The 58,963-nt window shown below is 47.7% G+C and overlaps 1 protein-coding gene across 1 annotated transcript; it reads left to right on the forward strand.

Annotated features, from left to right (window-relative positions):
- The first annotated feature begins 563 nt into the window (after positions 1 to 563).
- Acss1 (acyl-CoA synthetase short chain family member 1) lies at positions 564 to 47,842 on the forward strand. Its single transcript, XM_087911132.1, has 14 exons — positions 564 to 901; positions 9,123 to 9,219; positions 25,731 to 25,930; positions 27,873 to 28,048; positions 28,381 to 28,533; positions 33,624 to 33,771; positions 34,951 to 35,088; positions 36,577 to 36,669; positions 37,735 to 37,847; positions 38,199 to 38,325; positions 39,063 to 39,190; positions 39,304 to 39,367; positions 44,579 to 44,697; positions 46,151 to 47,842. Exons 1-14 carry the CDS (start codon positions 589 to 591, stop codon positions 46,328 to 46,330), a joined length of 2,049 nt encoding a protein of 682 aa, XP_087767258.1. The 5' UTR covers positions 564 to 588; the 3' UTR covers positions 46,331 to 47,842.
- Positions 47,843 to 58,963: the final 11,121 nt, after the last annotated feature.

The raw sequence follows: 58,963 nt of genomic DNA on the forward strand, positions 1-58,963 counted from the left end.
CCTAGCACTTTCTTCCCGACTTGAAGGCCAACAGGCTTGTTCATCAGCCTTTTAGCCCTCCAGGGGTCAGTTATGTGTGAGTGGCGTGGTGGTACAGGCCCGCACCACTGGGAGAGAGGTTCGTTCTCAGGAGATCACCTAGGGAGGAAAGATTTGACTTCAGTCTCTGGAATGCTGAGCCACACTATCTGTGCTCTTCGCTCTCATTAGTCGCTTTTCCAAAAGCTCTGAGCGCTGCCGGCGTCCCAGGTCCGGAGCCTGGACAGACCAAGTACTAGCGGCTGCTGCAGCGAGCGGGGAAAGTTCTCTGGCTTGCACAAAGCAATCGCAGAAACCCAGGAACCTGAAGTCGAGAGCGAGGGCTGGCCTGACAGTGGGCGCACAGCAACCCCACCCCCACTCCCCACCCCCACACAGCGCGCACCCCTCTCCAGGCCGGAGAAGAGGTGGGGCCGGGGCAGGCTCAAGGAAACGCTTCCCTGAAGCCGGGGAGTAGTGGGTGGTGGCCGCGGGGGCGGAGCCGGGGCGGGGCGGTGGAGACTCTTAGGGGCGCCCAGGCTCCCGCACCCGCGTGGGGCGTCGGGCGAGATGGCGGCGCGCAGCTTGGGCAGCGGTGTGGGGCGACTGTTGCGTGGCCTGCACGGGCGCTCCGGACAATCTGGGTGGTTGCTGAACTTGTCCCGACCGACCGCCACCCGGCTCCTAGGCAGCGTTCCCCCGGCAGCGCAGCCAGGCTCGTACCCTGCATTGAGCGCTCAGGCGGCCCAGGAGCCAGCCGCTTTCTGGGGGCCTCTGGCCCGTGACACACTAGTTTGGGACACCCCCTACCACACTGTCTGGGACTGCGACTTTAGGACGGGCAAGATCGGCTGGTTCCTGGGAGGCCAGTTGAATGTATCTGGTGAGTGGGTTGCTGGGGACCAACTCAGTCCCGCCGAGACTTGGGAGGCCCCCTGTCAATAGCAGCTGTCCCTAGGCCGTGGTCCCTTTCTCCAGTATGCTTCACCACCCACTCTAATCCTTGTGCCACGTCACCGTGTTCTGCATCCCACCCGGTTAGAGACTGCAGCCTGCGGAGCACCAGCTACGCGCCCAAACTTGCAGTGCTGGCTCAAGCGGGAAAACTTCAGGATAGCCGGTTGGAGGTCAAAGTGGCCTACTCTAGCGCAGATTCTGGGGGCATTTTCCTCAGACTTTAACCTCGAAGATCTCCAGCGCGGTGGGCACACAGCTTATGATCCGAGATAGGCCTCGGTAGAGAGAACACATGCTCCAAGAGCCTAGACTTTTCTGCTCAGGAGCCCCCAGGTCAGCGAGATAAACGCACTGTGTAGGTTGTTACCATCAGCTACGGTGCTAGGGTGCTAGCTAACGTTAGCGGCTCCCCTGGGGACAAGCCCTGCAGTGTAAACAGTGCCCTGGTGGGTGCAGGAAGAAGAAAGCGCCAGCCGCTGGGAGGGAACTGCTTATCTCCTCCCTTAGGGGTGTGTGGGCAGGAAGTTCTGGGTCTCAGAACTGCACCCCAAAGACAAACGTTTTGTTTTTGCAAGTAACCCCAGCATTCTGGAGGCTGAGTCGCGAGGAGCAGAGCTAAGCTGACTGAAAGCCAGCTTGGGCCATGTAGCCTCCTCCTTGTTCTCCAAGGAGAGACACACCAGTCGCTAGGTGTCTGTTTTCCTGATGAACCTGGATTCCCTACTGCTAAGATTGGAGGCAGGAGCGTACACAGCTCACAGAGGCACCGTTGGTCCAAGAACTGAAGGAGGGGCTGGAGTGACAGGCTGAGCCTCCGGGGCACAGCAGGGGTTCAGGGACTTCTGCCTTCAACGGGGTGGGAGTGAGGGTTGGGTGGGTCAGAGATGCTTCATGTTCAAGGACCAAAGTTAGAGGTGGAATCTGGTGTCTGCCGGATTCACTTGAATTAAATTTGGTGCATCTCAATGTCTCCATTTGTAATTAGAGTAATACAATGTTCAAGCTTACTGGTAATCAGTAAGCCGTATCAATTCTGATTTACTATATTCAGGTTATAGGTAGTGGTTTTTTCTTTTTTTTTTCAAGCACAACACCTTAAAGAAACTTCGGACCAGTCATTTTTTTTCCCATGTTATATTTTACTTGCCAAGTTTAATCTAAATGAGTCTATTGCTAGATAAGCGTTGCCTTTAGACTTGAGTCAGCAACATCTTGAACTTGGGGGAAGAAGTTCTTGGGTCTGCAGAACTGATGGAATGTGCCTTTGGAGTGAGTAGAACAGCCTGCTGCAGGGGAGGGCAAAAAGCGTGCAGCTTCTTTGGGAACCTCCCAGGACTTAAGAGGCCAAGGTCACTGGGACACTGGGGCTTGCAGCTGATAAGGATTGCTATCGACCTTGTGGTGAGGCTTGGGTGTGGTCTTCAGGGGATTCTTTGGCCTCTGTCTTCCATCTTTAGAGCTGTGTGAGCCAGGGGCTGAGCTTCAGCAAGCTGAACTGCAGGAAGGCAGCTTCTCCACATGCCCAACTGTCTGTCTGTCTGTCAGCAGCATCTTTGTCCTTTACCAGTCTGCAAAGCCCAGAGGTCACAGTGTGAGAAGGGGACAGCCTGCAGCTGCCCTGGGAGCCACCTAGAAAGCTGTGAAGTGTTTGAACTGTTTGGGCCCGATCTGGTTGTCACATGTGATAGTGCTGACTTCTTCCAAAAAGTCTTGAGTGACACTATTATCCTTTCAGGGATCTCTGGACTAATGAATGCTTCTCAAAGCCTGGTCCTGGACCAGTAGCCTTTTTGGGGAACTTTTAGAAATGCAAATTCTGGGGCCCACTCTAGACCCTTAGGTTTAGAAACCGTGTGGCTGGGCATCTTCCAGCTGCAGGTGCTGGAAGTAGAGTTTGGGGGTTTCAGCTATGCCTTTCGTGCTACACTGGCGTCTCAGTTCTTACGTCGCTGGACTTCCCATGTTTCCTTATATGTGAACTAAAGAGAGGAGTGTGTTCTAGAACGCGGTTGTAGTTATCACTGCTTCATACTTTCAATTTAGCGCTGCTGCAGGATACAAGACCATCTATTACCCTCCGAGGTCCTAGGTCAGGACTCTGGACAGGGCCCACCGGGTCAACTCTCCTGATGGCTCAAGCTGGAGTCATCTGCCTGCCTGCTTCTCACTTCCTGAGTTGGTGCTATGCTTAGAACACGGTTCATCTCCTGAACTCTGCAGTAAAGTCCCTTTATCAGGTCTTATGAGGGAGGTAACTAGGATTAGGAGAGGTTATCAGGGCAGAGACATAAGGTGCAGATTGTGGTGTTTAAAAAGAGGGAGAGGTCAGAAGAATAACTGATGTCTCATGCTGTACGAAGCACTGGCTTAGAATCACCAGATGCAGGCCTTTGAACTGTGATATCGCAGCTTCAGAGAATGGACTCCTACAGATGTGATAGGTGAAACTTCAGGCTGGGTTCAACGGAATCTTGTTCCCCTAATCACACAAGGCTTTTCACAGTTTACTGGCTAGGTTCTGCATCCAGAGGGCTAAGAGAATCATGCAGAAGCTAAGGCTTCTTCTGAGCAGCCTTTTGAAGGCGGGGAGGGAACTTGTTTGCACTTGTTCCCTATCAGATGTGGTTCTCAGTATACCCAGCTGGGGCTCTTAGGATTAGACAAGATGAAGCCTGTAAACCTCTTGACACTGTCCTTAGCACATTGCAACCCTAGTCTCCCATTGCTGTTAATCAGTAATGAAACACTTGGTGGAAGCAGTGACCTTGAGTTTGTCCTTCAGCAATTCAGAAGGAATGCAGCTGAGTACTGTGATGGATCCCATGTGTTTGAGCCCCATAGCCTGGGGTGAGTGGGAAGCAGGAGGCTGGAGGATGTGCGGGTGCCTGAATGGCTCTCAAGGAGCCACAGACTGTGCCCACCCCAAGCTGTGACAGTGACCTGTGATGTTGGAAGCCCCTTGGCTTGGGGGATGGTACGGTCTCCAGGCCCTTCCTTGACTTGCCTCTAATGCTTTATCAAAAGTGTTTCACAGTAGGGTTTTTGGAAAGTCACACTGTAAAAGGGATCCTTTCTGGCCTTGATTATTGGCTCTGTTCGCTATAGGGCTCCACAGTTATTTTCGCTCTGTGTATGTACACCCAGGATGCCAGGAAACTGCAAATCCAAAACCAGAGGTCATGGTGTCTATTGTTGCTTTCACCATACACATCTTGGTTCTATTTTCTAAATCCCAGACCTTGAGTCTGACTTATTTCAATGTGTGCATTCTTACTATAGCAAGAGGATGCACACGAACTTTTTGGAGACAAGGTCTCACATGTAGATCAAGCTGGCCTGGAATTCGTGGAGATCCACCTGCCTTTGTCTCTGAAATACTGAGATAAAGGTATATTACCACCACGCCTGGCTTAAATAAACTATTTTTAACTAACCATCGAATACTGAGACTTCTTGAGTGCTCTTTTTTCTTCTTCTTCTATGCTGGGACTGGAACATAGGGTCTCAGGCAGGCTAGACTGGTGCTCTGCCACTGACTGCTACCCACAGCCCTCTTGATGCTTTAGGAACACCGGACAAACAGAAGTCACGTTGCTGATGCTCTTTCCTCGATGGCAGTGACTCAGACATCATGCCGATGCTGAGATGCTGCGATGGCAGACGAAGCTTGTCTAAGTTTTTTAAGGAACTCCAACTGAAAATGTAGCTCCAATCTCATGGAGGTGGAGCTTCTGGAAGGATCTGAATTCTTCTCACTTGTCAGAAGCATGACTTGCTTTAAATAGCCGTTGCTTCTGGAAAGTTGGCAAACACAACTTTCAGAACGAAAGTTCTCAAAATGTGCCAGGGAAGCTCGCTATTTAAAGAAAGCCATTGTGAATCCTCAGTGTGGCAACGAACTCCAGTTTCTTTTCATGACGATTGAAGCTTTGTGTTCTGGGGCCACTTAAATTTGAGCTGGGTATGAGGGAGATATATTTAAACAACCAATCAGAACTTATGGATTAGGGGTGTGGCTTAGTAGTTTAGTACTTATGTAGCACGCAGGAAACCCTGCATTCCATTCCTAGTCCTGTAGAGTTGGAGGGGGGAGTTTGAAAATTCCTACATTATTGTGTGTCATCTTTCTAAAGGCGGTAACAGCACTCCTGCAATTTTTGAGTTGTTAATAAAACTAAAATCTCTGATTCATTAACAAGTATTAACTGCTCATAGATTGTGTTAGGATCTAGCCTGGGCCATGTGCTACAGTGACTGAGACAGTCCATGACTGAGCAGGCACCCTGCTCTCAAGGACTATATTTCACTCTTGATGGTGCAAACTTGGAATGGTTGGTGTCCTGTTATATAGATGGAGACACAAAGGCCCAACCTCAGAAACGGTGGAAAATGCCCCTTGTCATAGCGCCTGAGCTGAAACAGATTACAGATCTCTGGTTGGAAGGTGGAACTGCAATGATGTGGTTTAACATTCTCAGTTGGACCACACTTAGTCTCCTAAGATGTAACAAATAATGAGAGCTGGCTTTTATAGATAAAGAAGGGCTGAGAAAAGCCCAACAGAGGTCAGAAAGCCGACTGGCTCTTTCAGCCACTTCCCTCGGAAGGCAGAGACGGGCAGATAGGATAATGTGAAAACAATGAGCAGCTCACCTAGGCTCTGTTGGCTTTCCTTTTGTGTGTAAGCATATAGGTGGGGGAACTTCATAACCAGACACCCTGAAAGTTTGGCTTCATTTTCTTGTGTCTCCCATCTTGATTTCGTCAATGGGCTAATAAGCAGTCATGTTTCAGCTTGGTGATGTGAACTTTCACATGAACAACTTCATTTTGATTTTTAGTCTGGGTTATGCTGGAGCTTACACCCAAACAGTGGTCTCCTGTAATTTTTATTTAATCCACTAAGCAAGTAAATCTGTATTGGGATGATGTACTCAAGATTTCCACAGGACTGGGGAAGAACTGTGGCCTTCAACCAGTCCCCATGAGAAAGGAACCTTATGGCCTTTGTGACCCAGATGGTGGGAGGAGGAGCGTTGGGTCCCAGAATGGGGACTCCTGGGCAGAAGAAGGAAGTGTTACATAGTGTGGGCCACTGAGTAGTGGGAGGACAGGGGCTCACTGTGTGCTGGGGACTTGGAAGGATCAAAGTAGGAGGTGGGGTTTGAGTTCTGTCTTTAGTTGTCTTTAGGCCCTGGCCAGTCTTCCTGTAAATACTTGAAGGTGGAATTTTCTTGTCTGACTGCCCAGTTCTTTGGATTGTTACTTTTTTTAAACATAGAGATTTGGTAAATCCTTCATGTCTTCCTTCACTCCTCCAGCTCCCTTCCCCATGAGGACCTTTCCCTCTTTCCCCACTTCTCTTCTCTCTCCTCCTCCTTCACCTTCCTCTCTGCTCCTTCTTTTCTCTCTCTGCCCCTTCCCTCCCTTCTTTCTTCTCCCTTGTAACTGAGGGAGCAGAGGGAATCGTAAATATGTACTAAAAACCATCACGAACGTGGCATTCTAGAACCACGGTTCTGTCAGGTCCATAATGTGGTGGCTCCAAGGAATGGGATTATTCTGTTGGTATGTTCCTTGGGAATACTGTGACTTCCTCAGACCCAATCTTAAGAGACACTTGGGGGCAACTAATTCTTAGGCTCACTTAGAGTCAGGGGTTTCTATACCACCCTGTGGATTAGAAAACTGAGACTTTGATATAAATGACAAGGACATTGTCCATAGTTGGTGAGTGGCTGGCCAGGGGCCAAACTTAAGGATTTTTTTTTTCCAGTCAGCTCCAGGCTGCCAGGCAGTAAGGCATGGCCAGGTGTCACACAGGGCTAGCAAGGGCCTTTGCTTATACCCCACCCCCAACCAGGAATAGAAAGAAATAGAATCCCCACTGATTCTGGAAGCCACATATGTAGTGGATATACATGTAAACACACAGGCAGCTGCCCCTGTGTGGTTCTAAGACAGGCTAGAGCAAGACTGTTTGCTTAAAATGCAAAGACTCTGCTAGGGCTGGTGTGCTTCCCGGGGCCTAGGCCCCTCCGTGGGACCAAGTTCTTTGGAGAGTCTGATGCTACTCAAGTGTGAGAAGCGTGGGGTTCATAGACTGGGACATGGGCAGCGAGAGAAACACAGGCTAAGAGCTGTAACGTGTGCAGGAGAGGGTGGCAATGTCAGCAGGGAAAACCAGTGCAGCGGGGAGCTCTTTGGACTCAGCTTGTCCAGCAGGGACAGGAATGTCTTTGAGGGTCTTGATAGCCAGTCATCTAACATCTTCTCTGTGGGAGGCCTCTGGGGGAACACTGGATTTGGGGATCTATTCTGAGCTGCCTAGATTTGTGCCATCCATCAGCCCCAGGAAGGGATGCAGGGGACCACCCAGCTATACCACCTGTGCCAGGCCTTCTTCATCCCCTTTCTCAACCTGCCTTCCTTCTTGGTATAAAACAGGTGGAATACCTTGCTGGGCTTTGCAATGCTGAGGGTCTCAATTCAGAGTCAGTCACTCTCCAGGGAGGAAGGATGCCCAGTACCCCGACTGTCCTGGGAGCAGGCACTGTTCTGTGGTATCAAAGCTCTTCCTTCGTCTTCATCACTGGGGTCTGGGCAGGTTCTCTAGGACACCAGGACCTCTGAAAGGCTGCTTCCTGTTGCATTTGACCATCCCACTCCTCAGGGTGACAAAGTCAGGGTGGCTTAGAGCAGAGGTTTCTTGGGGAGAAAATGGGCCCACATCTCCGGTGGCTTCTCAACACAGCTAGGAGGGTGAAGGGCTTCAATTTGTCCCTAGCTTTCTGGTGTCTAGAGCAGCACAGACTTCCTGCTCTTAACCAGTCCTGTCCTGATTTTCTCTCAGGACTTTCTGTAGCGTTGATTCTCAGGTGACCCTTTCCAACTTGTCAAGACCAGCTCCGAGTCACCTCTATGGCCAGGCGGCTGAGGACGTGGCCCTGTACCAAGGGGTAACCTCTTCGCTGGCTGCTTAGAAACCATAAACCCCTGAGTTTAGAATGAAAACTCTTGGTGTTTGGGCATCCGTGTACACACAGACACACACAGATACACACACACACACACACACACACACACACACACACACACACACACGCAGCTAGATTCAGCCTGGGGCACAGTCAGCTGCCATCTGAAGCTAACTTGCTAGTTTCTTCCCCAACAGCTTTGCACCTGTTCCCATCTGCCCACTGTTTCGCTGTTCTCCACAGTTCTAAGTTTCATCTGTCTGTGGAATCACACCTCTTCACATCCCCTCTCCCCTTTGCCACAGACTGGGCTCAGCTTGCTTCCATCTGCTGCCTAGAACAGTTCTTGACTGTCTGTCTGAGCCATTACAGGGAGACTGTGGAGGGACCCTGGAACTAGTCTGAGTCAAATCCAGATGTGACTGTGTGACCTTGGACAGGCTGCTCAATCTCTGCACATTTCACGTCGGTGACGAGAAATACTGGCAGTGGGTCCCCAAGAGTGCTGTCTACATCCAGGCACTGACTGGTGCTGCTGCTGCTGTTGCAAGTTGCTCTTAGCGTCTGTGAGTGGGTTTGTCTTGTCTGGGTAACTTCAGCCCCAGAGTTCTGTTGGAAAAAGTTATGTGACATCTGCCACAGTCCACCTCAGAAGATTGGAGGCCACTGGTGGGAATGTGGCTGGGGAGAAGGGGCCACTGTTTGAACCAGCCTGGATTAAGCTCACCTTTACAACCAAATAATCAGTGAACAGGATGTCAGCAGAACTGAGCCCACTAATCCTCAGGTTTACGGTAAATCAGCCCACTGACCTTGTGTTTTTCCAGTAAGTCACATGAACTGAGTTTGGGTAACAAAGGGGGAGGGGATCAGAACTTTCTTGCCAGGCGTGTTTAGGTTAGTACCTATCACGCAGAGTCTCTGCGTGATGATGCCACGTGCAGCCAGTATGGTGACCGTTGGAATGACGTGACGACCTCAGAGTCTGTGGGGAAGGTCACCTTGTAGACAGATCTTGATTGTGTCTGTTTTTTGCTGTTGTGGCAATCACCCTGTCTGGGGGGCGGGGGAGATCCCGCTCTGCGGAATAGTAAACCACAGCAGACCAAACCTCACTCCACCCTCTTCTAAAGCGTCCGGAATAACGTCTGTTAACTTTTCTTTGCATAGTCAACTGCCTGGATCAGCACGTGCGGAAGTCCCCTGAGACCGTAGCTTTGATTTGGGAGAGAGATGAGCCTGGGACTGAAGTGAGAATCACTTACAGGTACTGTGTGTCATCTGGGACTCTCAGCACTCAAGGGGGGTCCTGGACCTTTCTATAATTTGGTTTTGGGAAAGGTGCATGACCCCTGCTGCAGCCATTAACACAAAGGGTTCCCAGTTTGGAAGGACCCTGACTTGGTGTTTTCTTGGTGATATCTAATGTCTGAAGACTCCTGTAGCAATGTTAGGGACTGGGGAGGCATGGGCTCAATTCTGCTGCTGTGTCTGGCTCAGGACGTGAGATTGTCTAAGCACTGAAAGATGTTTCAGCTTTGGAGATGTTCTGTTATCTCAGGAAAAGAAGATGTGGGCAAGGCAGGCTGTGGCAGGACTCAGAGTACACAGAGCATCTGCCCAACAGAATCCCTGGGCTGAAGATACCCAGACGAGACCAGGCAAATTCATCCTTGGGAGCCTGGACGTGGGCGGAAGCCTTGGGCACTCACTATCAGTATCTCTTATCACTGAGGAGAAAAACACAGAGATTAAGTGACTTGCCCAAGGTCAGTCATGAGGTAGCAGACCTGGATTTGACTCAGTTTAGCTCCTGGATCCCTCCCACCATCCTGCCCTCTTTTGTTATCTTGTAATGGTCTAAACAGGAAGCAAAGAACTACTCTGTCAGCAATGCCAGCTACTGACCTTTCTCTATTTACGTTATGATGGGGGTGGTGGCCGGGGTGATAATTAGTACAAGTTTTCAAAGGTTGATATTGCTCCTTGGTTTTGTAAGTGGAGCCTATTCACTATCTGGGCACCGAGTACCAAGAATGTGATGAAGTATTAAGGTTTTTGATGAAGTAGGGATCATTCAGGGAAGTATGACCACTGACTGATGGCAATTTAGATGGGTCCTTGAATAACTGCCTATGGGAAGCTGCTGCCTCTGGGATGTCTTGCTCACAGATGCCTTGGCACAGGCAGGGAGGAGACTGCCTTTTCACTGATGTCTCATTAGCTGAAGATAGGTGTAACTCAATGAGAGCATGCTTGCCTAGCAGATATGAGACCTCAGGTTCTATCCCTAGCACTGAAAAAAATATCCTTTTGGCTAAAGACACAGTTTAATTGTTTGGTGATGTCTCTGGTCCACCATGTGCCTCAAGTCATGGGTTCTGTGTCTTATGATTATTCTCCTCCATTATTATTCTGAAGCTTATTTAGAAGCTTCAGGCTTCTAAATCCAGTCAGCCATCTAGCAAGAATTTGTTTCATGCCTTTAATCAGTTACTGCTGGCTAGAGTAGGCTGCAATAACAACCAAAGCATGGCAGACAACTTGGGCTGCAGAGTGAGGCTGTCTAGGTTGAGATTCAACCGATGCGTGGGAATGCCACGTCCTGGGGCAGGGAGGTGGGCTGGTAGAGGGGGACACAGGAGTGTTCATAGAAATAGTTTCAGGCCAGGGTTCTGAGCATCGCAGTTACTCGTGGACACTCAGGCGACCGAGGGGCAACCAGACACTCATTTTCCACTTGCTTCTGGAATTCTAGTTTTATTCCAGACCATATTCAACCCTGGCATAAGTGCTCAGGCTGCCTTTTGTAGAAAGCAAGGTGACTTAAAAAATTGGCATTTTAATTATTTTTAAATTGTGTATATGTGTGTGTGGGCATGTGCATGAGAATACAGGTCCCCATGGAGTCCAGAAGAGGACATTGGATCCCTTGCAGCCAGAGGTAGAGGTGGTTGGGGGCCACCTGATGTGATGTTAGGACCTGAACGCTTCTGCATGAACAGTACCCGCTCTTATGCACTGAGCCAACTCTCCAGTCCCAAAGTGACGGTTTCAATCACCTGTAGCCCCTGGTGGTGTTAACTCATGCCTTATCCACTTATCCCACCAGTCCTCAGGCATAGTGTAGCCTTCATAGCTACAGGGTTGTAGCAGACTTTGGCACTCTCTCCCTTGCTGGGCTGAGTTCGGGGCCTGTGTTGGCTTCTTTTTTCTGGTACCTGGCGTCAGTCCAGCCTCCTTGTGGCCCACTAACCAACAGCATTTTACTACCAGGAGCCTGGACTCTACCAGACTGGATGAAGAACTCCGGTACAGGGTGCTCGTTGGGAATGCTGCTTGTGTGAATTGGCTAGTTCAGCTGCTGCTTCGTGAGGATTTTGGGTCCACCCCATTTGCATATCCACATGCATCCTTCTATAAAAGGTCTAAGACAGCTGCTTGGGCACTGTCGTGTGTGGCAGGCCAGAGGCACTAACTAGATAGCTGGGGTCCTGCCCCGATGCTGTCTGAAGGACCGGTGTTTCCCTGCCTCCCCATCCCAGGTATTCTTAGAATGGTTGTTAGGCAGGCCAGGAAGAATGCCCTGTGACCAGATGCAGCAGTACTTGGCAGTCTGTGAGCTGCTGAAATTTGTGGTTGAAAGTTAAAGGTAAACCACATGGAATGCTCAGGATTGCAGCCAGCTCATTAAAGTCAAGAGAGACTTGAGGTTGATGGGAACGAAGCAGCTCCCAGCCAGCCAGACACATTACCAGGCACGAGTGAAGTGTTTGCTAAGCTGCCCCTCTATAAACATGCAGAGTTTGTTCACGGTGCTTTGGTTGGTCTCTGATGGCTTAGAACTAGAAGGCTGTGTCTGTCGTTAGGACAAAGTGCTACACACACTCTGTAATTGCAGCAAGTGTGTGCAGGCCGGCAGTTAGCGCTTTCCAGGGCCATTTTAGGCATTTGACTTGCTGCTGGTTGTCATGCTAGTAGACAGACAGACACACATGTACTTACCATATTCCCTCGGAAATAATGTGATTTCCTTCCAGATGTCCCTGTGGCATGGCACTCAAGGTGCTTCAGGGTAGTCACAAGCCCTGTAGACTCAAAGGTCAAGCTCCAGACTCTTAGACTTTGTGTGTGTGTGTGTGTGTGTGTGTGTGTGTGTGTGTGTATGTGTGTGTTATTCTGCTAGGGATCAAATTCAGGACATTGGTTGTGCCAGGTCAGGCAAGTGCCCTGCCACTGAGCTACACTCTACCCCTGACCATTTAAAGAAACGCCATGTGACTAGGGATGGTGGTGCACACCGTAACTGCAACACATAGGATAGAGAACTGGAAAATAGCAAGTGTGAGGCTGTTTTACCTGGAAAGCTGCGGAAAGCCCGTCTCAACACACACACACACACACACACCACCCTAAAAAATAATACACAAAGAAAACACAGGGTTACAGATGCAGCTAAGTGGTGGAGCAGTGGGCCCTGAATTTAATATCTGATACTGCAAAGAAAACAGGAGAGAACCCAGAGGGGTTGTAGTTGTTACAGGTAATGGTGATGGCAACATGTTTTTCTGGTTCCACAAATCTTCTAGGTGGCTTAGACGGCTGCTTACAAACAGAGCCTGGGAGTCTCGGGTGATCTGCAGAGAGAATCTCCCAGGCTGGCACCGGCGGTCTTTGTCATGTTTTTATCTTGGTCCTTTTGGTTCAAAATATCCTCCTGGCCGATGATCTGACAAAGCTGTGTGGTCTCCCAGGGCAGCACCTCCCTCTCTGTAAACTGGAGTGGTCAGGGCAGTGAAAATGACTTTACAGGGTTGGCCCACGGAAGCTGGCCTGAGCGTATGCTGGCCTGAGCGTATGCACAGTGCTGCAGAAATACCCAGGGTAGCTAGCAGTGATTACGCGCAACCGCTGGCCAGTGAGTATCCTTCAAAACACCACGACAGGATTTCTTTAAAGACTATGATTTGACTAGATAAGAATAATCATGCCAATTTTTATTATTTTCAACGTTTCATTATGAAAGACTTCAGACAGTGCAGCCATCTACTTGTCATGCAGATTTTGCAGCTGTTTCGTGGTGTGGTATCTCTACCCCTTGTCTGTTATCCATCCTCTTTCCTGACGCTTTTCAAAGTGAGTTGTGAACATCAGTACTGCATTAGCCACGTTTCCCCCGTCACTACCACCAAATATATGACAAAGAAACAAAGGAGGGGAGGAGGGGTTTAGCTTTGGGACACAATTTGAGGGCATACAGTCTCTTGCTGGTGAAGGAATAGCAGTGGGCTATTCCACTGTGGGGGCTGGAACTTGAGACAGTCACAGTGTGTGGACGTCAGGAGGCATGAGAGAGAGTTCAGGAAGGAAGTGGGGCCAGACTATAACCCTTAGGACCTGCTCCCGAGTGACCCACTTACCCCAGCAAGGTTCTGCCTTCTACTGTTTCTAAACAGCACCGGTTGCTGGGAAACAAGGGTCCAAACACACAAGTCTCCGAGGGGGATGCCATAGTCACTCGAGCCTGTCGGGTGCTCTCCTCCCAAGCTCTCCAACATGCATGTGATTAACCAGAGGAAAGCCAGGACACACTTATTTTTCTCTGATATGAAATTTACTGGCAATGAACCCCTTAGCTGGATTTTGACCAAGGAAAATGCCAAGGAAAATGCTGTGTAACCCAAACCTGTATTTTAAATTACTCCTCAGGGATTATCAGTTCTTCTATCTAGCTCCCCAAATACTGTTGATCAGGTTTTTTTTTTTTCTGACATAGTTTTTATTCCAACCCTATAGATAAGAGACAGATTCAGAGAGATATTGTTTGTTTATGGGCAAAAGCCTGGTGTGGGTGGGGAGCCACAGTTAGACCCTGCATCAGCAAGTTCAGTGCCATGAACCCGCATCAAGTGCTAAGGGCCATGTCAGCAGATGTTTCTGAGGCTTGTTGGATCCTGGGATGAAGCCCGCCAGAATGAGCCATGTCAGCATCTGGTCTGGGGTTGAGCTTGTCAAGGATGGACACTGATGTGTTGCCTTCTTCAGGCGCCCAGGGCCTCTCACCACTGGTTCTAATGAGTCCTCTCAACAAGTGTAATTCTGAGGAAGCTGGCTTGGTGAACTAGCAGCTCCTTTACCCAGGAGGTGGGATTCAACACTGAGTCACACCGCCATCCTGGGAACGCACAGGAGTCACCGCAGTGTGCCTTGTGTGGAGGTGAACTCACACGTGCACACACTCCCACCTTTTACACCAACCCCCACAGCACAACTACAGATCTGCTTTGTGCTTTGTGTGGGCCGTGTCACCATCCTGGGAGAAGACACACCCTGTGTGCCTTATTAGCCTTTGCCTATGGGACACACCTGTGCCCTTCAGGAATACGTATTCTGCACCCTGGCCTATAATAACCCACTTCACGTGGTCTTTTGTATGTGGCCATAAACTCAGAGCTGTGAGTAGTGAGACAGATGGAGCCAGTTCCCTGGCACATTCTGCCACAGGGCACCTTAGACCGGAGTTCGGCTTGGGTCCACCTCCCAGCAAGTTGGCTGTGTGACCACAGGGAAACAATAGGCTGAGTTCCCCTTACGTTTGTGAATAGCGGTTGAAAGACGTCACCAGGCAGAGTATGGATAATCTGGCCCTTCCTGAGGCAGGTGGCCAGATGGCATTTGAACAGTGCCCCTTCTCCCCCCCTGGGTGCCTCATATGACAACCCTGAACACCTCAGGTGGGCATTGCCGAGACTCAGGGTACTTGTGCAGAAGCCCCATGGGACTGTGCCGTGGTTTTCATGGTGCTGATGTCTGTGGGCCTTTGTAGCAGGTGGGACACACTCTTAGGAGGCAGCAGGGTCCAAACTTGCAATGGGGCCAATAGAATGCTGCTTGCCTGCCTCCAAAGCCTCAGTGAGCATCTAGGGGAGGGTGTCCTTCTGGCATGCGGGCCTGGGCGTTGGGCATTACTGCAGAGAGTCATAGGGAAGTGTGGAATGGTGTCTGGGCCGTTGGGGGACCTCCCCTTATCCAGGTGACAGAACTGACATATAGCACATACTGGAGTCAGAATGGAGATGGGGGAACCTTTATCGGGAGCCACCTCCCTAAGAACCTATTTTGTCTTGGACTAGAATGTTTTCCAATGTGACCAGAAGAGACTGGTCTCTTTGGGTTGAAATGATAGGAAACAGGAAGTCATTCCTTGGACATCAATCTGAGAGGTTTTGGTAGGGTTTGGGAAGGAAAGACAAACTGTGAAGGGGTCTGTACAGGTAATCTTATGCTAGGGTCTTCAGAGGGCCAGGTCCATGCTCTGCCTTTTCCCCAACTGTGTGTGACCCAAGGCACATCAGTCCCCTGACTCTCATTAGCAAAATGGAATCATGCTTCTGTCTGATGAAGTTGAGTGCTGAGTGTGCCACATGTGATGGTTGTGTGTGTGTGTGTGTGTGTGTGTGTGTGTGTGTGTGTGCGTGTATGTGTATGTATGCATGTATGTATCTACACTACGTGTGCATGAGTTCATGGAAGTCACGAAGTCATTGGATCCCATGTAACTGGAGTTAGAATTAGTTGTGAGCTGCTATGTGGGTTCTGGGAATGGGATCTTGTTCCTCTGCAAGAGCAGTATGCAATCCTAACCTCTGAGCCAACTCTTCAGTCTTGAATATACTGATTTCAAACTTTTCTTCAATGCCTTGGTTTCTTACGTTGAAGCTGGAAGATGTTTTGAATGTTATATGTGACTACTGCTGTATTTTGTTTGTCATTCTTTTGGACACGAAGGGTCTCAGAAGTTTATGTTTTAGATGGAAGGATCTTTGGACCGCTAAGAAAGTTTATTTATGTCTTAGGAAACCTCTTCGAGGGAGCCTTTTTGAGGTTTCTCTGGGGCAGGCCTGACCAAAGTTCAGTTTGAAGAGCACACAGAAGCAAAGAGCTCCCTTGCAGCTGGGTCTCCACGCTGCAAGCTCCCTTCTGCTAGGCAAGAGCAGGTGGCGGTGGCCCGCTTGCAGGAGATGGACAAGCCTCTGCTGGGGGAGAGAAGAGGGACTCAGTTCTCAAGGGGAGGGGCATGGCCTCTGCCCTTGCTTGAGAAGCCTGTGGTGGAGAGCTTCCTTGTTCCTGTTTTGTGTTTTTCTTCCCTTTTCTGCAGCCGCTATAGACGATAGCTTACGAGTTAACCGACTGGCAGCTTCTCTGTGTGCAGCTGTGGCTTCCTGTGACTCTGCCAGCGGGGTCCCTTTTAGGCCAGCAGAGGAGTGGATCAGACAGACCTCCTGCCTATCGGGAAATGTGAAAGTGTTCCCCCTCCTGCCCTGCATTCTCTGCTCCACCTCCAGGGACATTTTTTTCCATCCCCCTCACTCTTGTCCTCCTCTTATGTGGGGTACACAGCATGGCATGCCGTAGGGCACAGCTTTGAGAAGGTGTGAGGGCAGTTTGTGGGGGTTCTGCCACCTGGCCCTCTGGCCTCCAGAAGTCTCTTATCATCTCTTCTGTGTCCGGTCTCTAGCCTTGCTCTCCTCCGGTTGCTTGTAACCTATGATCTCTCTGCCCCCGCTGTGGGATGACCTCAGGTCACTATTCAAGGTTCCAGCCCGGACTCCCAGAGAGCTTCTGGGGGCTGGTTGGAGTGTCAGACAGCTGGAAAAGCCATTATTAGGTTTGTGCTCAGTTTGACCTCTGCAAGGCATAGAAAACTCCTCTGGTGTCCCTTCTTTCCTCAGGGCAGCTCTGCAGCCCAGGGACGTACTGCCTGTGTTGCTTAGTGTTGACTGTCAACGTGACAGGATCCAGAATTGCCTAGTAGATGTACCTCTGGGTTTGTCTGTAAGGAAGTTTGGAGATTAGGTTGATCAGAGTGGGAAGGCCCACCCTAACTACAGCAGACCTGTTGCCTAGGCTTGGGGGCCCAGACTGGGTCTAAAGAGAACAGGAGCTGAACACCACGCTTCTCTCTGCTTTCTGACTGCAGGCGCAGTACCCCGTTAGCTTCCTCTCCTCCTGCCTTGTGCCTTCCCTGCTAGGACCGTAATCTCTTGACCTGTCAGACAAAACCATCTCTTCCATCCTTGAGTTGCTTCTTGTCATGTATTCGACCACAGCAATGAGAAAAACAGTTAGCATACGGGCCACACCCCTTGGTCAGCATCCTGTGTGCACATAGTGTCCTGCTCACTGACTGTCTTTTCAGATTACCTGGGTCCTGGAGGAGAAGCAGGCACTGAGGGCAGTTGGTGCGAGCTGGGTTGATGGTATCAGAGGACTTGAGAGACTTCGGAAAAGGACAGAGAGCTAGCTGAAGAAGGAATGGGACATGGGAGAGGGCAAAGGTCAAAGGGAGTGACAGAGCGTTTTGTAAGTCAGGAAAAACAGAGCTCATTGTGTCCGGGCAGAAGTGGGCCTTGTCCATTGGCCTTCTCTTAGAACAGGGGCCTGTCTCTGCCTGACACTGCCTTGATTTGGTGAGGAGACAACATTTCTCATCAGCTAAGCCGGCTGAGCTTCCTGTGAGAAGCCTGGAGAAGAGATCTGGGTCTTTAGTTGGTGGGGTGGATGATTTTGTTGTTTTGTATAAGGTTGTTGGAGCCTTCCCCACTGGTGCAAGTGGAGATGCTTTTGTGGAGCTGCAAAGAAGCCTTGAGCCCACAGAAAGGGGTACCAGATCTGATAAAGTTCCCAGCATTGGGGGCTAGTGCCTCTCAGCAGGGATGAGCTGCTTACAAAAGTGACAGGGCTTCCCAAGGGAACCGTGTTAGTGTGCTTTCTGCCCTTGAACCTATGCCCTCAAGTGCAGTGGGTCCAAACTCTCGGCAGCTACAGAACTCATTGTTATCTGAAAGTCGGGGTGGGGTGGGAAGGCGTCCGCACGGCTGGAATGAAAAGAGGCATACAGTTACTCTTCCCTACATTCCCGGCATTAAATAGAGAGTATGACATGATTGACAGTTTCTTGGGAAGGGGAAGAAAAACCAACTTAAGTTAATCTTAAACACATTCCCAGGGAGGTCGGAGGGCACAGGCTGTTCTGAGGGGCTGCCTGCTGCACCAAGGCGAGTTTGCTTGAGTTCCCATGCCACTGATGCCATGCTCAGCTTTCAACACCTCGTTTAGGGAGTCCTGTCGGAGGTTTGAAGTCAGCCAGAGAGGCAAGACTTACGCCGTGAGCACCGGCACTCGCTACCCGATTGTTTTCCCAAGGAAGCTGGTTGTTGAACACTTGCCAACATGATGGGGTCCCAGGAGCTGTCTCTCCTTCTCACAGTAAAATGCTTTACCAAGCTGCTCCCAGAAGCAGGGAAAAGCACCCCAGTCTGTGGCTGCTGGGGTGGCATCCTGGTGACCATGTCTGCTGGAATGAACCTTTCCCAGAGGTCATTCTCTAAGTGTCAAACTGCAGTGCTCCGTGGACTTCACCGAAAAGCCTCGAAAGAGAGTGGCTCCCAGCTTGTGTCTAGTCTGGAACTCTCCACGGGGACTCAGCGTCTCTGTTTTGCCACATGGACCCGTGCAGAGTGAGTGCTGGAAATCCACCAGGTGGCACGGGAGCCATGCAAACCGGGAACAGGACCCGAGACACGTCCTGTGGCGATTTATGTATTGATTTGTTACCACAGGGAAAGTGAACATTTTCAGAAAGTTAATAGCGACACCCCTCTTCACATCTCACCAGGAAGAGGACTCCCCGCGTGGCTCTGGAGCAGTAAACATGTCTGTAGGCCAGGGTAGTGTTCTGCCAGGCCCAGCTGTGTTTGCTGGCTTCCATGCTGGGATTCTACCAGCTCATTGGGCCTCCGGCCAGTGAGAGCCTTCAGCATGCTCACTGCTTTGGCACTTGCCTGCTCTGGGTTGTGAGCTGCGCTTTGTGCCTGGAAGAGAGAGAACTTCCTTTCCGGAGACAAGAGGTAGGCCAAAGGGAAAGCAGGCGTTAATGAGCACAGAGTCCTTCTCAGGTCTGACTAGTTACTTTTATCCTGCAGGGGGATATTTTTGGCCGACAGACTGCTGACTTTGGTCAGGGCTGCTGTGGGATTTGACCTGGACATGGCTGGGGTAGCACCAGGGGCAGAAGGTGCTGAGTATGGTGTTTTACACCCCCCCAACACCTTTTCTCCATTCTGTAGATACAAAGAAAGGCTTCTTTTAACCTCCAAGTTAGTGGACTTTAATCTGTTCTTTTGCTACTTTCCCCCGTTTTCAAAAAGGTTTACTTTTAAATTATGTGTGTTATGGGTATCTCTGTGTATATATGTGCCCCTAGGTGGAGGTGACCCAAGAGTTAAGAGACTTTGAATCCCCTCTGGAGCTGGAGTCACAGGCTGTTGTGAGCTGTCTGGTGTAGGTAGTGGGACCTGAACTTGGGTTCTCTGCAGCGCAAGCAGTGTGTTCTTTTAATTGCTGAGCCATCTCTCCAGTCCCTTATTCCCCTTTTGAACAAGTCAGCCTCTGGTTCCCTCCCCTCCCCATCTCCTGTGCTGGGGCTGGAACCCAGAGCCTCTCACATGCTGAGCACAGGCTGTTTTTGGGCTGTCCTCTCAGCTGGTCCTCTTCACAACTAAAAAAGCAAACTAACTGAAGCGGGTGGTAATCACATTAACATGGCTGATGGGGAAATCACGGCTTTGGGGAAGCTTTATATTAGAAAGAAAAGAAGTTATTGTGATACTAGGGTTCATGAGAAGAGTTGGGTAAGAGACTTTTGGAACTCATTCTTAGATTTACATCCTGCCCTGGTTAATTTAATTGAGTAGCCTTGAGGAAAATGTGGCTTAGCGTTCATGTGCCTCGTGTCCCCATACATAGCAGGACTTTCTTGTTGGACTATCTTTGGACTGCCAGCCTACACATAATGACCTGGAGATGTATTAATTATGACAGCTTGGCTTTAGCTTCGGCTTTCCCCCAACTAGATCTTGTAGCTTAAATTAACCCATATTTTTAAAAATCTACTCTCTACCATGTGGCTTTTCTTAGTATGGTGTATCCAACTTGCTCTGCTGGCAAAATCATGCACTTAGATCCTCCCCTTCCCCCACCTCCCCGTTTCTCTCTTTCTGCCCGGAAGTCCCGCCTATTCTCTCCTGCCTAGCAATTGGCCACCCAGCTTTTTCATTACAGCAATCACAGCAACATATCTTCACACAGTGTACAAATATCCCACAACACTCATAGGAAGAAACAGAGCTCATAGATTGGCAGTTGAAGTTTAGGTCTTGACTGTCCTGCCCCCACCACCACCCTGTGGCACTAGAAGGTGGTAGAACCTTTAAGAAGTACAGTCTACTGGGAGGTCTTTGGGTCATTGTGGGTGTGCTCTTGCAGGAGATATTGGGACTTTGGTGTGCCCCCCACCCATCCTTTCCCCCCACCCATCCTTTCCCCTCTCTCCCCATCGCCCTGAGGTGAGAAGATTTTGCTGCATACTGTCACCATGAAGTACTGAGCCTCTGCTACAGGTTCAAACCAGTAGAAATATCCACGAGATAATAAATTAGTATGAAACCATGAGCCCAAAACAAACCTTGTCTTTTATTAAGATGATTGTCTCAGATGTTTTGTTTCAGTGACAGAAAGCTATTGCAAAAGCTCCCCCATCTGAAGGATTTGGAGCAATCTTGGGTACAGGGCTCACTACATTTGTTAGCTGCTGCTGCCACATAGCAGGGAAATGAGAATTTGTGGAAGGGTGCCAACCACTTTGGCCTGAGACGTTAAGAGACGATGGGTCTGAAGGTGGCTGTGGCTGGCCTAGGGAGAAGGCTCCCTGTGCTCACAGTGGGAAGCAAGTGTGGCTGGAGGAGGAGGGGTGGCACACGGCAGGTGGCTGGTGGTTGCACAGATGGTATAGGGTGGACTGATCTTCCTCCAGGTTTCTCTAAACCCCAGGCCCCAGTGAGTGCCTGGCCCCCAGAGGGCAGCAGCTGTGCTTGTGGGTGATCTTGAAGCCTTCTTAGACCTGCTGTTGTACTGGCCAATGGTCACATAGCGGGTGAACGACTCAAGTGAACTGTCACCCCACACAAACACTTGGGTCACAGTTGCTCAGAGCCAAGGATCAGACCCTGCAACTTACATAGGACACACTGGCATTTTATGTTCTCCTTCCCGGGAAGAGACACACGCGGTGCCTGCCTCTGCTAAAGAATCATTAGAGAATTAAGGGTGTCTGTCAGTGTTAGAATGCTTGCCTAGAAAGGCATAAGGCTCTGACTTCTCTCCCCAGAACAGTGTAAACATATATATTTAAAATAGTCTGTCTCAATAAGTGAAGTTTTATTCAACTGGGTATGTGTAGGTCAGTGATAGTGTGATTGCCTTTCATGTATGAGGTCCTGGGTGCAGTACGCAGTGCAGAAAAGAAAAAGGCAGTTAAGGAGCTGTCTGTGTTCACATTTTTTTCCTCCCTCTTAGCTCATTTTCTGTAATGATTATAGTTCCCATCTATAGGATACCCTTAAAGGTGCCTGGGACATCATAGCTAGGTCCTGTAGTTCCTTTAGTGGTGGGCTCTTTTATAAAGCCATTATATTCCTAGTGAGATCTTGATATATATCTATATTAGTCTCTTGGGTAGATATGTCTACTCACGGCAGATGGGCAAAACAACAGTTCCACCCCAGGCTAGCATGGTGAACCAGTAAGTCTATCAGAGTTACTTACAGAAGCATGGGAGAGGGGTTGGTTACAGCCTTCCCTGCCCCACTCCCAAACAGTTGCATAGCTGAAAAGTGCCCCTCCAGCATGGATGGCTACTTTCCAATCTCTATACACTTTAGCACAAGCAGCTGTAGCAGAATTGTACACAGCTGGGGAGGGGTGGTGGCGTAGGAGGGAGTGGCTAAAGTCTCTAGCGAGGGTCTGATATCATCCTCTTCTATGAGAAAGCATCAGGACCAAGTCTTAAGGGTGTTCTGCAGGTATCCACAGCTGCTCCAGTTAACAGGGCAATGGCGGCTACGCTCAGAGGACATTGTACCATAACAGAGTCTCATCTTTGCTCAGACACTACCGGATGTCCAGGGAGACACCCTTCTGGGGGATAAAGGCTGAGGTCAGTCCCCTGCCAGAGTGTAGTGCACTGCAAGGAAAGCATGTCTGTTTTCTGAGCGAATTTAGAAGACATAGCTGGATGGCCCCATGAGTAGATGTCCTGGTATCCCTCCCAGCCGCCCAGCTGCTGTCTCATGGGATCCCTGATGGTGTCTTAGGCTTTCCCTGGCAAAAGGCAGCAGCTTTGGGAACTTTCCACATTTCAGTATGGTGCTCAAAATCTTCGTCAAAGCTCTGTGCTGAAGGTCACGGTCACAAGGGCACCTGATGGCACAGTTGGTTTCTGATCCTGTCTAGCCCATTTCTGTGGCTTCCCTTCTCTGAGGGTTGTGAGCAGCAGAGTGAGCGAATCCCTTCTCCATGAGACCAGGCTTTATGGCTCAGCAACTGTTCTACTGGGCTGGTTCCTCAAGATGGGACGTGGGATCTGCTGTGCCTTGCTGGGAGAGGAAGGCCAGTCTTGTGCCATTCTGTTGGCAGAAGCTGTTTGTTCGTATCCCGGCTGCCCAGACTCCAAGAATAATCACACTGAAATCTGTATTAATTGCAATACTGTTTGGCCAATAGCTTAAGCACATTTCTAGCTTGCTCTTATATCCTAAACTAACCCACCTCCATTAATCTGTTCATCAACATGAGGTCGCAGCCTACTGGCAAAGTTTTGGCGGGCTCCAGCAGATGCTTCTGTCCCTGGCAGCTACATGGCTTCTCCTTGACTCTCTCTCTCTCTCTCTCTCTCTCTCTCTCTCTCTCTCTCTCTCTCTCTCTCTTCCAGCCTGGCTATATTCTGTTAAGTCATTGGCTGAAAGCAGCTTCTTTAATAACCAATAAAAGCAACATGTATACAGAAGGACTTCCCACACCACCATTCTACATCACTAAAACTTGCCCTTTCTTCTCTCAAGTGCACTGAATGGAATATTATATTCTAGAGATTGTAGCAGAGTCCTCTGCATCTGCTTAGGTCATGGAGGTGGCCCTCCAAGGATTGGCAGGTGTAGAGATCCTGCCAGTAGGCTGCAGGGAGTGGAGCTTATCTCCTTGGACCAGTATGGCTCTCACTTAATGTTCTCTTGCTGTACTCATTTATACAGTCATCTAATAGATATTTACTGACTATCTTTTATGACCCAGCCTTATTATAAAATGCTGAGCAGAAGGCAATGAGTAAGACTCAATGCTATGTCTAAGCAGTCTTTGTACTCTAGTGGGACAGATACTAAAGAGAATGAGCTAGTGTTTATTTCATGAACGTGGATAGCCAAAGTCAGTGTGGGAAATAGACAAGCCATCCATTGTCAGTTTGTTGTTTCCTAAACACAACATGCACCAACCAATACCTTCCTTCCTTGGGATGACATCAGGAAATGCGTAGGAGGGAAAGAAACTTTCAATATCACACACGAACAAAAACAGCTTTGGGCTGGGCTTGGTGGCACATACCTGTAATTCTAGCACATACGAGGTGAGACAGGAGGTGGCGAGTTCCAGACCAACCTAAAGAGAGTTTCCGGTTAACCTGGGCTATGTGGTCCTGTCTCAAAGCAACGATGACAGCAACACCCAAATTTGATTGAAAGAAAATTGAATATGCAAATACAGCTGCTTCTCCTCCTCCTGCCTCTGAACTCTTTCTAGCTGTCTCTGTTAGAGCTCATCTCAGACTCTCTGCTGGGGGTGGAGGGTGTGCTTACTTTGTGTGTCTTTAGGCAAGTGTCAGGTTGATTACAGAACTTGTAGGGCTGTGTCTGCTGTAGAAAGGTCTTGCTATAAGGAGAGGCCACAGTCCTTTCTCTAAACTGCTGCCTCAGGGCTGCAGGGTAAAGGCTGGCTTTCAATACTATTGGTCAGCAGGCATGGCACTTTAGACTCCATCTCTCTCAGCACTGCCCAGGGCTGTGAAAGCAGAGTTGGTGGGAAGGGCCCTGGTTTACTCATGCATTACTGATAACAACTGCTTTTTTAGCACTGGGCGGGCATCTCAGAGGCGTAGGGGTGTTTCTGGGCCCTAAGTTCTGTGGCTTTGGCCTTGGAGTGTTCTTTCATTGTTAACTTAGGGAAAGGGTGGGCAGAGTACCACTGAATGCCGCCTTTGTCCTCTTTAGAGCTACAAGGAGAAAAGATGGAAGCCGTCAAGGGGCCCTTAACTGAGCTGGCCAGGAGTGGCCAGCAGCTGGGCCAATAGCAGGGTGACCAGGCGTCAGGCTTATTTGGGCTCCTGTGCTGGGTGGTTTCAGAAGAAACAAAGGGCCCCTTGAACACTGCCTGAGATGGGGGCTGCATTTTCACTGAGAGGCCTCTTGTTGAGCTCAGCCTTTCTTGAAGTCCCACGGATAGGGAATTATGCTTTTCAGGGGCTTTGAGGGGCTTGCAGTAGGGTTCCCTCTTGGGCCTGCTTGCAGGCCTGGCTGTGCCTTGTTTGGAGTATCTTCATACAATTCAGAGGGCAGGAATGTGGCCCGTGCTTAGCTTCCCTCAACCCAGAAAAAGGGGGTCTTTGTTTTCCTGCTTACTCTAGCTTTCTGTGTTAGTTCTTTTTATTTGTAAATAGCTAATTAATATCAAACAATGTACAGAAAAAGAGGAAAAATGATTGGGGTATCTATTTTCCAAGTCCAAGTTTGATGAGAAAAGGTGTTAGAACAGCCTCAAGCTTATTTCTGTCCCCTGCTCTGCTTTTCTCCTTTTCTGCCTTCCCAGCGAGACAACTTTCCTATGCTATACACCTGGCTTTCTTTTCTTCCTTCCTTTAATTTCCCCCTTGCATCTATCTATCTATCATCTATCTATCTATCTATCTATCTATCTATCTATCTATCTATCTATCTATCTATCTATCCATCGTTGAGACATGGTTTCTCTATGCAGAACTGACTGTCCTGGAAAGAACTCTGTGGGCCAGGGTGACCTCAAACTCAGAGATTCACCTGCCTCTGCTTCTTAAGTGATAGTTTTAAAAGCATTCACCATCATTCGGCTACTTCTGGTTTTCTTGGAGTTTAGTACCATGGGCTATGATTAGTCAGGGGCTATGATTATGAAAGAATCATTAACTTAACTCTGAGTCAACCCAACTTGTTATCTTCTGATTAGCTGGCTAAGTGTTGTGACCTGGTGAGGAACTCATAAATCATGTGGATGTAGGTGTGTGTGTGTGTGAATGTGCACGTGTGTGTGTATACATGTGTGTGTGTGTTGCTAATTTGTCATTTGTGCCTAGTCAGTGCTTGACATAGATCTCTGCCTGTCAACTCTGCCCAGGGGGTTACTGGCAGGGTAGTTGTCCTTCTGTTGCTTTCTCTTCCCAGTCTCTATGGCTTCACCAATTTTGCACCTGTCCCACCAAGGTCTAAGCACTTGGCTGGAAGAAGAGTTTCTTGACGCTTTGGCTTCTGTTGATATAGAAAACTGGGAGTCTCCTTTTCTCTTGCCAGAACTCTGACTTTTTTTTTTTTTTTTTTTTTTTTGGAAGCCAACATTTTAAGAAGTCTTGGGAACGTGACCTCTCAGAAACTGTAATGGCTGTGAGGTCAGCCTTAGCGATGCAGCTGATTGTGTACAAATGTTGAACACTTGCCATCTTGCCATGTTGCGAGTTCAGCCGCTCTCCTCCAGCACTGGGCTGGAAGACAGTGCCTGTAGTCTGTGACTTGTCCCGCTTTGCTTTGTGCTGTGCTGTGGCTCTTTCTTGTCCCTAACGGCCTTCTCTTCTCTATGCTGTAGGGAGCTTCTGGAGACCACATGCCGCCTGGCCAACACGCTGAAGAGGCATGGAGTGCACCGAGGGGACCGTGTGGCCATATACATGCCTGTGTCCCCACTGGCCGTGGCGGCAATGCTGGCCTGTGCCAGGATTGGGGCTGTCCACACAGTGGTATTCGCTGGCTTTAGTGCAGACTCCTTGGCTGGGAGGATCAATGATGGTGAGCATGGGTGGGCATGGGAGAAACTTAGGAGTCCCCAGGCCTTGTGTGTGATGAGTCAATACATCCCCACTCGTGGTTCAGGAGAGACCGTCTTCTCCCTGGCTTCGAACTTGAAATTTAGTAACCTCAGTCTCTTCAGATGGGACTCTAGGTGAACACCATTTTGCCCATCAAACATAACTGAAATTTTTGTTTTATCTGTATATCCTGTAAGTTTATTGAATTAACGTTCATAGCTTTCAAATGGATTTTGTGTGATTTCCTACCTACAGTCCTTGCCTTTCATGGGTAGAGATAGCATTACCTCTTCCTTTCCATTCTTGATGGTTTGTGTGTAGTTCTCTAATGGACTGGTTGGAGGTCCTGTGACCATGTTAAGTAGTGGCGGGGGAAACTGGCGTGCCTATCTTGGTCCTGATCCCGGAGAGAACACTGTAGCTTTATTTTTTTCCAGTCTGAGCATGCTGTCAGCTGTGGCATTGCTTGGATGCTCTTTACTGGGCTGAGGACCTTTCCTTGGATTCCCCCCCTTGTTGTTTCTTGTTTTTAGCATGAAAGACGCTGGATCTGTCAAATGCTTTCCCTTCACTCATTGGAACATAGATTTTCCTTTATTCTGTTAATACTGTGTCTGACATGCTTGGCCTTGCCTCCCTGTGGGGCACAATCTTGTTACTAACAGTGCTGAGGGTTCTGCAACATTGCTCAGGAGGGAAATTTATCCAGCTAGTGCTTTTGTCTGGCATTGGCATTAAGATAATGCTGTCCTCATAAAATGAAACTGGAAGCGTATCTTCCTTCGATTTCTGAAAAAATCTGAGGACTGATGCTAGTTGAATAGGACTCCATTTGTCCAAGGTTCAAGGTCTTCTGAAATGTCAGTTCTTCACTTGTCAGTGCACCTGTCTGATCCTGGTGTTTTCTTTATGGATGGGTTACTATCACCCCCACCTTTGTTTTGTTTTAGTTAGGGTCTTACTATGTAGCTCTGGCTATCCTGGAACTCACTGTGTAGACCACACTGGCCTCAATTCTCAAAGATCAGTCTGCCTTTCCGCCTTGAGTTTCTAGAACCTCTTAAAAATATCACCCCCAGCTTGGGAAACTGTGGGAGGCCCTTGAGAAATTCACTTCGTAACCCCCAGGGTGTGGGGGACCCCACAGGCCGCACCACTGCCAAGTATTTATTCTAGACTCTTCCACAGGGGCAGTCGGAAAATTCACCTATATACGGAACTCTGTTGGGTTATCCCTTAATGTTGTATGAAGGGAAGGCCCTCAGAAGTTGTGTCTCTCATACTCTGCCCTGGGCCTCAGCTCGGCTGTAGCAGTGTGGGCTTCTAGGGAGAGTCCTAAGAGAAGCCTGGCTGGGATGTTGAAGAGAGGAATGTGACAGGGGAGTGAGTGCCCTCCTGAAGGCAAGGCTGGGCCACAACTCCTGACACCCACCTGGAGGTGCTGGCTCTATACTCCGGACAGCAAAGGGCCTTGGCCTACAGAAGTCACTAGCAGGGCTGGTTATGTGGAAGCCTTGGGATTTGGTTTCCATCTCTTGCTGTTTCTCTGCCAAGGTGGTTACACTAGGCAATGTGACCATCCCTCACTCAGGAAAAGCCGTTCACTCTGGGGCAGGCGAGAGGGTTGAAGCCTGGCTGGGAAACTGCCTTTACTTTGCTGACCTGTGCAAGAACAGTTTATTTCAAGGTCACTTGTTTCTGGTTCCTTCCCACTCACCCAACTCAGAGTTTGAGAAAGATGGGGCGCTTCTCTGTGACACCCCCGAGCTTCCATAGCAAGCAGACCTTTTCTTTTCCTGTGGGTTCTTTTACTTGGTTGGACTTTGTCTGTCACACTCTTAGGCCTGGATTATCCAGCTGAAAATGTCAACTCGGGCTGTGAGGTTCTACACTGACCAGACAGTCTGTGTTGTGTTCCTTAGCCAAGTGCAAGGTCGTTATCACCTTCAACCAAGGACTCCGGGGAGGGCGTGTGGTGGAGCTGAAGAAAATAGTGGATGAAGCTGTGAAGAACTGCCCGACGGTCCAGCACGTCCTGGTGGCTCACAGGACGGATGCCAAGGTTCACATGGGAAAGTTGGACATCCCTCTTGAGCAGGTGGGTTAACCTCATGTGATACAGATTTTTATTAGATCACCTGTGTCTGAGAATTGTTAGACTCTCAGTCTGGGTTTCCTGGATGTGCCCCCCTCCTCTCTCCTTACACCACAGTGGGAGTAGAGCATTTTGTATATGCTAAGTAGGAGCTCAAATACCAAGCTACACTACCGACCTCAATCCCTCTTTTTGAGTCTTTGGATTTGAAATTGTAATTTGAATTGTATACGTTAAGAGTCCTGACTTCAGCTAGGGAAATGGTACTCTCCAGGGGCCTGCTGGAAGGGAGTGGCTAAATGCCTTGACCCAGTGATGTGCTCTGTCCTTTCCAGGAGATGGCCAGTGAGGCCCCTGTGTGTGCTCCGGAAAGCATGAGCAGCGAAGACATGCTGTTCATGCTCTACACCTCTGGGAGCACCGGGTCACCCAAGGGGCTCGTTCACACGCAGGCGGGCTATCTACTGTATGCTGCCACGACGCACAAGGTAGGAACCCAGGGGAAGAGGTGAAGGATGGCCCCTGCTATGCCTCTGGCAGATTCTGGGTAGGGCAAGGAGGAACCATAGTGAACTCGCAGACGCAGGTTTGTGGTGCTGATGTGAACTATGGTGCAGTAGAGTGGATGTGGGAAAGAGAGAAGAACCGGGGTGCACCTGAGCCTGCTGTGGCCCATCAACCTCTCTCTCCTGCTCCAGCTCCTTCTGCTCGAGGTGTGGAGGATAGAGCCCTTGTGGGCTCCCTTTCATTTCTGACTTCTTGAGCTCCTACACATGTACCTTACAACTGCATTGTAAAAAGAAAGGATCTGAACAGCATAACTTACCAGGGCTGGGACGGTAGAATACATGCTTGGTATGCATGAAGCCCTGGCTTCCAGCTCCAGGATTGCAGAAAATCAAAGCCAAGCCAAACCCAGCCCTGTCTTGGTATAACGACGAATGCATTCACTATTATATATTAAAGTACACATTTTCTTCCACTCAGAAGTTTATAGTTCATCCTTTCCTTCTGATTTTTACTTTCTGTTTGCTTGAGGGCTTTTTTGTTTGGTTTTATATTGTTTAATTTTTTTTGTACAATATGGTCTGATCATGTTTTCCCCTCCCCCAACTCTCATGAGATCTTCCTCACCCTCTAACCAACCAACTTTACGTTCTCTCTTTTAAAAAAGAAGCAAAAGCAATCCTCCCCACAAAAACAAAAATCAAAACAAAAAACAAAACTAAAGAGCACAAAAGCCCCACAAAAACAAAAATCAAAACAAACAAGTGTAATACCAATGAGACGAAGAAGAAAATACAAAAACAAAATGAACAATCCACAAAAATATCATAGAGTTTATATTATTTCATCAGCTATGCCTGGACATGGGGCCTACCCTGGAGTATGGTTGATATACCCAGTGATACTCTGTTGGAAAAAACTGATTTTCCCTTTGCCAGTGAGTATCAATTGCAGATAACATCTTTGTTAAGGGTAAGAGACCCTGTGGTGGTTTGAATAGGAATGGCCCCCATGGACTCATGCATTTGAGTACTTGGTCTATAGGAGTGGCATTATTAGGAGGTGTCACCTTGTTGTAGACGTGATTTTGTTGGAGGAAGTGTGACACTCGGGGTGGGCTTCAGGTCTCAGAAGCTCAAGCTGGTTCTCTCCCTGCTGCCTGCAGATCTAGAGGTAGAACTCTCAGCTACCTCTCCAGCACCAGGGCTGCCTGTACGCTACCAAGCTTCCCGCCATGACGATAATGAACTAAACCTCTGAACTGTACGTCAGTTCCAGTGAAATGTTTTCCTTTATAAGAGTTGCCTCGGTCATGGTGTCTCTTCATAGCAATAGAACAGTGACGAGTAAAACACCAGCCAAGGTTTCTCTGGGACTCACGGTTCTTTCTGGAAGCCTGGCTGGAACTCTGGCCTCACGGGGACAGACCAAGCAAGGAAAGCTGCTGCCAGCCAGAACGGTGTCTAAGCCTGCTCACAGAGGCATGGGCTTCCAGGTCACCTGGCCAGAGTTCCCTTTGTTTTTGCCACTAGTCCTAGCTGAGTTTACCTTAGGAACAGAGCATCCAGTCCACCAATGGAACCCAGAAACTCAGCCCTAGCTGGGAAGTGCCAGCTACTCGCTGAAGCAACCAGGGACCCATGTTAAATCCCAGTCCTCTACCCATCAACACTTTATACACGTTTATTGGAATAAAGCATGGTCTGTCATTTCACATGCCTAAAAGGTGTCTCTCTGGTGTCCAGTTTCCACTTACTAATTCAAATTTCTTTATAAAAGTGTTTAAGTTTATTTTTACTTATGAAATGAGTAGTACTAAGAATGAATCTTCAATTGCTTCAGAGACTCATTTTTGTGAGCTTACTTACAGAGTATAGTTCATAATCATGGTGGCGAGAAGGCAGATATGGTGCTGGAGAAGTAACTGAGAGTTCTAAACCTTGATCCATTGGCAGAAAGAGAGAGAGACTGGATCTGGCAAGGGCTTTTGAAACCTTAAAGCCCACCCCCAATGATACACTTTCTCCATTAAAGCCTCCTAATCCTTCTAATCCTATCAAAGAGTTCTACTCCCTGGTTACTAAGCATTCAAATATATGAGCCTATGGGGGCCATTCTCATTCTAACCACCACATTCCATTTCCTGGTCCCCACAGGCTTGTAGTCATATCATAACACAGAAGTGCATTCAGTCCAACTTCTAAGGTCCCCATAGTCTATCATAGTCTCAACACTGTTTAAAAGTCCAAAGTCTCTGGATATACATGGCAATATCTTAATCATAAATCCCCAAAAAATCAAAATCAAAAAGCCAGATCACATACTTCCAACATACGATAGCACAAAATACACATTACCATTCCAAAAAGGGGGAAAGGGAGCATAGTAAGGAAATACTGGACCAAAGCAAGACTGAAACCCAGTAGGGCAAACTCTAAGTTCTGTATTCCCATGCTTGTTGTCAAAGCACTTTTCAGATCTCCAAGTCCTTTCAGCTTTGTTGACTACAATACACTTCTCTCTTTTGAGCTGGTTCTGTTTCCTGTTAGCAGCTCTCTTTGGCAAGAGTCCCATCTCTGGCAGCTCCCACATCTTGGGAGCTCTAACACAATCCAGGCTACAGTTTCACAGCTTCAAGCAATGGCCTCTCTGAATCTCCATGCAGGGAAACTCCTGACATACCCATGGCTTTAGCAGTTTTTCTTAGCTGGAGGAAGATTCCACAACCCTTTTTTTGTATCCTTGACTCTAAAACCAACACCATGTGGGTGTCTGATGCTGCTGAATTCTGCTGCTTGCTGGCACTGGAACTTGGCCCCTCTTTCAGTTATATCTGTGTCAGCTCTATTGTTGATGGCCCCCTTTGCCACTTAATTCCTTTTCACAAATGAAAAGCATATCTGGATGGGGTCTTGCCCAAAGGTTCCCACTCTGTTCTATCTAGCATCAGGCTTTTCTTTTAGCTTTTTCTCTCCTTGAGCATTGGACTTAGCACAACATCACCTTTCCGGTGCTTTTCCCCCTCAGACTGTACATTTTATACTTCTCTTCATTCAGCTTGCTCCTTTTTATCACACACACACACACACACACACACACACACACACACACACGATTAAGAAACACACAACAGAGTCAATAATAGGCTGTCTTGAAATCTTTTCTGCCAAAGCCACTAATCTGAAGCTCTAATTTAGAAATATCACAAAAATGGTCTGTCTCTAGGCCACTTACTAATGCTCTTCCCCTCTGAAACTTCTTGAGCTGGGCCCATCACAGTTCAAATCACCTTCAGCACTGTCCTCCATGCTTCTGCTAGAATATCTCACTAAACTCTGCTTGAAGCATTCAAGTGCTTTTCTAGTCCAGAGCCCCAATGTCTTCCATATTTCTCCAACAAACAGCATGGTGAGGCCTGTCATAGCCATAGCCCAGTGTCTGGTACCAGTTTCTGTCTTAGTCACTGTTCTCTCGCTATGAAGAGACGCCACAACCAAGGCAACTCTTGTACTTATAAAAAGGCATTTAACTGGGGACTGGCTTACAGTTTCAGAGGCTTAGTCCATTATCATCATTATGGCAGCGAGCATGGTGGCAGGGTGGCTTTCATGACACTGGAGAAGTAGCTAAGAGATTTACATCCTGATCCAAAGGCAGAGTGAGAGTGAGTGAGCGAGGGGTGGGAAAAGAGAGAGAGAGAGAGAGAGAGAGAGAGAGAGAGAGAGAGAGAGAGGGAGGGAGGGAGGGAGGGAGGGAGGGAGGGAGGGAGGGAGGGAGGGAGAGAGAGAGAGAGAGAGAGAGAGAGAGAGAGAGAGAGAGAGAGAAAGACGTGTTGGGCTTGGTGTAGGCTTTTTGAAATCTCCAAATCTCCAAGCTCACTGCCAATGACACATTTCCTCCAGCAAGGCCACACTTACTCCAACAAGGCCACATCTCCCAATTCTTCTCAAATAGTGCCAGTCCCTGGCAACTACACATTCCAATATATAGGCTATTCTTATCTAAATTATCATAAAGGGGGTACAGAGATAGGGAAGGGGACATCTTTTTCAATAATTAAGAGATTTTTTTTTAGAGTATTGGGTGTAGAGACCTTCAGACTTCTATGGCTAAGAAACTCAGGCCTTTTTTGAAAATATACAAATCTTAACAAAACGCAATCTGTGTTCCAATGAGTTACTATAAAATGAGCATCACTGTAGTGAGGAAATGGAATATCTATTAGTCCTGCAGAAGCCCCTTCTACAGACCCATCCTCTATGGTGTGAACATCACTTCCCCGTGTTCCTTTCAAGGTTTACCCCAAAACCACATCCCTAGACATATGTATTCCTGCTCATTGCAGTATTTGGATGTTTTCTTTCCCCGTGGGTTCTCTTTTATCCCTTTCCTCCCTGTCATTTCCTTGGACTCTGTCCATGGTAGCTGTCATTTGTCGCTGGGTCCCTCTAAGCTTTATTTTTCTCAAATGGTCAGCAGGACCTCAAGATCAGCCAGGGAAGTTGATGGTGTTCAGTGGGTGCTTGCATTTGACTTTTTAAAAATTTTTAAAATGTTTTAAAAAAGACAGTGGTATAAGGTAGTTCAGAAATATGCCAGATTTTTTTTCTTTCTTCTCTTGAAGTTTTTATCCATGGCAAGCCTGTATTCTACTGCCAACGTACATTCTCACTTCAAGTTGCCACACCTTAACTATATAATGGGATGAAATAGCACCACCAGATGCATACTTGTTTTAGGACGTGGGCCATCTTTAGCTCACAGATAAACACCTGAGCAAATTTCTTCTGTAGCTCAGCATTATTTGACTTGGAGTATTTTTTCTAGGCTCATGTACCACGTACCGTTTGGTACTTGGAATGGCCATATTGTTGTCTGTGTTGGTGGTTCTGTCTTCTGCTGGGCTCTGTGGGAAACCCCTGCAGCCATCACACACCTCACTCCTGGCATCTATGGTGGCTCTGTCACAGTTACAGACAACTGTGCAATTGACTATGTCTCAGTGGTGGGTAGGAAAAGGTGACTTGGGTCAGGCAAGTCCTTGAGGGTCTGTCCTTTAATGTGTCCGTAGCTCGTGTTTGACTACCAGCCAGGTGATGTCTTTGGCTGTGTGGCTGACATCGGTTGGATCACAGGACACAGCTATGTGGTGTATGGACCTCTCTGCAACGGAGCTACCACGGTCCTTTTTGAGAGCACCCCAGTTTACCCTGATGCTGGTGAGAACCAAGAACTCTAGTGAGACCTGCTCTGGGCAGTGTGGGAGGGATCTCAAGGCTGGAGGAAAGAGTCACAGAAGCCTGGATCTGGCAAGAGAACTGTTCTTGGGTTCCATTGACCAGATGCCAAGTGGACACTAAAGATTCTAGGCCTTGAGCCCCACTAGGGAAACTGGACCCTAGTGCTGTGTGCAGAAAGATCAGAGGGGCCGGGCGCCTTTAATCCCAGCACTCGGGAGGCAGAGGCAGGAGGATCTCTGTGTGTTCGAGGCCAGCCTGGTCTACAAGAGCTAGTTCCAGGACAGGCTCCAAAACTACAGACCCTGTCTCGAAAAACCAAATATATATGTATATATATGTATATATCAGAGGGAGTTGGACAGGGAACAATTTTATCTCAAAACCACCCATTTCACTTTAACATTCTCTATCTCATATATGGACCACCCCACTTGGCTACATCTAGCCTTTCCTTGAAGCCCGGGCCAGCTCCCATCTTTCCCACCCTCCTCAGTGTCACTGCCCAAGCCTTGGGACCATACAAGGCTTGTAGCCACCCTTGTTAGGTTTCATTCACTTTGAGGATATGGCCTCATGCTGCTGCCGCCTTTGGTATTTCTCTCACGCAGCACAATATCCCTAGATATTTGCTTTAATGTAGTCAAATTTCAGCAGCTCTGCGGCTGGCTCTTGCTCCGGTGTTAGGGCATGAACTTCCTCTTTGATGCCCCTTGATCCCGCCAGCGGCACTCAAGGGAGCATAGAGGGGTGATACAGGGATTGAGGGTCATTGCCCAAATGCAGCTTCAGGGAAAGTGTGAGCTACGGAGTCACGAGTATTAGGTGTGTTTTTTTCTGGACACATGGCCGCACACATACGAGTGGCTATGTTTTTACCCAGGGAAGATGAGTCATTTCTTTAGGGTCCGTTTAAACACCACCGCTCAAAGTTCCATGTCAGTTTTTGTAACTTGCAGCAATAACGTCCAAAGCTGATCCCTGGCTGGCTCACATGGAACAAACACCTTATGTGAGGCTGTCATCCAAGGTTGGGCCTAGAAGCTTCCCTTTCTGTGATCACCCAGAGACCCAGCCCTTAGTTACTCTAAGCTTAGCTTGAATGCGTGTAAAATAGGCCGGGCTTGGCGTGATCTTTGACTGACCATAACCCTTTCGTAGGTCGCTACTGGGAGACAGTGCAGAGGCTAAAGATCAACCAGTTCTATGGAGCCCCAACAGCTGTCCGGCTGCTACTGAAGTATGGGGATGCCTGGGTAAAAAAGTATGACCGCTCTTCCCTGCGCACACTGGGGTCAGGTGAGCACAGCGCTGTGTGGCTTAGCATGGGCCTGGGGCTCAGAGGGCCAGGCAGTGCTGGCTGGAGAGTCCTGACAGGTAACCAGCAAGAGGAACACCCCGTTGTCTCAGCAGTAGTTACTCTAACCTGATGGGCAAGGCTTGTTGTAACATGTTGGGCCTGCTTGTTTGTGTTTTCTGTCCCCGCCTGGTACCCCACAGCTGGCAGGCCCCAGAGAAAATCAACCACACAAGAGATCTCTATAAGTTATAATGCTGATTGGCCCATTAGGTCAGGCTTCTTACTGGCTAACTCTCACATCTTAATTAACCCATTTTTCTGATCTATTTTAGCTATGTGGCTCAGTACCTTTTTCAGTGGGGCAGCTCACATCCTGGGGCTTCGGTGGTCTGGGCAGGAGTGGGAGGAATCAACTTCCTCCTCCCCAGAATTCTCCTGCTCTCCTTGCATCATTTCCACTTCCTGTCTGGTTTTCCCGCCTACACCTCCTGCCTGGCCAATCAGCATTTTATTTAAAACATGATTGACAGAATACAGACAATTCTCCCGCACCAGCTTGTATGCAAGTCCTGGGAGCTTTCCTGATGGACACTGAGAAGTCAGGCCACAGGACGCAAGGGCAGAGTACCTCTTTTCAGAGGCCTAACATCTACTCAAATGTTCAGATGCCAAGGGGCCAGGCTGATAAAGACTTCCTTTCATACACAGCACAGCCGAGCACCACCTAGATCAACTATAGAAGAATATAGACTAGAAGGTAGAAGAGGATATGCCAGCTCCCTCTGTAGGAGTTCTTGCAGTGTGCATTCTTATGTTCTGAACTTCAGGTGGATGGGGCTGCACAGTGTTCTGTCGCGGGTAGCAATGGCTTGCTTATTTTCATGGCTGTGTGATATTCCACTGTATAGATATACCACACCTTATCCATTCTGCTGTTAAAGGCTGTCTCTCTCTGGCTGTGATGAGCAAAACTGGCACAGATGATCCTTGGTATGTGTGTGTGTGTGTGTGTGTGTGTGTGTGTGTGTGTGTGTCTACTCTCAGTTCTGTGGTCAGGAGACAAAATTTCAGGCAGTGGGATAAAGGTATCTTTAGCTTTAATAGGATCTGCCCCTGACAATTGTCTATAAAGTGGCCATATGGGATGTGTACTCCCTTAAATAATACAGCAAAAGTGCCAGCTGCTCCTCAGAAGCCCTGTGCCAGACTTCAGTCCTGCACTGTGGGTGATATTCTGTTTCCCCCACTCTTAATTTTTTTTTTTTTTTTGCCTCTTGGGCTATCATGGAGACTGTACCTCATCATAATGTACATTACTCTGATGACTACGGACATGGGAACACAGGCCTTTCCAGGTCTTTTGATGTAACCTTTAGCAAGGTCACAGAGCTTTTCCTCTCTGATAATTTATTCCTTTTGGCTTCTGGTTTTCCTGAAGACTGTTAGTTTTTAATTTTAAAGTAATTTTTGCTTTTGTGTGGTTTCAGTGGGAGAGCCAATCAACCATGAGGCCTGGGAGTGGCTCCACAAGGTGGTGGGTGATGGCAGATGTACACTGGTGGACACTTGGTGGCAGACTGGTGAGTGTCCCTGAGGGGTGGTTGGAACAGGCCTGGGGACCAGTCAGGGGCTGGAGGAGGGGCGCTTCATGTTCTCAGGGACTGTGACGTCACTCACCAAGCCTGTGTCCCCTCAGCACGCAGCTGGAGAGGAGGAGGCTCGGAGGTACAACCTGGCTCTAGGGGACATGTGATGCTTTCCTGGGCCTTGGTTTCAAGTGCTTCTTACAGCCTCTGTGTGAGCCCCAGACTGAGGACACTGTGTGGTGACACACTAGGGCAAGTGGCCTAAGGCCAGTGGACGACAAGTTCTCGGAGTTCGCTCTCCTTTGCAGGCGGCGGCCCTTTCTTGGCTTCCTTCCGTCCTTTTTAATTTTGGTGCAGGGCTGGGAGTCAAGCCCAGGATCTCATAGACGCTCAATAGTTTCCTGCCACTGAGCCACCGCTTTCTGGACACAGCCATTTCTGAGGGGGACAAGCCCTTTTGTTCGAGAGATCCAGAGTCTGAATTTAAACGTTAGCAGGAAAAGGAAGTTTTCCTGTGGTTGTTTTCTTTTAATTTGTCCCTTTTTGAGTATTTGGCTGCCTAGGATATTCAGGGGAAGAGGCCACCACTACACAGTAACACAGTCATCGTTAGTCTTGTGTTGCAAGTAGTCAGCAGGAGACAGGTTCAAAGAGGAGCTCTTGCCTGTGCTGGAAGACTTGGGACAGAGAACTTTTCACAGTGGGCCTCATGAGATGCTGCCGTACATGCTGATAGATGCAGGTCCCAGAGAAACGGCCCCAGGGGCTTCACTATTCACTGTTGTATGTCAAATAGTCCTGGCTTCAAGCAGTTCATTTCTTCTGTCTTCCTATGCAAGCAGGTGGCATTCCCCATTTCCCTATTTTAAACACAGGCCCGACCCAGTGAGGGTCTGTTAAACAGAGGGTAGTACCCTCACCCGTCTGCTGAATGCACAGCTGAGGGCTCTGCTGTGCCCACCCTGGAGGAGACTGCAGTCCAAGCCTAGATGGACATATTCTGGAACCTACCCATCCCTGGTTCTCGAGTCAACTGGTGTTTCTTCGTCCTTTCTGCAGAAACTGGCGGCATCTGCATCGCACCGCGGCCTTCGGAAGACGGGGCAGAGATCCTCCCGGGTATGGCCATGAGGCCCTTTTTCGGCATCGTCCCAGCACTCATGGATGAGAAGGTGCGTGGGATCCTGCAGAGATTGTCTCCTGCACATCTGCCTTGCTACTCATCTGGCAAGCCTTCCACATGCCCTGCTTTCTGTCCCTTGCTAAGATGCAGGGTCTGGTTCCCAGTGTCAAGGCCGGGTCCTCGCACACTCTCTGCAGCCCCTTCTCAAACAGCACTGCTAATGTCTGCTGCAAGTCAGGGCCCTCATCGAACTTTGCCGGAAGGAAGCTCTGGACAGTTCCATTCAGTGCTTCATGGTTTCTGCCTCAGGTCAAGCAGTCAGGACTATGCTGACGGTCAGTCCTTTGCTTTTCTCCCAGAGCTAGCCAGGTCTCTAATGATTGCCTTCCTTCATCTGTAGGGCAATGTTGTGGAGGGTGGCGATGTCTCCGGGGCCCTGTGCATTTCTCAAGCTTGGCCAGGCATGGCAAGGACTATCTATGGTGACCACCAGAGATTCATAGATGCCTACTTCAGAGCATATCCAGGTGAGGAGCTAGGGCGGATCCCCATACTTTCTCCATGGATTCCTGGACTCATGTTTCCATCAATAAGGAAACCAGTTAAACTGATGACAACAGAGTGTGATGTGATGACTATGGGAGTGAGCCTGGCTCTGAAGCCCCCCTCCGTTTCTCAGACCATCCTTATCTTGACTGGGGGGCGGGGTGACCGTGCCAAGCCTCTGTAGGGGCCTGGGGGGACATGTACATTTGTTAACACATGGCTCTGGTCTGGGATGGACATATAGGTTTACACTGGGAGACATGAGGGAGAAACACGCTTGGAAGTGGTCACACAGGCTGGGCGCTCTCACGGTGTATGCCCCTGTTCTCACTTTTCTTTTGGGTCCTGGGTTGGAAGTCGGTGTGACCGCTATCGTCTCTGCCTAGCTGGAGCTCGCAGCTTTCTAGTTTCCAGGTTACAGCTGACGCTCATCCTGAGGGGCACCCCAACCGTGCTACTGTCTGTTCTCTGCTCTCGGTGGGCATTTGCGGCCTTGACATCACTCGCGGGATGTAGTCTCAGTGCCACTGCCCTCCTCTCATTAGAGCACAGCCTGGCATCCTCTAGAGAGGAGTTTTTCCATTAGTTGCTGGAAGGAGATCACAGACCAAGAATAACTCAGTCACCTTCAGAGTTTGCTTCCAGAGGGGGGCTGGGACCTGGGCTGTGCTGGGGCGGGTTCAGAGTCCCTGGCACTGAATGCCCCACTATGGTATAGGCTATTACTTCACTGGAGACGGAGCTCACCGGACTGAGGGTGGCTATTACCAGATCACAGGGCGCATGGATGACGTCATCAACATCAGTGGTCACCGCCTGGGGACTGCCGAGATTGAGGACGCGATGGTAAACTCAACTTGCCTTTTACTTTGCCTGGTACTCTGAGGATGCACTCAGAGTCAGGGTGAGATTATACACCCCATGTCACCCCAGGGCCTTTTGCCCTCTGTGTTGCACAGGCTGACCACCCTGCCGTTCCAGAAACTGCTGTCATTGGGTACCCACATGACATCAAGGGAGAAGGTAAGTGTCCCCTTCTCCCTCCTGTGGAGGTTCATTCTCAGCAGGATGCCCCAGTAGAAGGAACAACAGGTCTCTGAGGATGCAGTGACAGGCCCTAGGGGCCACACTCTTGCCTCCCTGGTGAGAAAGATGAGCAAGGTAAGGATTAAGAGTCTGAGCTCTGAAGTGCCCAGATTTGCTGACCTTTAAGGATACTAGACCACCGGAAGTCATGACCTGTTCTGCCCCTGACTAAGCCTGGAAAGTTACCTCTGTTCCTAATATCTCCGGGGCACTTTCTAAGCCACATGCATGTTTTCCTGCCTACCTCCCTGTTTGGCGTCGGCACTAATGTCAGCTCTGCTGCGGCCATACCTGTGCACGGGGCTACAGCAGGCTGTGTGCTGCACTGAGACACTGGGGGAAATTTGTCCTGTGACGCTACTGCATTTTGACAGAATGAGGGAGGGCAGAGTAGGTATCGGAATGGTCTTAAACTAATGATACCCCCCCCCCTTTTTCAATTCCTCCTTCCCCGGAGCCAGCCAATTCCTAAGTGGCTGTGTCTGGAAAGGACTCTTGAGTGTTGCAACGGCAGGCCCTCAGCACTCTCACTGGTGTGACCTGGCCACCTCCTAAGCCTGTGTAAGGTCATTTCCCCACAAAATGACCTTGTCTGCCCTGCCCAGTGGCCTGGGATTGAATGTTCTCTCTCCTCTTGGGGACATTCCACATTACAGCTTGCTCCAACTGTCACCTGCTTCTTGTCTACACGTGTGTGCTGCTGCCCCAGGATTCACTCAAACATTTGAACTCTTTTCATGTCCTGGTTGGAACCCAAGCCCTCATTTGTGCCAAGTTTGCAGTCCTCCGCCACGCCATAGCCCCTCAGACACTGTCTTTACTTTTTATATTTTTATTTTATGTCTATGGATGTTTTACCTGCGTGTGTGTCTGTGCACCATGTGTGTGCAGTGCCCACAGAGGATAGGGATGTGCATGCATGCAGTGGGGTGGGACATTGGAGTTCCTGGACCTGGACTTACAAATGGTTATTGGCTGCCACAGGGGATAGGATCTAGGTCCTCTGGAAGAGTGGCTGGTGTTCTTAACTGCCAAAACGAGATGAATCTCTAGCACCATCAAATACTTCCTTTGAATTGGCGTGTAACAAAATTTAAAAGCCAGTTAAGTGCTTTAAGAACAGCATCCTTCATTCCCAGAGAACCAATCTGCTGATGTGACTGTGGCTCTGTTAGGGGGACACAGGCATGTGGGAGAGCTGTTGGGAGAGCCTCCAGCAGAGGCAGTGTCTAGATATCAGTAGGGTGGAAAGTGGTTAGTAGTGAGGACAGGTCCTCATGAGTGACTGGGAAGGTACCTTTGTTGGATAGGAACCTGCACCACTTTTGGGGTCCCAGCATTTTACATCTCTATGGTACAGGGATCTGCAGTGCACTGGCGTGCTCCCAGCATTTGGAAACTGTGAAGGTTCAGTTTGCGTTTCCAGACAGTGTCAATACTTAAATCTTGAACCTGAGAGGGCAAGGAACTGCTGAAAGCACCATGTGACCCAGACACCTTCTGCCTTGCCTTTGGGAGACTTATCAGTACCTGGATGAACCCTAGAAAATATGAACAAGGTCAAAGAAACTGCATTGCAGAGGGATAGCTTTAGATTGGGCAGGCCATGCTGGACTGTGCTCTGCCTCAGTCCACCTACATGTGGGCTCTTCAGGGGCACTTCCAGTGTGGTGCCTGATGCTTGTCACTCTCCCTGGGTCCTCTGGCCTCTTCTTGCTCTGGCAGCCGCTCTCAGCATAGGTATTGTCGGTCCTTCAGTGCTTACAGGGCTGTGAGAAAATTTTACATATAGTATGTGTGATGCTAGGTAGGTGTTGCATTGGCTTCTGACAGATTTGGAATTCACAGGTAACCCATTCATAGTTTGTAGTCAATGTCAAACTGCTCGAACATACTTGCATGCTTGTGCCGACTCCCTCTGAATGATGAAGCCCTTCGGTCTAGTTTGCCTAGGACCTGAACATTGTGGGCTTTGGCCAGTCTCTTGTCTTGCTGATTTATGATCGCTTGGACCTTGCACAGTTCTGTCTGGGTTTTAATCTGGTCCTCCACCACCCTTTATCCCTCCTCTGGAATCAATAATCCAGGTCTCTCTCCAATGTCACGTTAACTGCCAAGATAACACAATGCAGTTCTTTCCTCTGAAGACCTCACTACCTGATAGGGTGGGGACAGTGAAGCTATCAGCCATTCTCAGAGGCCAAAAACTCTTAACTGATGAACAGAGTCAGGAAAAGGGTCACAGAGTTTAAATTAACCAAGCAGGGCTTTGAGGGATGAATAAGAGCTTTTCAGGTGGAGACGGGGAACCTCTCCAGTAACAGCTTAGCTCTCTACATGCAGATCAAACATAGTGTGTGCAGGAAGCAACCTTTAGACAACATACTCAACACGCAGCTCCCATACTCCAGGCGTGATTTCCGATGCTGAAGACATACCAGGGAAGAAGGTGAGACCTCTGCCATCATGGGCTCACCCGATGGGACGGGCAGGGAACAGAAAGGAGAGACAAGCACTGAACAGTAAGCGTGGTCCCCGAGGACGTTCCACAGTGCAGCAGGTTCAAGAAGCTCAGGGGAAGGACATGTTTGGGAGATGAGACCTGGTGCAGAGCAGACAAATGAGTGGCCGGGAAGCTGCACAGGATGCCAATACTTTGTGAGGGGAGGGGCATCACAGGGCAGCAGGAGGACAGGCCATCAGAAATGGTGTCAGGACATAGGGCAAACAGTAAAGTTAGATCTTTGTGTGGCAGTAGGACCCAGGGTACATCCTTTCTAGACCTCTCCAGGACCTGAAAGGTGTTGTCTAGTGTGTGTGCTGGCACATGTGTTCGCCTTGCAGACTGGCAGAACTTTCTCCCATGATGGAGTCTTTCAAGCTAGAAGTTTAATACTATCTAACACAGTAGCCCCAGCACGGTCAACGAGCAGTGAAACGGGGGAGTGTGTGTGTGTGTGTGTGTGTGTGTGTGTGTGTGTGTGTGTGCACGTGCGCATGCCATGCTCATGCATGGTTGTATAGTGCGCATGCATGTGAGGCCAGAGGTCAAAGTCAAATGTCTTGCTTAGTTGTCCTCCACTGAATTTTTTTGAGACACAATCTTTCACTGAACCTGGAGCTCACTGATTGACTGGGCTGGCTGGCCAGCAAGCTCCAAGGAACCACCATCTCTGTTTCCCCAGGGCTGGAACCATAGGCATGCACCACCTTGCCTGTTCAGTCTTTTTATCCAGGTGCTGCATATTTGAACTCGGGTTATTATCCGTGTGTGGCACCTACTTTACTGAATGAGCCATTTCCCCCAGCCTCAGGGAACACATTCTTAAATTAAAAAGCCACCTTGCTAAGTAACTATGGTGTTATTGAGCACGGACCAACGTACTTACCAGTGCTCGGCGACACAATCTTGTGTCTCTCTCCAGGCAGCCCACACCATGTCTTCTTTTTTTCTATTTTCTTTTTCTTTTTTCTTTTTTTTTTTAAATTTTATTGATTTTTATTGAGTTCTACATTTTTCTCTGCTCCGCTCCCTGTGTCTCCCCTCCCTTTCAATCCTCTCCCAAGGTCCCCATGCTCCCAATTTACTCAGGAGATCTTGTCTTTTTCTACTTCCCATGAAGATTAGATCTGTGCAAGTCTCTCTTAGTGTCCTGATTGTTGTGTAAGTTCTCTGGGATTGTGGTTTGTAGGCTGGTTTTTCTTTACTTTATGTTTAAAAATCACTTATGAGTGAGTACATGTGATAATTGTCTTTCTGTGTCTGGGCTACCTCACTCAAAATGATGTTTTCTAGCTCCATCCATTTGCCTGCAAAATTCAAGATGTCATTACTTTTTTCTGCTGTGTAGTACTCCATTGTGTAAATGTACCACATTTTTCCTTATCCATTCTTCGGTCCAGGGGCATTTAGGTTGTTTCCAGGTTTTGGCTATGACAAACAAAACTGCTATGAACATAGTTGAACACATGTCCTTGTGGCACAATTAAGCATCCTTTGGATATATACCCAAGAGTGGGTCTTGAGGAAGGTTATTTCCTAATTTTCTAAGAAATCGCCACACTGACATTCAAAGGGGCTGTACCAGCTTGCATTCCCACCAGCAATGCAGAAGTGTTCCCTTTTCCCCACAACCTCTCCAGCATAAGTTGTCATCAGTGTTTTTGATCTTGACCACTTTTAAAGGTGTAAGATGGAATCTCAGAGTTGTTTTGATTTGCATTTCTCTGATGACTAAGGATGTTAAGCATTTCCTTAAGTGTCTTTCAGTCATTTTAGATTCCTCTGTTGAGAGTTCTCTGTTTAGGTTTGTACTCCATTTTTTTTATTGGATTATTTTTTCTTTTGATGACCAATTTCTTGAGTTCTTTGTATATTTTGGAGATCAGAACTCTGTCTGATGTGGGGTTGGTGAAGATCTTTTCCCATTCTATAGGCTGTCATTTTGTCTTGTTGACCATGTCCTTTGCTTTACAGAAGGTTTTCAGTTTCAGGAGGTCCCATTTATTAATGGTTTCTCTCAGTGTCTGTGCTGTTGGGGTTCTATTTAGGAAGTGGTCTCCTGTGCCAATGTGTTCAAGTGTACTTCCCACTTTCTCTTCTATAAGCTTCAGTGTGGCTGGCTTTATGTTGAGGTCTTTGATCCATTTGGACTTGAGTTTTGTGCATGGTGATAGATATGGATCTATTTTCATTCTTCTACATGTTGATATCTAATTATGCCAGCACCATTTGTTAAATATGCTTTCTTTTTTCCATTTGATATTTTTTGCTTCTTTGTCAAAAATCAGGTGTTCGAAGGTATGTGGATTGATATCCGGGTCCTTGATTCGGAACACCATGCCTTCTTTCACAGCTGAGGGAAAGAACCTTAGGTCACATGTCCGAGGTCACACAGAGCCATCAGCGCTGATGCTGTGTCACACTCTCAAGCATGCATGACTACCCATGCGGGACGCAGGCGGAGCTTCTCTTGGGGCTGCTTTCACTTGCTGTGTGGGCGTGCTTCTTCAGGGTGGCAGGAAGGGAAGTTGTTGCTAGTCTGTAGCCATTTCAGGACTTGGCAACCCTCTAGGTTACAGCAGCTGTGAGCACAGATTCAAACCAGACTCGGGACCTAACGCGCTGAGTCTTTGCTCTCTTTCCAGCTGCGTTTGCCTTCATCGTGCTGAAAGACGACACCAGAGACACAAACGTGGTAGTGAACGAACTCAAGTTGGCAGTGGCCACCAAGATCGCCAAGTATGCCGTGCCTGACCAGATCCTGGTGAGTCAACTCCCACTCAGGGGGGATAGCGTGGCTCTCTTCAAGTCTCCTCTGCTTTCCACAAATGACAATGGTGAACTTTTACAAGCCCAGGACTCCTTTTCCACCAATGTCAAAACTGTCCCCAGTGGTCTGGGTTTCCCTGCATGTTTTCCCGAGACTGGAAAGGGTCACAGCATTTGAAGTTTACAGCATACACCTGTTTAGGACATAGCCCTAGGCAGGGCTAGGTGCTTTTTGTGCATCAGCCTTTGAAGACTGACTTCAAGTACAGGGCTGAACGGTAAGGAGAATAGAATTTTGTTCTTTGTTCTTTTCGTGGGTCTAGGTGTGCATTTCCTTTCTATCTCTATGACAGAATGCCTGAGAATATTCACTTAAATGGTGGGAAGGTTTCGTTTGGTTCACTGTGACAGTTCGTGGTTGGTTGGCTGGGCTGTGTTTTGGCCTGTGCCTATATTGCTTGTTTGAAACATGTGGCAAACCGAAGCTGCTTAAATCAGTGTAGCTGAGAAGGAGGGAGGAGCTGCCGTACTAACGTGTCCTTCAAAGGCTCTCTCCTGAATGAGCCAAGTTTCTTCCATTAGGCCCCACCTCCTAAAAGTTCCACTGTCTCCCAATAACAGCACAAACTGAAGATCATACCTTTAACACAGTCCTTGAGGGCACTTGAGGTTCAGATCCTGAGAGTAGTGAACCCAGAAGCTTATGAATGCTGAGCATGCGCTCCACTGCTGAGCTATGCTCACCCGAATTCCAGATTTGATAGATTCCAGAGACATGGGAAGCACCAGAGTCCCCCAGCCCCACGTGGTTTCCTGTTCCCAGAAAGAGGTCAGTTCCTGCAGGAAGGCCTGGGCCACCCCTTAGTCTCTTCAGGTTTTTCCTTCCTTCCCTGACACCTCTCCATAGTGCTTTCTGGGTTTGGGATCCTCTGAGGCAGGAAGAGTCCGGCTACTCTTCATATTGCCCACACTGCTGGCCTACCAGCTGGACTTATGACATGGACTATCTTCAAAGACAGTCATTAGTAAAAATCTTATATATGTGAAGCCCTAGATTCAGCCTCCAGCTAGTGCTGCTACACACACACACACACACACACACACACACACACACACGCACCCCTTCCAAACACAGCTCTTGAAGTAGTACCATTTGCATCAGACTCTAAGACAAAATTTTCTGCTTAGTGGCTTTTACCCAAACTAACTCCCAGGCTCGGGATGAGGAGAAACCCATTCAAGTATAGTGATAGGCAAAGGAGGTCCAGCAGTCAGACCTGGAGTGGGGTGGGCAGCAAAGCTTTGTCACACGTTAAATCGTGTCCTTTGGGTTGATTTCAGCTTCAGTGTCAGGTTGAAGGGGGATTAAGACCTTGTTTGGCTCATATATCAGGAGATGCCGGCACAGGGGGCTCTGTCCAGATCTTAACATCACCTATCTTTGCCAGGTGGTGAAGCGTCTCCCCAAAACCAGATCTGGGAAGGTGATGAGGAGGCTGCTAAGGAAGATCATCACCAGCAAGGGGCAGGATCTAGGGGACACCACCACCCTGGAGGACCCCAGTGTCATCTCAGAAATCCTGAGCGCCTTCCAGAAGTATGAAGACCAGCGGGCTGCCACCAAGTGAGGTGTGCCTGTGTCTCTGCTCAGACAAGGCTGCGCCAGACCCCTGGCAGTCCTCAGGGAAAGGACCTTTGAAGATGTCTTGTTCCATCTGAGCACATGACCCCTCTATGATCCCTCTACTGTCCCTATGTGGGGCCAAAGCCCCTGTTTTCCTTTTGCGGCTCAGAGGGCCGCTTCTGTAGGGGAGGCCTTTGTCCAACATCTGGTTTCCAGAGTAAAGTCACAACGGGCAGTGAGCCAGCACAGGGCGGCCAGCGGACTGTTCACTGCTTAGCTCCAAAGCTGTTATGCTTTCTCCAGATGTGTCGAGATATAAAATGCAGATGTTTTATTTTTTGTACTTTTCTATTTGGGGAGAAGAACAGAACACTCGAGTGTAATGTGAACATTAATATTTAGTCTCTCTCTCTCTCTCTCTCTCTCTCTCTCTCTCTCTATTACACACACAGAGGAATTGGGAAAAATTTTCCCTTCTTGTCTCTCCAGGGAAACATGAAGATAACAGAGTGTACTTTTTATTAGAATTTGGTGTACTTGAAGTCCAAATCGGAGATGTTTGTGCCTCTGTCTTACACACAACTGCCCTGATCCCGCTAGTCCTAGTGGCCACGTTCACTTCCTGTGTTTGTTTCATATTCGGTTCCTTTGGTTTATGTCATAGAACAAACACGACAATTCTGTTTCGCGCACTCAGGGCCTGCTGCACACTAGGCAAGCACTCTACCTCTGAGCTACACACCAGCTCCTCTCACTCCCAGGCGACAGGGCGAATGTCCTCCCTTTCACTTGTGAAATCATTTGGGTTTGTTTCTCTAAGCTGTGATCTGGAAGGAGCTTCTTTCCCCAAGGTGCCTCTTAGTAGGAGATCGCCATCGCTTCAGATATGTGAGGTTGTTCGTGGGAGTCAGCTAAACCTCAGGTGTCTTACTAAGGTTCGGGGCTCCTGAAGACTCTGCCTGTCCTTTCTTTTATGGTTGGGGCAGCAAGAACCACTGTGGTCCAATGATGACACTTGATGCTCCCTAGCAAGTCCTCTCTCAATATGCCTTACGTCCTCTGGACGTTGGTGGGTGATACAAATTGTGAAGTCATGGAAGGCTTATTTTGTAGCTAGGTGTGGCTAAGCATGGGAGGCCTAAGGGTGTGACAGCTCTGTGAGCAGGGCCCCCAGGGGCGGAGGAAGACTGACTATTCTGTCTGGTCCCTAGCACTTAGCTATGTGGGTATTTCAGGGGTATTTTAGTTACTGCATACCTACTGTGAGTTTAACCTGTGCTGACTTCTTGGGTAATGGGGTAAATACGCTGACACTTCCGGGAGGTGGAGCGGTTGTAGTATGCATAAATATTGAATAAATAGACCTCTGTTACAATCAGCAATAAAAATGTCTTGAGATGGACTTGGTTGACTGTAGTTACTATACCCTTTAGGAAATGGCCTAGGTTTCCAGGTTGCTGATATAAGCTGTCAGAATAATCTACAGAAATACTCAAATAAAGCTTTATTTTGTTCACTCTCTTTTCATGAGGATTTTTTTTTTAGCTGATGCTGTTCTATTTTATTTCTTCCTGATGTTGGAGATGAAATCTAGTGAATGCTAGGCAAGCACTCACCTCAGTCTTCCATGCCTCTTTTTCCTCCCTGAACACAATCCTAAGGGAAAAACTATAAGGGGTCTATTCTCTCAAAAGACAGCACACAAAAATGTATTGGTTGGTAAGTATGTTCATGTGGGGGTGTGTTTGTTTACATGTATGAAGGTGCACTTGTGTGTGCGGATGTGCAAACATGCATGCGTGGGTGTACGTAGAGGCCAGAAAACAACCTTGTAATACCATCTACCTTTTGTTTTTAAGACAGCGTCCTTCACTGGACCCAGGACTCACCAAGTGACTAGTCGGTGGCCAGTGAACCCTAGAGAATCTGTTTCCACCTCCTCACTGCTGGGGTTACAAGTGAACAACTGTCTGTTCTATTCATGCCTGCCTATTTACTACAGGTTCTGGGGCTAGAACTCATGACGCCACACTTGCAAGGGAAACAATTTAGGAAGTCAAGCTATCATCACGCTGCTTCTGGAAAAGTCACCATTTCTCAGGGAAACCACCCCCTGACTGTTAAGTGGCCAACTCTGTCTGTAGGAGTGAGGTTATAATGCTCATTCCCGAGTATCACAGGACCCAGCCTGAGTGACAAGCTCAAGTATGACCATGTGACACTGTCAGGGTCACTAAGAAACACATAAAGACAGCATGGAAGTTGCCTATTATCTACCACTTGCTTGACAAGAAATGATGTGGCCTGTCTGAAGGAGAATAAAGACCCAGGGATTAGTGACGACCTTAGAAAGCTACCTGCCTATTTCTCTGAGAACTACCTCTCTTGGGTTTTTGTCTCCTTGAGATTTCCTAACAAAGATCCAAGTTCTTGGTACTGCGGCACAGAGAGAAGAGCAGGCAGCTGGTAGAGGTGGGTACTTTGAGATTGGTCAGTCTCAACAGAGGCTCTCAGAAGTGTAAAAGATCATGTGTGTGATGTTCATACACATAAAGGCAAATTAAAGTCAGACTCAGGTTGGGTAGTGGTGGTGCATGCCTTTAATCCCAACATTCGAGAGGTAGGTGGATCTCTGAGTTTGAGGCCATCCTGGTATACAGAGCAAGTTCCAGGACAGGCTCCAAAGCTACACATGAAAACCCTGTCTCAAAAAAAAAAAAAAAAAAAGCTAGACAGACCCAGGAAGCAGCTGTGCCTTCTGAGATGTTTCATTTAAAGTCACTAAACGAAAGCCACTACACTCAGGAAATAAAGCTTTTTAAGCATGACTGACAGTCCTAGTTAGTCTTTAATAATGTATGGCTTTATTTAATAAAGGAGGCTGAAGAGATGGCTTAGTAGGCAAAGGTGCTTGCTGTCAACCCTGAAGACTTGAGTTCAAGTCTCAGGGCCCATATGGTAGAAGAAGAAAACAGACCTTTGCGGGTTCTCCTCTGACCTCCACATGCACACTGTGGTACACACAGAGACACACATATGCAAATGGATAGATGGATGTCAAAAATGTATGGCGATGAAATGGTTTTCACTTATGCCTTGACTGTCAGAAGTACATGAAAGGAAATTACAGGAGATGCGGGGGAGCCTCCATCCCTGGCATATCCACAGCAGCTGAAGTCATGGTGAAAAAGAGGTTTGCGGTTCCTGCAATTCCTCCCTTGAAGACTCTATTGGCCATAACACATAGAGAGGGGGTTACCTTGTAGTCCTAGTTCTGGGCCTGCACGGTAGCTGGGCTGGTCAGCCTGCCAGCTTTCCCTGGTCCTCAGCACCCAGGCAAGCTCTCCAGCACCCAATGTAGCAGACAGCAAGGAGCAGGGCCAGTTCTCCTGCTCTCTTGCCTTCAGGGCCAGTTCACCAGCACTCACACCACCACGGCCAGCTCTACTGTCTTGCCCAGGCAGGGTCCCTTACCCTTGTCATCTCATGGCATAGCAGGGAGGGGGCAGGGGAGCTCTCCTGCTCTCACACCCGCAGGCCTGGCTCACCTGTAACCCTGCCAACAGGGTCAGTTTTAATGTGCTACCCAAGTGAGGTGCCGTGCCTGCTCCCCCATGTGCTGAAACGGGGGGGGGGGAAGGGGAGGGAGCAGGGCCAGTTCTCCCACCCTGGTGGCCAGCTCTCTCACCTTGCCACAGGTGGTGAGGGCCCAGGGGAGGGGTCATTGTTTCCTTACCCATATGGCAGATGAGGGGTGGGCAGGGTCAGTCCTGCTCACATGGCCACCCCCACCTGCCTGCCCCCTCGACAACAGATTCAGCTCTTTTGTGCTGCCCAGGCAAGGTGCAGGGCCTGGTCTCCTTAGTGCTGCTGCCAGAGGCTGGCAGTGCCAGTTACTCCACTCTCATAAGGGCCAGCTCTCCCACCCACCAAAGGCAGCGAGGGGCAGGGGCAGGGGAGGCCACCTCTCCCTTGTCTATTCCCCTTCACGGTAGATGAAGGGTGGGGCCGGATTGCCCACTTGTAAGATCACCTGTGCCAGCAGGGTCAGCTGTTTGATTCTGCCTGTGCTAGGTGTAGCGCCCACTCTCCCAAGTGCTACGCGACCAGCTTTTCCCACCTCTGGTAGGTGGCAAGGGGTGAGCGAGGAGGAACAAGATGGTATCGCTCTCCCTCTCCCATACAACCGTGTGACAGTCTGTGGGCTTAGTTCTCCAACTCTTGTGTATTCCTGGCTGACTTACTCGCATCCCTACCAGCAGGGACAGTTCCACTGGGCTGCCCTGGGGAGGTGCAGGGCCCACTCTCCAGAGTGGTACAGTTGGTGGGGGGCAGGGTCAGTTCTCCCTAGTAATAGCTTGATTTTTAAAGGTATCTTGTTATGAACTTTGAGGTTCTTTCTGAATGGGTTAATTTGGATAGACCAAAGGGAACAGTTTTTAGGTCCAGACCGAGGGGAGTATTTTCTAGGTCTAGACTGAGGGGCTGTCCTTTATCTCTGTACCAAAGGAATCTAGATCCAAAAGGCCACGGTAGAGATGTAGGCCAAGAGGATGCCTCCCACAGGTGGTGGTTTTTCTTTTAATTAATAATTAATTAATTAATTTAGAAAATGTGCCAGTGAGCGTCAGCTACCTCGAATCTGATGTACAGAATCCCCACTGTCATCTTGTTCAAATATTTTGTTGGGTAACAGGATTAAACCGATTAAATACGGTATTTCTGAGTCTGTTGACACTTTATTTCTTTTTTCTTTTCTTCCTATCTTCCTTTCCTTTTTTTGGTGCTGGGAATGGAACCCAGAGTCCCAGGTTCACTAAGCCTCTGTTAGTGAGTAACAACCCTGGCCCCCTGCCAATTCAGTTTTAACTAAGGTACCAAACATAGGTGTAAACAGCTTTGACTAAGAATCAAATGTCTGTGACGCCACTCCGTGCTCACGCTGAAGCCCTACACCTAAAGGGCTGGCCTTAGGAGGAAGTCGATGGGATCAGGAGGCTGACATCGTCATGAGCGGTCCCATTATAAAAAGATGTGGAAGCACCTACTTCCTCCCTGTGCAGGACACAGCAGGGACGTTGACACATGCAAGCCAGGAAGTAGTTTCTTACCGAGCAAGCAGTCTGCCAGTGTCTTGGTCTTACTTTTCCAGTCTCTAGAACGGTTTGAAATGACTGCCATTTGAACCACCCAGTGTACAGCATTCTGTTATAGCAACCCAATGTTTGTACTTCATACCGTCCTGGGGATAAAGGGGGGCTGGAGAGATAGATGGCTTCCAGGCTGTTCAAATTCTGACGATAAGCTGCCTCCCTCTAAATAGATAAGGACGTCAATACAAAGACGTTGTGTAAGTTATCAGGCAAACTGCCTGTACACTTGGATGACTGTTTACATTCCGGGGGGCCTGCAACAGGGTTCCTTTGGTTACCATGGAGTTGATCAACAGAGGCTCTGGGCTTCTGGGCATAGTTCCACCTTCTAGTGCCCAGGACTCCTTGTCTGTGTTTATTTGGTATTGATGCCCTTCCTCTGCCCTTCTACAGAGGAGCTACTGGGTCTCCAACCTCGCCCAGCCAGCAGAGGCGCCTGGCCTTTCTGAAATTTCTATTGGCATTGTGATTTCTTCGCCCCACCGGTCGTTCAGAAGAAAGTTATGGTGGGCTAAATGAAGGTATCCCCTGGAAGCTAATGTATGCGAATACTTGGCCCCAGTTGGTGGCGCTGTTCAGGGAGGTTTAGGAGGCTGTAACCTTGATGGAGGAAGGGCATCCCTTTAGGCCAGCTTTGAGATTTCATAGTCTCCCTCACCCTTTCCCAGTTCCTGTGTGTCTGAGGTTGAGTACGTGGCTCTCAGTTCCCCGCTCCTATTGCCACACCTGCCTTCTGCTGTACCTCCCTGCTGTGTTGGATTCTTATCCCTCGGGAACCTTAAGTCCATAATAAACTCTTTTCACCCATTTTCTGGGTGGGATGCATTTTCTCACAGCAACACAAAAGTAATATAGTGACTATTCTAAGGGGAAAAACACAAATAACCTTCTCTCTCTCTCTCTCTCTCTCTCTCTCTCTCTCTCTCTCTCTCTCTTTTTTTTTTTTTTTTTTTTTTTTTTGCTTTTTAAGCTTTTTAGCCTAGATTGGTGTGGAATTGCTACGTAGCCCAGGTTGGCCTTGAATTCTTGTTCAGCCTGCCTCAGCCTCCCAAGTGTTGGGAGATAGGTGAGACCACCAGGTGGAGAGCATCTAAATTTCTAAGTGTGTACATTTTTCAGGGCTTTGTTGTTGCTGTTGTTGTTTGAGACAAGACCTTGATATGTAGATCTTGATATGATGTATGTTTTCCTGGAACCCGTGAACCTCACATCTCTGTCTCAGACTTGTGTAACTAACTCCGACTGTTTTCCAGCCTTTGTTGCCGCGGTTTAGCTCATTTACATGTTGTCCTGACAATACAGTGTCGGTTTCAGTCCTCTGAAGTTGGTAGAGGCTTCCTTTATGCATTAGCTGACAACCATCTCTCTTACTTCCCTCCCTTTCTTTGTGTGCGTGCATGTATTTATGTGTGTTTGTGTCTGTATGAGTGTGAATATGTGTGTGCATGTGTGTATGTATATACACGTGCATATGTGCATGTGTGTGCGCATGTGTGCATGTGTGTGTGTGTATGTGTGTGTGTGCATGTGTGTGTGTGTATGTGTGTGTGTGTGTTTCACAGAGTCTGATATAGCCCACTGGGCTTGATTTTACTGTGTATACTGTGTAGGAAGACCTCGAACTTCTGATCCTTGTACTTCCATCTCCCAAGTATTGGGATTACAAGCATTTGCTACCATTTTGGAGATTACAGGTACACATTACTGAAGATGGACGTTTAAAAGAAATTCCACACTAGCTCAGAACTGAGTATAATAGAGGGTTATTTATCTAGGTGTATACTCATAGATTATAGTCCTCTGCACAAATGAGGAACAGGACCCGAATCATGCCACCAGAAGAGAGATTGAATGTGTGTATTACATCGGCATGTATAGTATACCAAGTGGGTGGTAAATTAAAGGCTATTGGCTGCAGGAATTCCTACAGCACCTCCCCCTTTTGTTTAAATAAGAAAGTTCTAAGCCTAATAATACAAAATTATATACAATAAGAACAAATATCAGGCATAAAAATTAGAATTACAACCAGCATAAACAATATCAAGTAAGAAACATGTGATAAATGTTTCAGTAATTATCCTATCTTAATGAGTTTAAGTCTTGTAAAATAAATAACTTGGCAAAATCATGAGAGGAAAGTAATTACAACTATCTGATCTTCAATCCATCGAAGACCCAAGAAGGGAAATAATATTACTTGAATAAATAGGAAGTGCAATCAAGCAACTTCCAAAATGTGCAACAAATGACAGAGATAACTGGCTACCTGGGCAATCACCCAAAGTCTAATTTGTAACGTTGAAACAACCAACTTTGGCTAAGGCCTAGAGTAACTGACAGACCATTTTCAGAGGCAGGAAATTTTTCAAAGCTCTCTTACCCTGTCTTGGCAAGATTTGACAGTCTCTTTTCTTGTATCCTGCTTGTCCTGTCCGGACATCATGTGTTTTGTCAGTGGTCGATGCATGGGTAGTTCCTTGCCCAAAGGCCAGTTTTGCCAAGAAGAAAACAAGTTCCAAATGGAGTGTCTTCAGTGCTCAATATTCTCTGGGGAATAAATCTGTGCTGCCAGGAGCAATTGTGTCTCACTTCAACAGAACCCTAAGCTATTTAAATGCCATATTCTACAGCTCTTTGAAGTGGCTGAAGATTATCTGTCTATGCAGAATACAATCTCTATGTATCTAAAGAACCTGATTAGTATAACTATAGGTATGACAAACATGAATGACTATTGACCTATAATTCTTAATACCTATATAACTTAAAGATTAAGACTTCATATTAGAATATTAAACAGTCTTTAAGCAACTGTGCAACAAATGAAGACAATGAACCTCAAAATGTAAACAGTGTATAAATATCTTGATCAGAGGTAGAAATGTATATTGCAATATGATAAATATATCTTAAAATTGTATCAATATACAAAATGTCTTAAGCAAAGGTATGCATGCATACAGTATGACAAAATAACTTTGCCTAAGTATACAAATATTGTAGACAAAAATAGGAACATATTCAATATAACTTAAGTTTGTATCAATATACAAGAATCTATACCAATGTAAATTGCCTATAAATAATAGCTCACAAGTATTCACTCTATTACTCACTATTATTAGTGTGAGTGAGCTCACACTAATCTATTATCCCATCCAATTTCCCTTTTTAAAAAAGAGATCCCTGAGCTTACCTAATTTCTCCCCCAACCCCCAATCCTATAACAATTATAATCAACCCTTAAATGATGTCCCTAACCCTGAGGACAAACTTTGTTGGGAGAGAGGACGTCATCTTCTAGAATCACTTCCTGGTGTCAAGGGGGCGAGGTTCTTTCTATGGGATCTTGTGAAAGTAAAATGATGGTTAAGTTCCAAGATTACTGTCTTGTATAATTGCAGATAGTCTCTGAGTATTCAGTAGGGTTTTCCTGAGGTTCCTATTTAGAGTTCTGACCAGAACGTTGTAAAAAAAAAAAAGTGCACCATATCAGCTAACCAAGTTGGAACCATCTTGAGCAGCTGGTATCTAAACAGGTCTTATAGCAGTGCTATCAGCATCATGACATCATATCAACCAGGTGGAGTTGTTGTTGTGGGGCCCCATCTTCTTCCTGGAAACTTCAAAGATTAATGCAGGAAAATTCATTGTTCATTGTGGAAAACTTAAACATTAATTATATAGACATATACAGACATATATATGCAATGAAAGGTATGATAGAGACAAAAATAGGTATGAAGAAAAGTAAATTTTTTTTCTAAATTCTTTTTATTTCTGTCCCATATCACATTACCATATGTAATCTCTACTGACAACTTTTTTTTATAACAATCATAGCTGAGATGAAAAGGAAGTAGTATATTCTGCAACTACTGGGGAAAATATTCTGCACACATCTACTAGGTGAGTTTTACCAATCATATTGCCTGTGTTTTCTTTTATTTGCAGTTTCTGAGCGAAACACAATCAAAAACCTCTCACCGTGGGTGTGGATTTGCCTGTTTCCTTTTATTATTTATGTATATATGTATATATATATAGTTTATTATATATTATGTGTTATTTTAAACCATTATTAATATCTTGATAAAAATCACTATTTCTTTTTAAGAGGTGTTCCTCTTTGTCCTTTTATTTATTTATTTGTTTGTTTGTTTATTTGTTTGAGACAGGGTCTCTCTATGTAGCCCTGGAACTTACTATATAGCCCAGGCTGGGCTTGAGCTCACAGAGATCCTCCTACCTGCCTGAGTGCTGGGACTAAAGGTGTGCACCACCACGCTCCTGCTTATTCTCTGTACTATTACTTTTTTCTTTGTCCCTTAAATACATTACTTTTTTGCAGTAAAGTATATTTTGTGTGATATTAGTATAGTCATGGTAAAAACATGCATTCAGTTTTTGTTTACCTAGGAGTAACTATTTACTCTCACTCTTGAAAAGCATTCTCCCTGAAAGAATAACTCAGACCTGAAGTTATTTTCTTTTAGCATATTAAGGAGTCCATTATTCCCCCTTAGTTCTTGTTGCCAGTTATCAGATGCCATTTAAAGGTAATCTACTTTTCTCTAGCTGCTATTATATTTTTATTTTTTCACTTTTATTTTATTATTTTTTTTTAAATTGAAAAGTGACTAATTGACATATGGTCAAACCTAGATGATTTTTTTTAAGAAAAAGGTTTATTTTTATTTTATGTGTATATGTATTTTGCCTACATGTATCTATGTGCACTGGGTGCAAGCCTGGAGCCTGTGGGGTCAAGGGAAGGTGTTGGATTGCCTTGGAAGTGGAATTACACGTGATTGTGAGCCACCATGTAGGTGCTGGGACTTAAAGCCAGGGTCTCTGGAAGAACAATGCTCTTAACCACCGACCCATCTCTACAGCTCGTTTGATTCGTTTTTATTTATCCTGCTTATGCTTCGGGTTTCTTGGACCTCTAGCTTGATACGTATGTATGTCTGTTTTGGAAATGCCTTAAACATCACTTCTTTGAATATTGTTATTGCTTATTCTCTCCTGCTATTTTTAGGACCCCTGATTTCCCATAGTTGGAAAGTATCACATTCTATTTTTCTCTATCTCTTTCTGCTCTGAAAACAGATTCTGCAATAAAGGCTTGAATGTATGCAACTTAAGACTATAGTTCCAGACCGGGCAGTGGTGGCTCACACCTTTAATTCCAGCACTTGGGAGGCAGAGGCAGGGGGATCTCTGTGAGTTCGAGGCCAGCCTGGTCTACAAAAGCTAGTTTCAGGACAGGCTTGGCAAACTCCAAAGCTACAGAGAAACCCTGTCTCGAACCCCCCTCCTCAGAAAAAGAAAAGAAAAGAAAAGAAAAGAAAAGAAAAGAATATAATTCCAGGAACAAGCATGACACACAGCAGAAGGGGAATAGGGGAGGGCTCAGAGTAGGGGTGGGCTTGTTGATAGGAAGTGAAAACCTAGCCAAGGCTCCATTTTGCTAGATTCCTGAGCTTATCAACTGTATCTCAAACCAACTCTCTCGGACTAGCTGTTGGACCCTCAGGGCAAAGGTGGCTGCAAACAACAGGCCTGTCCCAGGTCCTACTCTGATCAGGGCCACTCTACAGCTTTTCTGGCATCTTTAAGTGAAGGCTTAAAATATTTTGTTCAGCGTATGACTCTGGAGTATCTATTCTTTGTCATCTAAGGAGAAGGGGTTACGTAACTGGACTTTTGATTTCTTTTGTGGTTTTACACTGTAGCTCGGGCAGGCCTGAAATTTACTAATGTGGCTGAGACTGGTCTCAAATTTGCAGCGATTATCCAGTCTCAATCTCCCAAAAGTTAGGCTCATTGTAAACCAGCCATCAGCTGTACAGGAGGCGATAATATGTAAGAAGATCAGTCTCTAGCCTGTGACTTTTCTCTCCATTTCGTCCTCTGAACCATTGGATGGAGATTTCTGCTGTAAGTCACTAAGACATTGATGACAGCTCCACTTCCTTCCCAAACTAGCTCTAACTCAGCTATTCAATGATTACTGCTCTCGGAGTTATAGACATTTAGGGTTCATGGGCTCACCAAGGTCAAAGTCCCTTAGTTGGTCCTGAAGTGCAGATGTCTTTGGAGCTTGTAAATATCTTTAGAGATCATATGGGGCCCTTGTCTGTCCAAGAGAACACAGTTCCTTGGTTTATTGTAGTCATTGAGACCAAATCTCACAAGGCTGGGGTCTCTAAGTTTGTTTTTAACAACCCCTCGGTGAACCACACAACTGGGAACCAGCTTTTGATGACCACCTATCATGCTCAACAAGAAGTCAGTTTCCTTCTATTTTAAGATAGTGACCATAGTAAGGAGAACTGGGATCATATGACAACAAGGGGAATGACGGTAGGAGAGAACAGGGAGGACATGTGAAGGACACAACAATTGGACCAAAGCCCTGTAGCTAGCTGCTTGCCATCAAAACCTTGTCTGCTTCATCAGCTCAAAAGGGAAACCTATTGTCTTCACCTGCCTTGTTCTCTGGAGGGCAAAGAGGGGGAGGAAACAGGGAGGATGCCTCAGTTTCTCTCTCCAGGGTAGGGACACGGGCCGCCACATTGATAGGTGTTGGGCTTCCTCCTCTCCTTTTACTAAGGATGTGGGGAGATTCAGGGATCCCCAGGTTTGCTCCCCAGTGAGTCTGCTGGAGGCATGCTGTCACCCTTTACACTGGCCAGGCGCAGATCAGATCTCCGAGTCTGTGATTGGGTTTGCCACACTGACTCTACACTTTCTATGCCATATAATTGCTAGTGAAAGGACCGAGTTGTGACTCTGGAACTTGGGCCATAGGTGTCAACACTGGACAAGGAGGTGACAAGCCAGGAGACAGGAATCCTTCCTTCAATAAGCCTATAAGTAGGAAAGGTTAGAGAGCCAGGTGTTAGCTGTCCTCCTAGATTACAGATCTACGAGTCAGTGAGGATCGGAGGAGTCTGGAACCCTGCTGAGAACAGGCATCACCAACTTCTACTGCTGGCGGGAATTTCTGATAAAATGTCACCAGTTGAGTGATGTCGGGTTCTTTTTCTCTGTTCCTATAAATTTGTAGTAGTTTTGCCAATGAGCAAACACACCTTGGACCATTTCTTTTTCTAGAGATAGGCATTACTTAACCTAAACCATCTATCTCTTTCTCACCTGGAATCACAGAAACACTGAACTTTTGTAGAAAGGTCAATCAATTGGTTCAATGAAAGAACAAAAGGCAGGATAGTAAACATCGAAATAAAAGTGATAACTTGCTTGTAAGAAGTTTCTAAGCCGGATGGTAGTGGCACATGCCTTTAATCCCAGTGGATCTCTGTGAGTTCAAGCCCAGGGTGGTCTAGTAGTGATCTCCAGGATAGTCAAGGCTATACAGAGAGATTCTGTTTCAAAACAAAAAAGAACATTGCTTCCAGGGCCTGAGGATGTAGCTCAGGGGTACAGCTTGTTTTCCCAGCACTGTGGAAAAC

The sequence above is a fragment of the Myodes glareolus genome, chromosome 10, assembly GCF_982192425.1.
Source record: "Myodes glareolus chromosome 10, mMyoGla1.1, whole genome shotgun sequence".
NCBI lineage: Eukaryota > Metazoa > Chordata > Mammalia > Rodentia > Cricetidae > Myodes > Myodes glareolus.

Bases quoted from the DNA above. Each gene is read 5' to 3' on its own strand.
- Acss1 (XM_087911132.1), top strand. From the start codon at position 589: ATGGCGGCGCGCAGCTTGGGCAGCGGTGTGGGGCGACTGTTGCGTGGC. The intron at 36,670-37,734 runs GTGAGTGTCCCT...TCCTTTCTGCAG, and splicing joins GGACACTTGGTGGCAGACTG to AAACTGGCGGCATCTGCATC. The intron at 44,698-46,150 runs GTGAGTCAACTC...TATCTTTGCCAG, and splicing joins CCGTGCCTGACCAGATCCTG to GTGGTGAAGCGTCTCCCCAA.